The sequence below is a fragment of the Podarcis raffonei genome, chromosome 8 (assembly GCF_027172205.1).
Source record: "Podarcis raffonei isolate rPodRaf1 chromosome 8, rPodRaf1.pri, whole genome shotgun sequence".
NCBI classification, from domain to species: Eukaryota; Metazoa; Chordata; class Lepidosauria; order Squamata; family Lacertidae; genus Podarcis; species Podarcis raffonei.
The window spans coordinates 61,487,199-61,559,287 of NC_070609.1; positions in this window are offsets into that span (position 1 = coordinate 61,487,199).

A 72,089-nucleotide genomic window follows, 5' to 3' on the forward strand; every position below is an offset into this window, starting at 1 on the left:
CTCCACTGGTGTGGAGGTTCCCCTTCCACTTGTCAAATGTGTGGGAGGGAAGAAGTGCTTCCTACCCCCTCCCCACTACCACCAACCAAAAAGAAGACCCATAAAGGGTCATTCTATGAGTTGGAAGGGAGTGGCCTCATGGCTGTCACATGATGGCATCAGGGCCAATTGAGACCCAGACACTGTGCTAACTCTATACTGGTCTGCCTGTCCCCCTGCTTTTCCATCCTGATCAGCAAGCTAGGTAGGACTGTGGAGGCAATGTTAGATCTCCTGTTCTGTTAAGCTCTGCCAGGCAGTGGCCAGGGTTAGGGTTGAAGCCTAATCATTCATTCATTCAATCAATCAATCAATCAATCAATCAATCAATCAATATCAATCAATATTGATTTCATGAAATTTGCACAAGATTTGTGGTTTTTTTTAAAAAAAACACTAGACTAAAGTGGTTTACAAAAAGAGATATCAGATTGCCACTAAGGAAAAAATTACAACCATAATTTAAAACTTTCAAAAAGTTAAAAATAGACTGAAAACGTATTAAAACTCACAACAATTTTCTAAATATCTGGGTAGGCTTGTTCAAGCAAAAATATTTTTAGCAGGCGCCAAAAAGAGTAGAGTGAAGGCACCTGCCTGATATCAACAAGCCAAGAGTTCCAAAGTGTATGTAATGCCACAGTTAAAGGTTGAGTTCTAACAAATGCAGAACAGATATTCTGTGGCAAATGTAATAGTGCCATTTCCACTTATTGAAGTGGTTGTGTGGGTACATGTGGGGTCAGGTAATCTCATAGGTAAACTGGTTATAAGTTGTTAAAAACTACATCTAATATATCTATACCTTTCATAGAACCACCTGGTTGCTTCATCCTTGACCCTGGGTAAAAAGAAGAAGATCTAAACTGAAATTTCAGCATGAATTTGGACATTACACTTTGAAGGAAGCATCACAGAAATTTCAAGAGGAATAAAACCAGTTTGGCTGATATGAGGTATTTCTCTGGAATTTCTCTTATTCTCCACCCATAAAAAGGGAGAACTATTATTTTGAACATCCTGACTGAGGAAATAACATACGTCACTCAAAATTCACAGGCAAAATTCAAATTATCTATTTAGCAACCATTTTTCTTCCCCACCCCTCACCATGCTTGACCTCAGAATGGATTACCAATTTATTACAAAATAATGAATACCTTTCTTCATAATAATACACAAGACGAGCAAATAAAACCAATACTCAGATCAATTCAAATTTGTAAAACAAACGAAGGCTATGGGCAGTTCCATACAATCTCAACACTTCAGAGCTTAGGGAAATGAATAAGTTTTTGACTTGACACTGGAAGGTTTACAGTCAAAGGCACAAGCCAAGCTTCTGGCAGGAGGGAATTCCACATCCAGTAAATTTAAATCAAAGTATTATTTTGCTACCCCTGTAAAAGCAATGCTGAGCAGCGATGATGTTTCCCTCCGAGTTCCCACCTCCAATTGCACCAGAAGGCTCAGGTTAAAAAGAAGAAGAAAAAAGAACTGAGTCAGGAGACAAAGATTTAAGTTAAAATGCCAAGGAATTTTTATCATTAGAAATACAAATTACCCTGTGCTCTTCTGTTTGATGCATGCAAAGTGACTGAAGATTTCCTTCCCTCCATTAGCATTCCTGCAGCAGAGTTAGTTTAGAAGATCCCCTCAGTCTAACAGGTTAAATGCTGATTATACCACTGTCTTTATTTTGTGGCATAAGGCTCCCACTGAAAGGCGACTCGTCAGGCAAAATTGCCAATTTATAGAAATATTCGTTGTTTAGAAAACAAGGCTATCCAAACACTATAATTACAATATGCACTAGCAGGCATAACCCTGCATTAATGCACAAACTCCAGATTCATTCGTCAAACACAGTTTCCACCCCCTTCCTTCTCCCCCCCCCCTCGCCTTCTTCTCTGGGTACTTTTAAGTTCAGGGACAGAGAACATGTCTTCATTAGAAACATTAACATTCACAGGCTGTAGTAAATTTTGACAGTGAAAAGGTCTCTGTAACCTTTAGTTGTGCAGAAATTTACTTCCCAAGAAAATTACAGCTGGCACTGTCTTAATTAATGCTAGCTTTCTTTTCTGGAAATTGTGGGCTTGTCAGTAAAAAAAAAAAAAAAGGAGTGAAGGCAGAGGGGGGAAAACCCCACATTTTAAAAGACTGGACACTAAAGTCAGTTACAACTAAAAGCCCGGTGAAGATTTCAAAATATTGCTGTTGGGTTTTTGTGTGTGTGTGTGTTTGACAGCATGGACACGAAAAGATCTCATTGGATTATTATTTTTGTCAAATGGCGCAACAGCCCCATAATGTACAAATCTATTTGCATCCGCCCTCTTTTGTTCTAAGCTTTGCAAAGTGTGCTAATTCCCTCTCCCATCCTTCAGGTGTTCTGTTTTAAAACCAATAGGTCAAACAAAATCTATAGCTGTAGGAGGTGTGAGAGAGGGAATAAGGCATGGCTGACTTTTCTTTTGGCTAGCCTTAAAAAAAATTAAACCATCATGTGTTTTTATTATCTGGGACCAGCTATTTTTGACTTATCAATGATTTCTTAAAAATAACATATTTTAGTAAAATAAAACTGCACACCACATAAATAGGGATGTGTGTGTGTGTGTGTGTGTGTGTGTGTGTGTGTATACCATTAAAATATTTATTCCCCCTCCTTGTTCATGGCCTTGATTTTAATTCTCTTTGCATTGATTTTGGGTCATTTGCCTAATACTTTTTCATACTTCTGCCCATGTAGGCCTTACAGATGTTTTTGGACTAGAACTCCCAACAAGCACACCCACCCAAAATATGTGGAGGGCACCAGGTTAGCAAAGGGTGTCCTCAAGGATTTAAGAAATCACATGTGTGAAGAAGGGAGCCCATTCCCCACCTGTACCAAACGGTGAAAAAACCAGAGTCTCTATGATGAAACCAGAGGAGAATTAGACTGGATTAGGTAAAGATGCTGTATAAATTCAGTTGTGGTTAAATCCTCTGCAAAATAACCTGATCTGTATTTCTCAGGGGAATGTGTAAATCAGATCATAGTTATGTACCAGATTTTACACTTCCCCAAATGTTTGAACACAGGTTTTGGCCATTTGAATGTATCAAAATGTAGATTTAAATCCATATTTTGATCTAAAACATGCATTTAAACAGATATTAAAAGATCTATTTAAATATGTGCTTTGGGATTTTTTAAAATATAGTAATAGGTTAATGGAGAAATGGGGTGCAATGGAATTATGGGTAAAGCATGCAAAACTGAGAAGGAAACAGATCTGCCCACCCTCAGGCTGGATTGAGTCCTCCTTCTCCACCAAACAGCTAGTTGATAAGATTTCCACTTGTGTAGTCTTGGTTGCTCTGCACAGCATTGCATTGGATTGAAGACATATCTGCAGTGCCATATCATTCATGTTTACTCTGAAATATGTCTCACTGCATTCAAGCGTGCACTAACTTGCAGCTTTATTCTTATTCAGACTTTTTCTGAACATTGCAGATGACAGTGTTGATCTGTATTTACACGTAAGACAATTAGTGGTTTTGGATCAGCCCATGAATGAAGCACAAATGACCTGTTTGGTGACACAGAGCTCATCATTCACAAGACAGACTGCTAATTGTAGGATTACAGTGTTCGTTCTGAAAATCTTGAGCCACCTTACTTATTGTCTAATGTTTTGCACATAATAGGGAAGTTGTGGGAGCCCTAAAGAGTTCACCCAGGCAACATATCTGAAGTTTCTTTGCAAGTTCTGCTTTGTGTATCTTTTTCATTTTCCTTTTGGCAAAGACACAAGGCTCCCAAAACATCTGGTGCTCTGACAATATTCAGAATACTTGATTTCTAAAGCAATTCGTTCAAGGCACCACAGAATGATAGAGTTATTGGACATAAGATTTTAGTACAATAACCACGTGGGGTCCCTGCATTTCACATAACAACTCACAAGTTGTCTGGAATGGAAGTAGTGTATCACACTGATATCAAAAGATGTGTCCCTTTGGTTTAAAAGGTCCTAGATTATCATTCTGATAATTATTCTTAAAGAACCATTTTAGATAATTTTTGGGAAGAGCCAGGTTCAAATTCTTGAACCTTCTGCGAGTTTTCTGGGTGATCTTGCACCAGTCATGCTCTCCCAGACTAATCTAATTTGTGAGGTCTGTGTGTAAGGGGAACATACAGCACGTTTATTGATAATGACAATAATAATAATAATAATAATAATAATAATAATAATAATAATAATAATAATATCAACACCACCATCATTTATAACCCTCCTCTCCTTCAAGGAGCTCAAAATGGCATACATAGTTCTCCTCTGTGGGAAGATTTGAACCCTGGTCTCTCAAGCCCTAGTCTGACACTCTAACCCCTACATCACACTGACATTCAGTTTTACACTCTCAATATACATTTGTGAGCAGAGGTGGGCTATTAATAAATACCACAATAATAGCAATAACACATATCCAGATTTTTAATTATGTTTTTAGTATCTGCTTATTATTCTTACATTTCAGTTTCCTAAAATATTTTGTTGTACGTTGCTTTAAAAAAAAACAAATAGGAAAGAATCAGTATTTTTAAAATAAATGAAATGAAATAAACACATCCAGATGCAAATCGGCATTTATACATGGAACAGTCTTGCTGGGCTGAGCCATTAGCATTTATATAGTTTATATACCTCATAGCACTTTGCACGCATCATTTCAGAAATGCCCATTTGCACAACTTGTGATCCATCCCACCAGACATGCATCATGCCCTATACAATGCTCACTAGAAAACTACACTGTTTTGGGGAAATGGTGATCCTCATATTAAAAACTGAGAGGCCTATCTGAACTATACATTTAAAAGTGTCACAGCATTTTAAGCAGTTATGGTTTCCCCTCAAAGAATCCTGGGAGCTGTAGTTTGCTACAGGTGCTGAGAGTTTTTAAGAGAGCCCCCATTCTGTTAAAGAGCTATAATTACCAGATTTTCTTCGTAAAAGGTATTCACTGTTTTTAAAAGTTGTTTTTTTTAAGTGCATGTAAAAGTACACTCTGCCATCTCATAATTATTTTTTAGGTAAGAAAGAGCTATTCTATAGCGGATTATGGAGGGAAGTGAATCCCTTTTGTTTCTCATGTTTAAGGCCTGTGCACCGCTTTGTTTGAAATTAGGCATGCTTAATCCACTCTGGAGGAGCTCTCGTGCCTGCAAATTTGGTCCATTTTGGTCAAAAAGCAGGGGAATGCTATAGCCGTTCTTATATCCTCCATTATAGTGAATGGGGACATAGAGAACTTGAGCTGAGTGACTCAGAGCTTGAAACACAGAGAGATCACAGAGCAACTCAGAAACAGATCAGATTTTTTTATTTTAAAAAATGCACAAATATACAGGAAATATTGGTAGCCCACCACACCCCACAGATAGAGATATTTGCCCCAACTCTTATATGTCAACATCTGCACATGAATCTATTGAGTATGTGCCCATGATATTTTCACAATGTTTTTGTTTGTGTTCCAAGTCAATAATAGTTGATCAGAACATTTTAGGTTAAGGCTTCAAAGCAGCACTTTAAATTAAGGTGTGATGTGCAAATGCTTATTCATAGCCATTGATAGATTATAAGATGCTGTTCCTTGCTCTACTAACTCATTGCAGGCTGTGTTGTAAAACACACTGCCAATAAAACTTTAAAAGAGGTAGCAGAAACACAACAAGTCCTTGCAGCAAAGCAAGGCTTAAGAATTGTTCTGCTAATTTGGGCGCCATTTGGACACACACCTTTTATGGGTTGGGGTTTTTTGCAAGCATGTCAGGATAAGCAATATAATTTAATGAACACTGAAATATTCATAAAGGCTGCCTTAATATGCAAGTGATCCAATGCTGGCTGAAGCATGTCTCTTTTTAACATATGCACTGTGTGTCCCAAGTTAAGTCTAGAGAGTATGTAAAGGCAACAGAAGAGAAATGCCCTAAGTCTGAAAGGTAATAACCGGAAGACTAAGGTCACATCCACACCAGGCCTTTGAAGCCGGATCATGCCGCTTTAAACAACCATGGCTTTCTCCAAAGAATCCTGGAAATTAAGTTTGATACGAGTGCTGAGAATTGTTAGGAGACTCCTCTTCCCCTCATAGAGTTACAATTCCCAGTGTTCCCAGGGAAGAGATATTAGCTGTTAAGCCATTCTGGTAAAGACTCTCTTCCCTGGAAGAGAGGGGAGTGGTTGTGGGCAGGAGCCCGAGCTCCGCCCCTGGCCGTGGGCCTTAGCCCCCGCCCCTCCTCACCTGGCTGGCGCCCACGCCCACCGGAGGCAGCCAACCAGGTGTCTCCGGGGGGCGTGTTTAGCAGCTTAATGCTGCGGCTCCAGCTCCGCCTCCTCCTCAGTCGTCATCGTCCCGCAGCGAGTCACCCACCCTCCACTCCCATTTATCTCAGGGTCTAGGTTTTTTGGCCTTGCTATGGACCTTAGGTTGGTCGCCCCAGTTGTCTGGGGGGCCTGGTAGGAATTTTTCCATTTGGCATTAGGCTTTTTGGTTTTTTCGCCTACCTCGTAGCAATCGTCACAACTTTTGTGGTATTGGTGGGTAGGTTAGGCATTGGATTCATGTGTGTCAAGGGCTAGGTGTGGCCATCGCCTATGCTATCTACCGTGGGTTATTCCGTTAAAGGAATCTGGCGGTCGTGTATTCCGTCCGATGCCTGCTTGGCGGGAGGCCATGGCACGACCCTCGGTGACATCAGGGGTGAGCCTATAGTTGGATTAGCATCAACAGGCTCCACCTACTGTTGAATAAACCCACCTCCTATAGTCATCCAATGCCTAAGCCAATACCTTTTCACTGCTGTAATCAATAAAGTTGTGGCCTTTTCTTGCCCATTAACCTTATATCACGTGTCCTTGTGTGTTTATTTCACATAGCGGGGGTCGGGCCCTCGATCCACAATCGCAGCTCTTTGAGGAGTCTCCTAACAACTCAGCACCCTTAAAGAAACTACAGTTCTCACAGTTGGAGGGGGGGACCCATAACTATTAAAGTGGTATGATAATACTTTAAATGGATGGTTTGGATGTTGCCTAAATGCAGTTTTATTTCACTCGGCTACTGACCATGAGAAGCAATTCACCAATTTCCTGAATTATCACAACATTTTTTACTTTTAAAAGACCTGAAGTTCTAAAGCTTTGCCTTCAGGTAACAAAGCTTCACTGAAAGTTGGCGTGGAGATTTATGAAGTAAATAATTTGGTTAGCTATTTTGAATGTCAAACATAGCAACTGAAAGGCAGCATTAAATGATAGAAGCGGAAGGTGAAAATGAGTGTACAGTAATTTGCCTAATATTGTGCGATCATAATCTGTGGGACGCACCTGGGTGGCAGTCACTCATTCACTGTAGAATTGGGATTAAAGTGCTTAGTGGTGTATGGATGATATCCAACTAAGTCATACACAGAGTAGGTCCACTGAAATTCCTTCTATAGGCCCCCATTTCCAGAAAAAGATAGAATAGCATTTATGTTCTGTTGTTATTTTTATTATGGTTAGAGCCTTCTTGTGGGTTTCCCTCGGGGGGTGTCTCATTGGCCAGGATACTCAACTAGGAGGGCCATTGGCTTGATCTGAGGCAGGTTAGGCTGAGAGAGAATGACCAGTCAGTGGCCATCTGTCATGCGGGTGGCAATAAATGCTTCTCAACATCCGTTGCTGGAAACCACAGGAGGGGAGAGTGCTCCTGCGCATGGGGCTTGCTTACAGGTTTCCCAAAGGCATCTGGTTGGCCACTGTGAGAGCAAGATCCTGGACTAAATGGGCCATTGGCCTGATGCAGCAGGACTCTTCTTACGTTCTTATATGCTTGTGGTTATTTGTCGCTATTTCTGAATGCAGAGCTCTTCAAAGTACATCCCCACCTATTCTGCAATGAAAATTGGTGGGTACCTAATGCCCAGACATAAGACTCTATCGCGGTATTATTTGCTTAGCCATTTTTAACATGTGACACTTGTATTTGCCCCAAGATAATGTACAAATATATTTTACAGGTTTTTCTAATGATAACCATGATATTTCGTTCGCCTTGCCCTTCTAATAATGATAACGGTATAGCCTTTTTTAAAAACTGTTCTCGGCAAGTCTGACATTCAATTCAGAGGAACTAATGTCAGCAAGAAATCCATACGCACTCTTGAGAGTGGTCGGCGAGACCCTTTCAATCTATTTTTAGGTTCCAAAAGAACAAAGTCTTCCTTTCTCTCCCCCCCCCCAATCCTGCCATATTGTTTATTACACATTCCCTGTCTGTACTACATCCTAAGATATTAAGGCTAAAATTTCATCCATGCTTACTTTAGGAAGAAACCCTGTTCAACACAATGAGACTTGCTTCTGAGAAAATGTGCATAAGAATCAGGCTGCAGATGCTTGTAGATGGATTGCATGGAAATCAGAAAAACATTAGGCATGGGTTATAACTAGCAGATACTCTGACCTGAGCACAGCCATGTAAGAATTTATTGGAAAGTTCAGATAGTGCAGCAATAGTGTACACTGCACTTTAATTTCCTGTGTTTTGCAACACCAGAGTTGCAACTTAATTTGGCCATTGAACCCAAATGTTTTAATTCTATTCATTTGTAAGATCTCAATCTTTTAGTATGGAGGAACCTACAGTTTGGAACTCCTTGCCCATCAATATCTCTGTATTCTCTTTGGTGCCTGCTAAAAATATTTTAAAGACAAGCCTACCCAGCTATTTAGACAGTTGGTGTGAGTTTTAATACATTTTTAGTCTATTGTTATTTTAGCTCTTTGAATGTCTTAAATTATTGTTGTTAATTTTTCTTACTGATAATTTGTTTTATAACTTTTGTAAACCACGTTAAGGGTTTTTTTTTTTACAATCAAGTGGTTTATACAAATATACATTATATATACATATATATATATAACAATGGTATATATATAATTAATAAACAATGGTAGATCACACCTAAGCAAAACGCAAATTAGAGGGGGGTTGTAATATTCTTTTTTTTAAGTGTGTGTGATATGCACACACACTTTAAAAAAATAAAGAAGTGTCTGAGTTACAGACAAGAGTAACTCAGGTACATTTGTTTCAATGGGTCTACTTTGAGTAGGACTAGCATTCGATTCAATTCATAAGTGTCTTCTGTGAGATGGAATAGATAGGAAATTCCTATTATCTACTGTTGGTGGTTCAATGAATCTACCTACCATTTTAAAAGTAGACTGCGATTCTTTAGCATTGTAGGTGATTCCTTAGTTACTGTGATGAAACTTTTTAGCATACACCCCAAGCAGATATGTGTCTCATTTAAAATATTTCTCTGTCCTGAATTCCTTGATTTTCAAACTCAGCTTAATTGTTTCCACTCACTTGTGGATCAAAATAATCTCCCCTTGGGGTGTATTTGTAAAAACTCAGCTCGCTGGAACAAGAACCCCCCGAGACTGTCTGCAGCAGAGATTAATCCAAGCGGTCTAGATCTCATAGCTCCACAGGAGGATGGCATTCGATTGGATTATTTAAGGGAGGACAAAGTGTTTTTGTTGATGAGCAGAATGAAGTCCTCTGAGAGCGAAATCAATCTTACGTAGAGACCCCGGAGCATTGATCTCAGCATACATTGACAATTTCTGGTTGTTTAGCTATTTGGAATGACCACACAAAACAAGGAAGTTGTTAAGAGTTTAAGGTTTTGGTATATATTGGCAAGTCCAGCATACATACGATTAATCACACATTCAGAATGTGAGCTCAGTGAAAATTGACTGCAACGCAGCAAAAAACAAAAAACAAAACCCACAACACCCCCATGCAGCCCCCCAGCTTTTCAGTTATCATCATGTAAGTAAATTGAAGCACTTTCTCTAAGCAGAATCTGTCTTCCAGAGACCAATTTGCCTTGTTAAAAGTGTTGCTTATATAGTAGTTAGCGAAAAAATGTAAGTAATTACATACTGAATTCATCCTAAGCCATTTGTTATATCTTTCCCTCTCTCTATTGGTTTTCTATCTTCATTATCCAATATTTTGTTAGACCTAAGCAAAAAATCACAGACACAAGAACCAGTTAGGAGGCTACACTTGAGATGGGTAAAATACGTCCAGGATACAAAGAAGGAACAAAGACTGTTAATACTGATCACTTCCCCCTCTGTCCATCCCTCAAAGCTCTCCAATAAACTACTTTTTGTGATTTAGTAAAATGTCTTGTCCTAAACCTACAACAGACAGTCCATTTTATTCCTATAACAAATCTCTTCCAATACCTGGGGTGTAGGGTTTTCCCCAGGATTACAATTTGAGGCATTTCATTCTTACGCACAAAGAGATGATAGACAGATAGGCGATAAATAGCTCAATAGAGGATAGATAGATTTTTAAATATTGTATATTGATGATGATGATGATGATGATGATGATGATTTCCCCCCTGCCTTTGAAGACAGGCTCTGGAACATTGAGCAGACGAAACCAATAGTGGGTTCAATGGTCAATAAGGTGGTTTCTGCACGTGCTGTAGAGGTAAGTGAGGAGCAGGTGGGGCTCATCCACCTGGGAAGGTAGCTCATCTAGGAGAAGGAAAACTGATCCCAAACATTCGCTGCATTACAGGATATCTTTGGGAGAGGAAAAGGCTAAGGAGTAAAACCCTAAACAAACCTAGAGTGGAGTCCCTAAGGTGGCTGGATGGCACCTTGTTCACTGCCTTCCATCAACTGCAGCCAAGCTGTTGCCAAATGTATTGCTCTGCTTTCCTTTGGACCACATCAGTGAGACTGAGAGTGGGGTCTTGTCATCTGGGCAGCCCAGGACCTCCATACACACTGCCCAGGCTTGCATCCCAGAGTGGTCACTTCTGTGCTGCTAATACAAAGGTTTCATCCCTGGAGGCACACTCCATTGTCTTTCAAGACAGACAGCTGCCAACAACATTTTGGTATATTTTGGTTGATGCTGTTTCTCAATAGTATAATACTATAATAGTGATGATGATGATGATGATGATTAGCCTTTATGGTATCATTTTCTGTCACTTGAGGCTCATGTAGCCCAGCTGTGCCCCTGTCTGGACAGGGATATTCCAACTTCTGTCATTTATGCTCTGGTAACCTGTTGCTGTTGGACCATAAAGAAGGCTGATCGCCGAAGAATTGATGCTTTTGAATTATGGTGCTGGAGGAGACTCTTGAGAGTCCCATGGACTGCAAGAAGATCAAACGTATTCATTCTTAAGGAAATCAGCCCTGGGTGCTCACTGGAAGGACAGGTCGTGAAGCTGAGGCTCCAATATTTTGGCCACCTCATGAGAAGAGAAGACTGCCTGGAAAAGACCCTGATGTTGGGAAAGATGGAGGGCACAAGAAGAAGCGGACGACAGAGGACAAGATGGTTGGACAGTGTTCTCTACAAACATGAGTCTGACCAAACTGCGGGAGGCAGTGGAAGATAGGAGTGCCTGGCATGCTCTGGTCCATGGGGTCACGAAGAGTCAGACACGACTAAACGACTAAACAACAACAACAACCTGTTGCTGGCCACATACCCAACCCAGAAGCTGTACGCCGGCTCCCTCAGCCAGTAAAGTGAGATGAGCGCCGCAACCCCAGAGTCGTCCACGACTGGACCTAACCGTCAGGGGTCCCTTTACCTTTACCTAACCTGTTGTTTAGGTTACTACAATGTGTTATACGTGAGGCTGCCTCTGAAGACGGTTCAGCTGGTACGGAATTCAGCAGCCAGGTTGCTCACTGGGAGAAGATGGTTTGAGTATATTGCACTGATCCTGGCCTGATTACACTGGCTGCCAAGTAGCTCCAGAGCCCCATTCAAAGTGTTGGTTTTGACCTATAAAGCCTTAAATGGCTCAAGACCACAATACGCCAAAGATCGCCTCTTTCCATATGAACTGAACTGAACCCTGCAATCATCAACTGAGGCCCTTCTTTGTGTGCCTCATCCACGAGAGTCCAGATGGTGGCAACATGAGAACAGGCCTTTTCTGTGGTGGCTCTCCATTTGTAGAATCCTCTCCCCAGGAAGGCTCATCTGGTGCCTTCACCTTTAGTCACCAGGGGAAAATGTTTCTCTATAACCAGGCCTTTGGCTGATTAACATTCAATGACCTTTAAAATGTGTTTGTGGTAAGGGAGGTTATTGATTTTTGTGTTTTATGTTTTATTATGTATTTTGTGTTCTCATTTTGCATTTTTATATTGTGAAGCAACCTATGATGAATGTGGTATACAAATTTAATAAATAATAGTAATAATTTCTTTATGTGGTTGATATGACCATATTGCTTAAAACAACAATAAATAAAATATCCCTTATTTTTCTCAAGAGGGCTTCCTCTGCCAATCAGAAGCCCAAAAAGGGCCGTAGGAAGCAGACTTTCATATATTTAGGGCTTAAGTTGTTTATTAAGTATTACTAAGTCATCCTGTGGAGTAGAATAATACAATGAACGCATGCCTCTATTTTGTATTTTACTAATAGAAACATTTCTATACTGTCTTTTAGTCCTCCAGAAGATGGTTTGCACCAATAAAACACAACCTTGATGCAATGAATACTGAAATTAGTCAAGCTGCTGGAAAAAAATAAAGAGAAAGGAAAAAAAGACCAGACAGCAAAGTTATCATACAGTCAAAAACCATTAAAAAGTGGCAAAATAAAAAAGTGTTTACTGCGTGCCTAATATCCATCCATGAGGGGGCCAGTCCAGTCTCTCTTGGGACAGATTTCCACTACAAAGGTACTGCTCTTCAGGTGGTGGTACTTGTTCTTTATTTATTTGGCACTGTATTTAATATTTGCAAATGATTACCACTGCTGTTTCAAAGCACCTGAATTTCTATCCAGTTCTCTGCTGATAACACAGGGGTTGGCAGAAGTAAGTATACCTATTGTATATCTTGCTTGTTGGTTTCTTTATTGATTAAACAACTGTACTTTATTAATTATTTTCATTTCACTGCCTGTTTCAATTTAAAGGTCATGCAATGTTGTGTGAGGAAAGTCCACCCAAACTGTTAATTCATTTCCAGTGTTCTAGCTTCTACCTTTAAGAGTGTAAGTTGATTTAAATGGATCAGTGGAAGTGGGATTTTCAGAATGCAGCACAACAGCCTTAACTGTTCATCAAATACAGACGATGAATAACGATAATGAAGTGAATGCAGCGAGTAAGCAGATACTCTATCTATCCATCCATCCATCCACATTAAACTCCAGTTCTATATGACTGACTTGTAGTGTTGCATTATGGCACTATGGGACAAAGTATCTCAGGATCTGCAGAAGTGGCTCATTGGATGGGGCGATAGGTAGGGTACTGTTGCTAAGCAAAACAGAGAAGGGGAAGGGCAAGGTGGTAGGGAGGTCAGTGTGGTGCAAATCCACTTGTCCTTTGGCTGGTGTGTTTGCACCCTGTCCACTTCTTCACTGGGGTTGAACTGCTTCTGGAGATCTGTGAGTGAAGGATAGGGGAGAAACTCTACATGGACTGAAACACAGTTCTCCTTCCAGCTCTCCTTCCAGATTCACATTTCTATGAATTTTGCAATGCAGTTCTCCAACCAGATAATGCATACATAATGAATGCATGCAATGGTGAAAATATCATGCAAATATACATCACATCTGGGTCTATTGCTTGCAACTAAAATAAAAATGTATGTTAGATGATTGCAGAAATCATCAGGAGAAATTTCCCAGTGAACTTTTAAAGGAACGAATTGATGCCGAATTGAGGTGACCTGTACTAAAAGATTGGGGGAGAGAGAAGCTGGAATTGACACTCATCTGTCCTTATCTGTGAGTACTTTCTAGGATTTTTCTTTTGGTTTTTTAAAAATAGATATTGGAGAGTATGAATAGGTTGGAACGCAAATCCTTTCTGCAACGCTTCCTGCCCCCATTAATAATGTGAGAATCTTCCACTGGCCTGTAACACAACACACTGTTCTGATTTCACTGTCTGCCGTTATATTCAGTTAAGTACGATATGAACATCCTCTCAATTAACAGAGTACCTTTAGGGCTCTCCTCCGCCAACAATTTGAGCACGCTTGTCCATACTGTCATCAGCACCTAATCAACTAATGATGGCAGAAAATGAGGAAGGCCATTCCCAATAAATCCAAAGGATAGTAATTTTTCTCTTTTAATGCCTTTCTCTGCCCCCTCCTTTCCTTCTTCCTATGGCACACTGCAGTAAATTAATGTCATTGCGGTTATTACAGTAGCACTGCTGTAGCAAGTATTCAGGCAATGATCCTCGAATATTTTACCTCAGCATTTATTTGTCCATAAAAATAAAATGGGATTTATTGCAGTCCTCTTTGGTTTGAGGACTTACATGGACAGCAGTTGTGACAACTCCTTATCTTCACTACAGGTATTTGTGCAGTTAACATTGGTTGCTTGCAGGACACCCTGCGCCCAAGGCCTCTAAAGGCCTCCACCACAGATTCCTCACTCAGAACTGAGCAATTAATTAACACTCGCCGATATGTAGGGATGGGAGAGAAATTTGGTCTGGTTCAGATTTTATTGTAAACCCACCCGGTTCACACTTCTCGAAACAGGGTGTGAACCAAATCAGAGGAATCCTTTTAAATTTGCACTTTTGCAAATTTTGTGCTGCAGTTATCCAACCAAAAATGTACAGTGGTACCCTGGGTTACATACGCTTCAGGTTACAGACACTTCAGGTTACAGAGTCTGCTAACCCAGAAATAGTACCTCGGGTTAAGAACTTTACTTCAGGATGAGAACAGAAATCGTGCTCCGGCAGCGTGGCAGCAGTGGGAGGCCCCATTAGCTAAAGTGGTGCTTCAGGTTAAGAACGGACCTCCGGAACAAATTAAGTACTTAACCCGAGTTACCACCGTACATACAAAAATGCACACGCTAGGAGAAAGGGTGCATATAAATGTGTATACAAAAATGCATTATATCTGGGGGAAATGCTTGATAAACATACAAAAATGCATTATATTGAGGGAAATTGCTTGATAAACCTCTATGTTAGAGGGGGGAAATGCACAAAGTTTGTATAATAGGGGAAATATGCTGACAAATTTTCAGATGGACTTTTAAAAATAAAAATAAAAATTGCAAACTGATGTGGAAATGTGGAAGTCTTAAATTACAACCAGAAAAATGGGAAACCAAGAAACAGATTAACTAATCCCTACCCTAATAATAATACCCATAACAGAATAAAAATGTGTGTGTGTGGTTGGATCCAAACGAAGTTGTGTTTTCATTCCATGAAAATTGAAGTTAGTCATGGCAAATTCATGGAGGAGAGGGCTACTGAAGGCTAGTGGCCACAATGACCATGCTCTACCTCCACAGTTGGAGGCAGTAATGCTTCAGTAGTGCTCCTGAGAAACAGTTGCTGGAAGCCATGGCAGAGGCGAGTGCTCTTGTGCTCGAATCCTCTGCTTACATTTCCCATAGTGGCATCTGGTTGGGCATTGTAAAAAAAGGGGGCTAAACTAGATGGGCCATTCTTATGTTCTTAGAGACAGAAATGTTTCTGAATCCCAGTTGTTGGAAACCACAAGAAGGGAGAGGGTTATTGTGCTTGAATCCTGCTTGTGGGTTTCCCACAGGTATGTAATTAGCCACTGTGAGAACAGGATGCTGGACTAGATGGGTCACTGGCTGAAACAGCAGGCTCTTCTCCTGCTCTTATGTGTACACCAAATTTAATGAACATGTGACTCCACCTTAAAGGCAGGACTGTTCCAAAATGTCCATATACCTGTTAGGAAACCAGTTACATAGAAATTCACTAGTCAGTGCCCGTTGGAATATTCATATCCTTCATCTCCCTGTAAATTCCAGCAAGTCGTTAAATTTTTTGTGCTCTATAATTAGGCCTCTCTTGGTAGCTATGGAGGTAGTTTCTGTACATTAGCCGTGTGTGTAAGTCTCTCCGGGGAAGCGCAAGGCTAGGCTCCCTTGCATTTCCCTTTTGTGTTGTAGAGTTTTGTTCTCTGCTCTTGTAGGTTAGCCTAATGACTCTTTAGGCTTGGAGGCTACAAAGTGGTATAAAGGTGGTTATAAAAGACTGTTGCATATTCATCTGATCATTTGCCAGTTCACCTGCAGCTTTCTCTCCCCCGCTTCCAGTTATCAAAGTACACAGTAACTGCTATAATGGAGTATATCTGGCAAGGTAGCCTTCCCAATTTCACCATGCATGAACAGTGGGATTATTTTCCAGTGATTCCCAAAGTGTGTGGGACCACCCATTGGGGGGCAGTGAGATCACCTAGGGGGCACTGGAGGTATAAATGAATACCCTAATTTGAGAAGCTGGTATCACTGGATTCAGTTCATCATTTTTGTTGAATTAACTAAATAATTTTAATTGGATTTTTAATAAATGTGCAATTAATTGTTACTGTTTAGATCTTTATTATGTTATCATCTTCTACAGTGGGTTGTGGAAACTGCTATTCTGAATAATGCTTTTTGTAGGGTAGAATAGGGTAGGGTAGGGGGCACTGGGGATGAGTTTATGGAACTAAGTGGGTGGTGACCCCAAAATGGTTTGGGAACCACTGCTCAAGAGAGTTAATGTGAGGTGAATAGTGAGGAGGTGTCTGAGAGGGTTGTGGCCCCTAGTATCTTATAAATCTTAAGTTGTATCTGTCCATAAGACAATGTTACAATTCAAAGTATACAACAGAACTTCCTTCTATTTTTTTTTTTGAGTGTGTGATGAACTTTATTGTCTGGCAAAGTAATAAATGGATTCTTACTGCAGCTGGCTGTGGCATCACTGTTTTGTGGTCCTTCGGTCCTCTGTGATGTTGATGGTGGTTATGTAGACATTCCCCTGGCAGAATCTGAGGTGACAATCTTGGGCAAGGAAGCCAAAGGACAGACAAATAAATGAAAATTACGGTAAAGGTTGTTGTTTTTAAGAAATAATTCAAGATAAAGAATCAGATGCATGCACAAAAAACAAGAAATGTTCAGCATTGAAGACAATGAATGAATTTGGCCAAGAAGAATAAAGACATGGAGAGGGGAACTTTTCTCCTCCAGAAGTGGTTGGTGGACTACAGCTCCCATTATCCATGACATTTGGCTATGGTAGCTGGGGTTGGTGGGAGTTGAAGTCCAAACATATCTGGAGGTCCACAGCTTCCTTATCCCCGAATTAGGGATAATTCTCCAGCAGACCCTGATTTAAATTCAGTAGCATTGAATTCTGAACAGTCATGATGAATCATGTCTACAGCGTGATTTCTTTGTCACAGGGCAGAAGAAGGGACCTTGCTTTCAGGTAATTCCAAATACCCTTCAATCTGATTTTGCTTCCTGAGTGGCACCAACACATTAGTAATCTGCTACATTTCTGGTTTTGAGTTCTGGACTTTGTTATCCATACAGAGTTTTCTGTTTGCATTACATGGTTTATTATGGGTTTACTGGTGTGCTCTTGTGCCATATGTGCATGGATTAAATCACAAAGCAAATGCAAATCTTCATGTGATTCACAACCACATCAAGATAATGTACAGCTTTGAGATTTAATCATGTGTATATATGTCCTGGACGAGCGCATCAGTAACTTGTAAAGTGGGGAGAATGAGAACTGAAAACTTTGGCAAATACGCACTACCTCCAAAAATAATTTTAGAATCCCCCCTCCTAATTTTAATGAGAGGGCAGGGAACAATGAATGCAGAGAAGATCAAACTTGAGTAACTGTAAAAGTCTAGGTATGTTTGTTCAGTCCCGCATCTCAGCCTGACCTACCTCACAGGGCTCGTTGTGAGGAGGAAATGGGGATGTGGAGAACTATGTTTGCCACCTTGAGCTCCTTGGAGGAAAAGGTAGCATAGAAATGCAATCAATCAAATAAGAAAATTGACAGGTAAAGACATGTTGGAAGACAGGATGAAGTACTGTCTGAATGCAGGCTGTGTTTGTCTCTTGCTGATACAACACTTCATTCTTATCAGCTCCTAGATCTTGGTGACATCATGGGCTGGAAAGGTAATAATAATAATAATAATAATAATAATAATATATTTATACTGCCCATCTGGCTGGGTTTCCCCAGCCACTCTGGGTGGCTCCCAACAGAATTAAAAGCACAATAGAACATCAAACATTAAATACTTCCCTAAACAGGGTTGCCTTCAGATGTCTTCTAAAAGCCAGATAGTTCTTTATCTCCTGGACATCTGATGGGAGGGTGTTCCACAGGGCGGGCACCACTACCGAGAAGGCCCTCTGCCTGGTTCCCTGTAACTTCACTTTCACAGTGAGGGAACTGCCAGAAGGCCCTCGGAGCTGGACCTCAGTGTCCAGGTTGAATGATGGGGATGGAGTCACTCCTTCACTAGTCCCTACTCTCACTGGTGTAGCGTGGGTTGTCAGCACCGAGAAGGCAAGTAATTTGCGCCCCCTAACCCGTGGATTTGCACCCCCTAATCCGTGGATTTGCACCCCCTAACCCTAACCCCCAGATGTTGCGCCCGGTGTGGCCGGCCCCCCCTGCACCCCCCACGCTACGCCACTGCCTACTCTACCTCAATGAGTGACCCATGGGCCAGTCACTGCCTCTCAGTGCAATCTACCTTACATGGCTGTTGTGAGGAAAAAATGGGGAGAGGGAACATCATGTATGCCGCCTTGAGCTTCGTGGAGGAAAGGTGGGATATAAATAGAATAAAATAAATAGATCTAATACATAAATACTTCAGCAAACTGGCTACAGCCCTGCTGGCCTATCCTGCTGGCAAGATAGGCAGCTTGGCAGTAAAATGGGGCAGTAAAATGGGGAATCTAAGCCCCCCCCCCAAAACCCTTTATCATTAAAAAAAGCTGTTGTAATCATACTGTGGTTCTATTCTGTGGTTCTATTCCCACAGGCATTGTTTTTAAAAAACAAACAAACTAATAAAAGCCCCCAAAATTAAAAGTTTACAAATTCAAAGCATTTTACCCCCTGATAATGAATAACTGCTGATCACACTTTAAGAAGTCAAGAACAAAAAGTTTATAAAGAATGACAAAATAATTATAATCGTGAGGAAACACTCATTTCGCTATGCAAATAATGGGATTTTAAAGATGTCTCCAATAATTAACACAACTGTACACCCTCTGGTGTTTTCTGTTCCTTCAGAGAGACAAGCAAGGCAGACTCACCCCAGAGACCACCGATGAGAACCAGAGTCTTCTCCAAACAATATGCATTGTCTGTTTTCTTTTCTTTTTAACCCAGGCATGACTGCACTGAAAACTTGTCTCTTGAGGCCTGTTGGATTTGTTGCTATATCAGACAAGTGAAGAATTTTCTGTGGTGTAACCCAGCCTTCCACAAACTTCAACCTGTGAATCTTTGACTGCATGCCCCATCATCCCTGACCACTGACCATGCTGACAGGGGCAGATGGGAATTATAGCCCAACCATGTCTAGATGGCGACCAGTTCCCCACTCCAGGTGTACTCAGTTCCTTGGGGTCCATTTCATTCCTGGAAACAACTCGCTAGGTTCCTAGAGTGGTTTAACAACCACTCCCTCTCTCCAGGGAACTCTAGGAATTGTATCTCTAAGAGGGCAAAGAGCTGCCTGCTTCTCTGTAGGTCACTTTCCCACAAAATTGTGGCCAAAATCACTCACAACGTATCAAGTGGACAAGTAACACAATTCAAAGCAAACATATTAGAAACAATTGGAAATATTATCATCAATAAATAAATACAAAATAAATATCAATCCATACAAGTTTGTAAAAATAATGCAAATAAACTAATCCAGCATAACAGCCTAAATCTAAACAGTATTTAGTATTTTAACTTTTGTGTGCTTTAAACTATTGTGGGGGATTTTCCTTGAATTCAAAGTTTTATCCTTTTTTAAAACCACTTTGAGGTTGCTTTTTTAAAAAAATCAGGCAATGTTTAAAATTTATGAAACAAATAAGATTCCACATGCAGTTATTTCCCTCCATTGCTCCAAGATTTCCTTCTATTGCTCAGCACTCAGGAAGCTTGCATTTCAAGAAATATGAAATATCAAATCCACCTTTTTTGTTTTTAAACACTGATTTTCCTGCATTGCTTTAGATAGATCTGTTTTTGAGAGTGCAAGAGCAGGGCAGGGGGGAAGAATGCACAGATCCCAGCTTACATATTTATATATGCAAATAAGGTGCCCCTGGTTGTGATAGGCTCTCTCCAGTCCTTCTCCTCTCCACCCTGATTTCATTTGGGCTGGGGAACCCTCTTCTCAGAATGTTTGCCAGGAGGTGAGAGCAAGGCCTTGTGATATGGCATCCTCTAATGTACGGTAACTATACTGTGCTGGGGAATGGCAGAGTAAACAAGTACATAAAATATGCATAAATGTCAGTGTATAAGTTAGTGCGCCAATAGTAAGAACGGCGTGAGATCCTAAACTCTTTTCACATTCCTTAACTGGCTTGACACAGCAAAATGAACAGGCTCTCAGCTTAAAAGGAGGTAAGGATAGTCTGCAGGTTGGACTGATGTTTTTCTAACCTTATGGGGGTGGGGGGTTGACAGCTGGTAGCCCTCAAATTCCTTTCAGTAACCATTGTTGAGGAGTAAGTTCACACTTCTGACAAGACCTCTGGCAATGCTTTTCCTTCAGCAGTTCACTGTGGAGAGAAAGGGAGTAGAAGGTAGTATCAGAGGGATAAGGGGGTGACAAAGGGATAGAAAAGGGGGGGCGGGGAGAAAGAGAGAAAGGGAAATAATGGAGATAGAAAAGGGTTGCCATGCATATTTTTGGCTATGCCATACCCACAGCCATTAAAGTCTTTTGAATCCCAAAGTGCATAACTGGTGGTCCTCAGACTCATTTCATCCGCCACCATCAAGTGATCAGAACTTTCATAGAATCATAAAACCATAGAATTGTAGAGTTGGGAGGGATCCTGAGGTTCATCTAGTCCAAACCCCTGCAATGCAGGGATCTCAACTAAAGCATCCATGCCAGACAACCTTCCAACTTCTGCTTAAAAACCTCCGGTGAAGGAGGGTCCATCATCTCTCATGGGAGTCCACTCTAACTGTCAAACAGCTCTTAATGTCATAAGGTTCTTCCTGGTGTTTAGTCGGAATCTCCTTTGGTTTGGGTTCTAGCCTCCAGAGCAGGAGAAAACAAGCTTGCTCCATCCTCCATGTGAAAGCCCTTTAGATATTTGAAGATGGCTATCTCCTCTCAGTCTCCTCTAACCATACCCAATTCCCTCAACCATTCCTCAGAAGGCTTGGTTTCCACACACTTGATCAAAGGGTAAGAGCTTATGGTGACAGCTGTTCAACAGTGGAACGGGCTACCTTGAAAGGTGACAGACTCTCCTACCTTGGAGGTTTTTAAGTAGAGGTTGGAAGGTCTCGGCCAGAGATTCTTGAGCTGTGAGTCCTGTACTGCAGGGGGTTGGATGAGATACCTCTTGGGGCTCTTTCCAACTCCTACAGTTCTATGATTCTATGACCTTTTACAAGCAAGAACTGTTCTTCCCTGGACAGTCAACTTGTCTAGATAAAGGACAGAGAGGGGCATATGTAGAAATTACCCCACTGTGCAAAGCTGAACTGTGCATCTCTCACTCCACCCACTTTTGCCTTTGACATCCACACACCTCTGACACATGGCACCTGGAAGGTTGCACAGGAAAGAATGTAATCCTTGGGGTGGAAAAGCCCCCTCCCCAATCTATAGGGCATGTTACATTGATTAGCAACAGGCCCTTCAGTGACTTGAGCTCATGAGGAGGAGGTCTTGATAGGCCTCACCAGAGGGAGAAGTCCTTTTTTGGGGGAGGGGGGAGTTATTAATACCTGAGGTTAGTCTACAACATCCAGTTCTGACTGGAAAGCCATAGGCCACTGTAACATAAAATGATTATTACCCACAAGTAGCTCTGAGGGGAGCATGTGACCTACAAAAGGCCAGAGACAAATCCCTGGTGTTTTACTAATCCTGCTTATGTTACATCTGTACTTAGTTTCAGACAAGGGCAGCATCTGTATTACAGATGTTTGTTATTACGCTGTCCAAGGATCAGTTGTACGCAACTGCAATTTTTAATTTCCCCTGTCTCCCCGAATATTCTGACTAGGGCAATTATTAATGGATATTTCTGAGGTCATGCAGCGACTGGGATAGCTTTGCTTATGTCTCTCCCCTCCCCCTCCATTACATATATTAACATGTAAATAAATGAGAAAAGCGCAGTGCTTATAATTTGCCCGAGAGAGAGAGTGCCCCCTGCTTCTCAAATATGTAGCTGGACTAATATCTGTCAGTCACTTACATTTCATTTATTGAAAGACCTCAAATTCACTTCTGCAGCACACACTGTGCAGAGCACACATATTACTTCAAATGCAGTATTAATATAACAGATAATTAAAGGCAAAGGCAAATAAACATTTGAGAGCAAGGTTAACAATAAAAATTTAGAACCTGCATAAAAAAAAAATTCAGGGTCTAAGCATTAGAAAGAATATTTATGATGACAAAAGAGCTAAATAAAAACAGTTTTGGTAGGACCCCATTCTTACCTGTTCTCAAGGAGGGCATTTGAGTATAATGGATCTCTCTTGCTGGCTGTTAAAAGACCTGGAGGTTGGTTCCTGGATGTCTAATCTGTTTATGGCATTAAGAGGTCCAGTTTCTATATGATGTAAGCTATGGGGGGAATGCTTCTAATACCATAGGGAAGGGGACTAACTCTAGTAGACCATCATCTTTCCATGGATAAGGTTCCAGGCTCAATCCCCAACAGTATCTCCATGTAGGACTGGGAATCCCCCCTTTCTGAAACCCCAGAGAGCTGCTGAACTAGACCAATAGTCTGACTCAGTACAAGGCAGCTTCCTATGTTGCTATGCTCTTCCCCAAAGTCTCATGGCACCTTAATGACCAACAGATTTACTATAGCATAGGCATTCATAGACTACAGTTTCTGTCATCCAGATGCATGTGACCATTGTCACATTTAAAGTCACCAGCCTAGTGTGCTGGCATCTGGAATCGAACTGCTTGAGACCCAAATACCCGAAGGAGCTTCTATTTCCTGTACCAATCTATCTCCAATGGATATGAATGCAATAAATAAAAGCATACCTGCACCGCCCCCAATGAAAATAACACCAAAATTCTCTCTCCTCTTTTGAGAATTTCAAATGAAATTTCTCTTCTCAATTACTGGGAAATTGCTGGGGAAATGTGAGAGAAATTTTGGGCACAACACTTAATATTTTTATTTTTATTACAAAGGGGAAGATTCAAGTAGTGAGTTCCCAAGGGACAGATACCAGAAAATAGGTACTGTTGTTAGTATAGGTTTCCTCAACACCTGGAGTCCTCCCAGTGTTTTAGACTACAGCTTCTATCATCTCTAACCATTGGCTACACCAATGACAGTTGGCACTCCAAACATCTAGAAGGCACCAAGTTTGGGAGAATGTTATTCGTTCATAAAGGCAAAGCACGTATCTCAACATAATGTATTATCGTTATCAGAGCCTCCATGATCAAGCATGCAGCTTCCCAAATTCTCTGGCTACCATCTTCTCCACATCTTGCAGCCTAAACCCATGAAATTGCTCAGTTTAACTAAAAATCCAATCATGTGAATATTTGGACAGGTCTTTGTGCATCTACCATGGATTTAACACACTGGCAGGGCCCATCACCAATGACGACCTTCCCCCTCCTTCAAGCATTCCCCCCAGGGCATTGTGGGCAATTAAAATGGTGGCTGCCTGGTTCTAATCAAAGGAGCACCACCACAATCAGATATGGGTCTACTGGCATAAGAAGAGGTGTGATTTGAGTGGCCCCTTCAAGCTTTGTTTCTTGGTATTGTTCGGATTAGGGATGTTTTGCTGTTCTGTAAATTTCCAAAGGCATTGCTGGTGTATTTTGTCTTATTTTGTTTTTGTGCAGAATTGCGGAGAGCAGTGCTAAATGTTAAAAAGGTGATCTGCAGGGAGAGGTGGTTGGCCAACTCCTAAGAGACTTTGCACATCCTACTCAGAGTTTGCCTCGTGTCCTTATTAGAGTGCTGCAGAGTTCAAAGGCAAATCAATAAACTTTATGGGCCAAAATTACAGCTTATATAAGCGACGAAGACCTCAGTGAAGTCACCTCTGCTTACACCAGAGGGATGAATTGGGCATGGTAGGGAACATTTAAAAAGGGGGAGAAGGAGAGAGAGAGAGAGAGAGAGAGAGAAGGTTTTCCTCCATTGTGTTCCAGGTGTGCTTTGTCTTAAAATGTCTGCTTTGGGGGGTTTAATTGTTGAGATGTTCTGTAAAGAAGTATGACCTTATAGGGCATTTTCAGGAAAAGAACAATCTATATATTACAAGGTAGCAAATGATTCATAACTGCTAAGCAGCCAGGCCTGTGGGTCCATGCTTCCCATGTGAAATTTTTTTTTTTTAATGCATTGCAAACTCTTACATTAAATTGTGATAAATGGAGAGCGGAGGCTATTCATACAAATCAATGACTTTAGTGTATGTGTCATTAGCCTGAGAGATGCAAGCAGCGGTCACTACAATAAATCAAGCGATGATCTGCTGTCTGCGATTCGATGCAAGCAAGCAGACACATTAGGAAGGTTAAAGAATAAAATTAATCTGCACATTTTAGCCCCCTCCCTTAACCACCCCCCACACAGCCACCCAGTCACCTGGTCAGATGGAAAGAATTAAAATCACCTGATCCGAAGGAAACCAGCGATGGGAGAGTAAATTGGGCCGGGTTAGGCTTTCCTTTCCCTCCTCGACTGAAAACTTAATTATGCATTAATGGGATTAATTTATTCATCACTGCGAGGAAGTAAAAATATGGGGGATAGGTGGAGCACGCCAACAACTGTGATCTTTTTAATTGCCTCGAACGCAGGCAGTGACACAGCCCCCCCTCTCCAGTCATGCATGAGATCAAGCAGGAAGTGGGATTTTAAAAGAGCAACCTACTCTCTTACCCTTTTAAAAAGTGTGGCACACCTCTAGCTCTCCCGTTTTAGAAATAGCACCTTTAGTAACCCGTGGCTGTCCTCTTTAGCCTTCCACGCTGGAGCAGGTTAAGAATAGGAGTCTTATTATGAGTGTATTATGGATATGAGCATATAATAGTAATAATGCACTCTTCCCTGCTCCAACCCAGAAAACAGACCCAAGGTGTTCACGGTCATGCTCAACTCAGTTAGAATAGTACGGATAACAAAAGTTAAATAGATAGATGATAGATAGATAAATGATAGATAGATAGATGATAGATAGATAAATGATAGATAGATAGATGATAGATAGATAGATAGATAGATGATAGATAGATGATAGATAGATAGATAGATAGATAGATAGATAGATAGATGATAGATAGATAGATAGATGATCGATAGATAGATAGATGATAGATAGATGATAGATATAGATAGATAGATAGATAGATAGATAGATAGATAGATGATAGATAGATAGATGATAGATAGATAGATAGATGTGGGGGGTGGGGCAGAGAAGGAGCGAAGTGGGCAGTATCATTTTCCGAAGAGAAAGTAAGTAGTTTGCTGCAGGTTGGATTTCACACACGGGAGATGGAGCCAGCTTGTCTTTTGCTGATTCAGAGAGTAGGACCTGAACTTACGGATTCAAGTTACAAGAGTGGAGAGTCCGACTGAAGATTAGGGAGAACTTCCTGACGTTAAGAGCTGTTCAACAGTGGAACGGACTCCCTCAAAAGGTGAAGGTGGGCTCTCATTCCTCGACAGTTTTAAAGGGGAGGTTGGATGGTTATCCCTTAGGGATTTTTTAGTTGTGATTTCTGCATTTCAGGGGTTGGACTAGATAATCCCTGCACCCCTTTCCACTTTTGAAGCACCAAGTTATTCAAGCCTGAAATTTCTCAGGTAGTTCAGGGAGTAATTCTATGAATTATAACAATTTAGAGACAAGGGCCTTAGCCTCTGCTCAGGCCTGTCTCCCTTAGTTGCTGCTGCTGCTGCTGCTGCTTCTTCTTCTTCTTCTTCTTCTTCTTCTTCTTCTTCTTCTTCTTCTTCTTCTTCTTCTTCTTCTTCTTCTTCTTCTTCTACAATTTAAGAGTCTATAAGAATGCAGCATTGGTGATTTGCTCTGGGTAAACAGAAATATATACCGTATTGTTCACCCTATAGGACGCACCAGCCCATAGGACGCACCTAGATTTTGGGGGGGGGGAATAAAGGGGGGAAATTTATTTTTCCCCCCCAGGTGCAGGGCTGGGGCAGGGGAAGCCCGAGCTTCCCCCGACCCCAGCCCCAGAACAGGCAGCTCTCCGCAAGCAGTGGGAGCCCAGCGCGAAGTCGTGCCGGGCTCCCACAGCTTGCGGAGAGCTGCGCGAAGCCCACTCTGGGAGCTTGTGGGGCTGGCGGTGGGGCTCTCCTGAAGCTCGGTGAAAGCCTGCATTCGCCCCATAGGATGCACAGACATTTCCCCTTCCTTTCTGGAGGGGAGAAAGTGTGTCCTATAGGGTGAAAAATACGGTAAGTTAAAGATAGTAGTTGATCGTTTTAGGTGGTTTGCTGCTGTTTTCTTATTGCTGTCTCCTTTTTATTGTACTTAATTATGCATTCAATAAGAGCTTATTGTATTTTATATATTAAAAAAAGTTTGGTGCCTGGGGGACTTTAGTGGTCAATGGCACCACCAGGATATGGCTTTAGAGCAGAAGTTGAGGACAGAAGGAGCAGAAGGCCCTCCCCCCAAAAAAAATTCAGCGTAGCTGGTTTACTTCATTTGGAAGTAATACCTAAAAGGTAAAAATAAAGGTACCCCTGAGCATTAGGACGACTCTGGGGTTGCGGCGCTCATCTTGCTCCAGCGTTTGTTCACAGATAGCTTACGGATCACGTGGCCAGCATGACTAAGCCGCTTCTGGCGAACCAGAGCAGTGCACGGAAATGCCATTTACCTTTCTGTCAGACCTATTTATCTACTTGCACTTGACGTGCTTTCGAACTGCTAGGTGGGCAGGAGCTGGGACCGAATAACGGGAGCTCATCTCGTCGCGGGGATTCGAACCGCTGACCTTCTGATTGGCAAGCTCTGTGGTTTAGACCACAGCCCCACCCGCATCCCAGGAAGTATACCTACCATCATCTAAAGATGGGAATGCATCTGGTGTGTGTGTGTGTGTGTGTGTGTGTGTGTGTGTGTGGCCATTTGAAGAAAGAGAAGTAATGTCAGGGCAATTATTGGGAGCAGGTCAGCAATAACTCACAAGGTGTCAGTGAAGTAAACTCTTTACTCAAAGAAACAAAGCAGCTCAGACCTAGTGAGCACAGCAGATCTTCCCACTGGTTCTTGCCCCAATGAGGCAGTTGTGAGGACTGAAGGTGCCTGCCTTCCCACAGCTAAGTCTCCTCCTGCCCCAGTTCCTTCCCAAGCAATCTGAGGCTCCTTCATCTTGCCAATCTTCGTTCTGCCCTCTTCATACCTCTAATGGTTCTGGGAGACCAGGAGGAAGGGAGCTGGTCGCAGGAGAAGGGAGAGACCCCCTGGCTTCTTCAGTAACCTGCCTCATCTCTGCCTCTTGGTCACCCTCCTCTCTAGCCTCTGATTCTGGACTGCTCTTTGCCACAGATTCTTCCTGCTCACTAAACCCTGTTATCTCTTCAGCTTCGGACACCTCCTCCTCCCAGTCTGCGCCCTCTTCTCCCCCTGACCACTCAACATTGTCCTATCCCCAGTCCCTTGGCTCTGCGTGTTTTTGCCTTGGGGGTTCCTTTGGGGGTTCCCCAGCTGATGCCTCCCAGCACTTCTCTGCATCCAGTCAGTCCATGACAAGTAGTACACATGACCATCTGAAGAGCCTCCACCCTACTTTCAGACCTCTGAGTCTGGAGTCTATATCTATACCATTATTTATATATGAGAAGTTAGATCAGAGGCCCAATTGCAGGGGAAAAGGTATGATACCCAGCTCTACCTCTCTTTTAAATCAGAACCAGTGAAGGCGGTGAAGGTCCTGTGTGAGTGACTGGAGGCGGTTGGAGGATGGATAGCAGCTAAAAGATTGAGGTTGAATCCTGACAAGATAGAAGTACTGTTTTGGGGGGGACAGGGGGCAGGCGGGTGGGGGGAACTCCCTAGTCCTGAATGGGCAACTGTGCCCCTGAAGGACCAGGTCACAGCCTGGGACTCATTCTGGACTCACAGCTGTCCATGGAGGCGCAGGTCAATTCTGTGTCCAGGGCACAGCTGTCTACCAGCTCCATTTGCTATGCAGGCTGAGACCCTACCTGCCCGCAGACTTTCTCGCCAGAGTGGTGCATGCTCTAGTTATCTCCCGCTTGGACTACTGCAATGCGCTCTACGTAGGGCTACCTTTGAAGGTGACCTGGAAACTACAACTAATCCAGAATGCGGCAGCTAGACTGGTGACTGGGAGCAGCCACCAAGACCACATAACACCAGTCCTGAAAGACCTACATTGGCTCCCAGTACGTTTCCGGGCACAATTCGAAGTGTTGGTGCTCACCTTTAAAGACCTAAATGGCCTTGGCCCAGTATACCTGAAGGAGTGTCTCCACCCCCATTGTTCAGCCCGGACACTGAGGTCCAGCACTGAGGGCCTTCTGGTGGTTCCCTCACTGCGAGAAGTGAGGTTACAGGGAACCAGGCAGAGGGCCTTCTCGGTAGTGGCGCCTGCCCTGTGGAACGCCCTCCCATCAGATGTCAAGGAAATAAGCAACTATCCTACTTTTAAAAGACATCTGAAGGCAACCCTGTTTAGGGAAGTTTTTAATGTTTAATGCTGTATTGTGTTTTTAATATTCGATAGGGAGCCACCCAGAGTGGCTGGGGAAACCCAGCCAGATGGGCAGGGTATGAATATATTATTTTTATTGTTATGGAAAAAAACCACTCTTCCTCCTTGGATGAAATCCAGGCTTCCTTTGGCCATGGACTCCTTCATTTTATTTTTATGTTTACATTTGCACATCATTTCTTACTAGGATTGGGGAAATATGTTGATTTAAGTTTCTCATTTTTTTTCTTATCTTAACTTCAGTGTTCTGCATTCCTAAATCATATTTTTTAAAAAATACCTTCACGAATATTCATCAGCATTTTAGGGCAAAATTCTCCAAAATGCACCTTTTTTTTTTTTTGCAAAGCCATTTCCCCCAATATAATGTAAAATCATATTATAAACAATGTAATAATTATATTATAAAATAATGTAAGTGATTTTCACAAGCATATGTTTTTTATTCACACTTTAGCATATGAATTTTTAAAATCCTCATGAAAATTCACCAGCATTTTAGTGCAAACGACTCCTAATATGCATATTTTTGTATGCAGTTTTGCCCGATATACATATTTTTGCAAAACAATTTTCTCTAATATAATGTGATTGTGTATGTTGCTTTCACCAATATACGAAAGTTTTGCCAGTAAATATGTTTTTCCACAGAAGCTGCAAAATTCGGAGAGGGGGAGATTTCGAAGGATGGCTTGGGTTTCAGTTCACATAGTGTTCTGGAAAGGGAAAATTTGGTAGGTTTGCCTTTAAATGCAAACTAAGTCCAATTTTTCGCCCATAACTGCTTTCAACTGACTAAATGCCAATGGAAACAATATTGCCATTTGCTGAATGTTAATCATTTTATGCTCTTGAGTTTAAAGGGTGATCCAGAAATAAAGCACTTACTTTTACCTTTCCAGTGTGGTACTGTCAATTAAAGAAACCAGGTGGGCCTTTTAAAATAATGCTTATGCTCTTAGCTCCTAAAATATGCACAGGTTAGGGTGGGCTTGAGCCAGTGATCTTGGAGCAGTAAATACATCTCAGCCTAATCTGCCTCACAGGGTTCTTGTGATGATAAAACAGTGAAGTGGAGAGATGAACCGCACACATTGCGATGAGTTCCTTGCTGGAATGATTGAGAAAAATGTAATAGTAATAATAATAAAAGCCTTCAAAAATAGAGGTTGCCGACAACTGCATCCCCCCCCCCAATATGTCTTGGAAACAATAACGAGGAGATACAATTCCTCAATGATCAGAGATATATTCTATCCAAGGGAAGAGGGTCCCTTCCTCCAGTTTGGGCATCTCTAGCTTGCTGTTCCAATTAGCAACATTGGGAAAGGTTCTATGAACCACTGTCACAGCAGGCTGCTTTGGGATTGGTGGACTTAGAGTCTGACGCAGGTTAAGGCATTTTCACACGGCCTAAGCTTAAGGTTTCATCACAAAAAGCAAAGGTTTTTAGTTTGCCAAGCTAGAATTTCCTGGGGGGCATTTCACTCCTTGCAGGTCCTCCACTTGGGACCTGAAATAGAAAGCTGCCATGTTCTTCTGCTTGGAGTTGCAGTCCATCAGCCATGCACTTTTCTACTACACTCAATTATATTCCCCCTCTGATTTTCCATTTCCACCCATAACAGCCAAGCAGCATTCCCTGCCCTCACTTTGTGTACTGTGTCTTATTGGGCTGTCCTATCCAACAAGGGATCGGCCAATATATCAATTCCAGTTTCTCATTTTTCAACCTTCAGTTCTCTACATTTCCGTATCAGTGTGTGATTGGGGGGCGGGGGTGGAATGTCCTCATGAAATTTCAGCAGCATTTCTCTGCAAATTTCTCCTACTTTAGACATATTTTTATGCAATTTCCCCAAAATACAAACTTTTTGAAAAGTGATTTGCCCAACTAAAATGCTTTTTTGCACATCGTTTTAGTAGTGTATGCATTTACAAGCACACATTGCTCTTGCACATGCATCGTTTGCACACATGACTTGGCTGGTCCAAAATTCAGAGAAGTGCGAATTTTAAAGAGAAATAGACATGTTTCAGTTTGTGAATTGTTTCAGAAACTGCAAATGTGGACTGGATCTAATTTCTTCCCCATCCTCATCTCATACTTGGTTGTTGGTTTTTTTTGCTACCCTGAAGATCTGGTTTCGTACTTCTTCAAACTCTAGTGTTGCCCCAAGCCTGCAAGCACACTCCAGTCTGTATGTGGATTATGCCATTTTGACAGCATGCAGATCCACCCTTGGAGGACGACTTCGCTCCTTGTGCAAATGTGAAGATTTAACCTCCAAACTGGGAGAGCAAGTGGAAGGGGTGGCTCTTCCTTAAATTAATTTCACCTCTTCTGTCAAAGTCTTGAGTGAGATGAGCTACCTTCAACGACATTTTCCCCTTTACTTCAACAGGTCCCCCCTTGGAATTTTGGGTGGTTGCATCAACCAAGGTTGCCAGATCAAGCCCTGGGAGCTAACAGTGGAGCCTGTGAAATCATAAAGGCTTGTCGCTTTTCGGAGACCTGCAAATTGTCTGGGTGCCTACTTTGCTTTTGTCAGGAAGTGCCATGATGAATGGCATTGACATGACTAAACAAAGGTATCACATCCAGATTGCATCCAGACCAATCACAAAGGTAATGGAAACTCTTGGCCCGACTGTACCTCCCAATTATGGCACAAAGGACTAAAAGAGAGGATTGTGGATAGAAGTAGATAAATGTTTTAGATCCTCCTCTTAAATGCACTTAAACTATTTAACCAGAGGCATGCACTGAATGACGTGTGTGTGTGTGTGTGCTTGAAGATTCTCCAGCTACCTGCCTCATTCTCTCCCTTCATTCGTCTGTTTCCTACTCACCACCACCACCCGCCGCTGCCACCGCCCCACTCCCTTTGCTTTCATCCTTTTAGTCTTGAGGAATCCTAATTAGAAGCTTGAACGGGGTTCTTTCTCTCTCTCTGCCCTTAAATCAGTAATTGGCTTCAATGCAGAGAATGTCAGGAAATTAACACATCACAACATGACAGCTGTTAATTTTTCCTCCGTATTTGTCATATGAATCACCGCTGATTTGCCGGAGTGCATAACAAATTAGTGGGCTGTAATCAGTGGGCACACGCTCCCACGTGTAGCACCTACTTCGAAGCATGCAGTGAAGAGGGGGGTGGCGAGTTCTACCTCCCACTCCCAACTCCCCCCCTTTCTTCCCTCCCCTCCTGAAGTCCATTACTTCACTGTTTCATCAGGGTTGACTGTTGCGGGGTGTGTCAGTGTCAATAAATCAGAATAAGCAACCGCTAAAAGCTCCAGAGCTCTTAAAACTTTGATGAAGGCTTTTAGTTACATTTTTAAACTTACACTTGGAACTGATTTTTTTAAAAAAATATTTTTTAAAACGTCACTCCCTGGCAAGATCTACTGTCGGAGTTTCCAGCTGAGTTTCCAAGTGCGGCATGTCTGAGAACTAGGAAGTACTTAGAGGGAACAGAGCAATGTGAAGGTGAGAGAGGGTCTCTTTCCCCAGAAGAGCTTTAGATTAACTAAACACTCATTAGATATATAACAGAATGGTTTTATTTTATATATGAAGGCTTCCTTTCCCCCTTTTCCTTTATTTTTAAAGCAGAAGTTGGATGGCCACCTGCCAGGGATTCTATTGTACCACTTTTAACAGCTGTGCCTTCCCCTAAAGAATCCAAGGAACTGCAGGTTTTTTTAAGGGTGCTGAGAGTTGTTAAGAGACCCATCATAGAGCTACAATTCGCAGAGTGGTTTAGCAAACAATCCCTCTTCCAAAGAGACACTGGGAGCACTAGCACTGCAGGAGGGAAAGGGGTCTTCCTTAACAGAGAGGGTCAGGACCTGACTTCTTTTACTAAGTAAAAGAACTCTACAATTCCATGCATTCAGGTGTCATGCACAATGACGGAATACTGCGGATGTTGATGCCATTGTGAATGCTAATGACAACAGCAATGAAAACCATGAGATAATGCAGGTAAAAGAAGCAGTTGCATCTGCTGAGTAGAGAAGAACTAGGAAGTGCTGGATAAATTGAGACCATTGTTTCATATGAGGAATGGCTGTGGGAAGTGGGCATGTTCAGCCTGAAGAAGACACAACTGAGAGGTAAGACGCTGGCCACTTTCAAATATCTGAAGGGCTGTCATATGGAAGATGGAGCAAGCTTGTTTCCTGCCGCTCCAGAGGGGAGGACCCAAACCAATGGATTCAGATGACAAGAAAGGGGATTCTGACTAAACATCCAGAAGAACTTTCAGAGGCTAAGAGCTGCTCGACAGTGGAAGAGACTCCCTCAGAATGTGGTGGACTCTCCTTCATTGGAGGGTTCTAAGCAGAGGTCAGATGGCCATCCATCAGTGATTATTTAGCTGCAATTCCTGCATTGTGGAATAGATAACCCTTGGGGACCCTCTATAATTCTATGACTGTATGGTAATCAATAGTAGGGAAATCTGTTTGGTGCAGAGTCAGCCCATTTGGTCCATCTCAGTATTGTCCACACCAGTGTTCTTCAACCTTGGGTCTCCCTAAATGTTGACAGACTATGACTCCCATCATCTCTGACAATTGACTAAACTGGTTGGGGATAATGGGTTTGTAGTAAAACAACATTTGGGGAGATCCAACATTGGTCTCTGACAGTAGCTCTCCCATCCCTACCTGAATATGCCAGTGGGGATTGGAGCTGAGACTTTTTGCATGAAAAGCAGATGCTGTCCCATAAGTTAATAATCAATAATCCCACGGAGCTAACCCTCCGCCTATCATGAATGACACTGGCCGGAAATGGAGCAAACACATCATTCCTTGCAAAACTGCCCACCTTTCTCAGTCTGTGAATAGGCTGGCAAAGGCGTAAAGCGTATGTTATCTCATAAAACTTCTCACACCAGTCCTTATTCTCAGTTAGCAATAAGTGTGGCCAGACTATACATTTTTCTCTCCCTTGCATTTAGATTGCAGTATTTTATTTTATGGGATACATTCATAGTTGAGTTATTTGTGGCTTTGGAAAAGCCCTCATAATGGGAGCTGGAAAGAAAGAGTTGCATGTTGATGATGTTGATGATGAGAGCATGCTGGTAGCAGAGCTTTTGGGAGCTGGAGGAAAAGCAGAATATTCCTTTGAAACAGCCAGCCAAATATTGGGTTGCAGTTCCCAAGTGTTAATCATACCATCTCATTCTGCTAAGTGGCATATTAGCAACTGCAAAGCAACAACCGCCAAGAAACAAAAGTGTTTGTGATACCTGTCAGAATAAAAATAGGTTGATTCACCCTTCAATTAAAATAATGTCAACCAGCTTCCGTCAGTCTGTCTTGGGAATGGGGAAAAAAAAGGTACCATAAAAGAGTTGCGCAGGAAGGCAGAGGCGTTCAATGAAATCTCAATTGCCTCTTCTTCAGGAGTGTCTTTTGAATTGCAAATTGAGAAGGGATTCAAAAGTCCACCTTGGATAACCTTACATCCTTGCAAGGGGTTCACTCAGGGTTGGCCTCTCAAGAGATAACAAGATCAGAGTCCTTAAGGCCAGAAAGGAGCAAGGGATAAACTGTGTGTACATGCCATGATCTAAGGCAGTGGTTTCCAAAGTGGGTGGTACCATCCCCTCAGAGGAGGAGGGATTGCCTGGGAGGCAAGACAGCAGTAAGTGGGTGGGGAAGAGGAAGAGGAAGAGGAAGAGGAAGAGGAGGAAGAGGAAGAGGAAGAGGAAGAGGAAGAGGAAGAGGAAGAAGAAGAAGAAGAAGAAGAAGAAGAAGAAGAAGAAGAAGAAGAAGAAGGATGTTACTGGCTGGCTGTGAGTTCTGTTATTCAGTACTGAACCTGTAACCACCACATGTGGACAGCTGAGTCCCTGTAGAAGATAGGAAATGAGCAAAAATACTATCAACAAATATACTCTCTGGAGATTATATATGCAGGGGCCAAATGCCTCTCAGTGTGGCCCTCAGGATTCTTCCCAGAACATACAGCCTCCCGAGGCAGACCTCTCACCAGTCCAGCTTCCTTCTTGAGTGCTTCTGCCTGATTGGAATGAGTCCTTGTGCTCTAATAATGCTGCTTGCCTATTAGGATGGAGGATAGGGAAGCGGGGTGCAAGTGTATGTACAAAGGGAACATTAGCATGTGTTGCTTTCTCCACTTTTGCGCCTGGAAAACCACCAAGAAAAGAATGCAGTTTCTGGGCTGAGACAGGTTTCCCAGGGGCTGGGGATCTCTGTATATATAGAGAACATCAGAAGAGCCTGCTGGATCAGGCCAATGGTCCATCCAGTCCAGCACCCTGTTCTCACAGAGGGCGACCAGATGCCTGTGGGAAACCCACAAGCAGGGCCTCAGCACAAGAGCCCTCTCCCCTCCTGTGGCTTCCAGCAACTGGTATTCAGAAGCATTGCTGCCTGCAACTGTGGAGGGCACAGCATAGCCATCATGGGTGGTAGCCATCAACAACCCTTTCCTCCATGAATTTGTCCACTCCTCTTTCAAAGCTCCCTAGGGTGGTGGCCATCACTGCCTCCTGTGGGAGCGAGTTCCATAGTTTAACTATGTGCTGCATGAAGAAGCAATTAATCCGTCCTTCTACCATTCAGCTTTATTGGACGTTCACGAGTTCTATCTTCTATCATGTCACCTCATCCTTGCCATTTCCCTAAACTAAAAAGTCCCAAACTCTACAACTTTTCCTCATGGGGGAGGTGCTCCACCCCCTTGTTAGTATTGGTTGCCCATTTCCAAACCTCTGCAATATCCTTCTTGAGGTGAGGTGACCAGATCTGTACAGTGGTACCTCGGGTTAAGTACTTAATTCGTTCCGGAGGTCCGTTCTTAACCTGAAACTGTTCTTAACCTGAATTACCACTTTAGCTAATGGGGCCTCCTGCTGCTGCTGCGCCGCCGGAGCACAATTTCTGTTCTCATCCTGAAGCAAAGTTCTTAACCCGAGGTAATATTTCTCGGTTAGCGGAGTATGTAACCTGAAGCGTATGTAACCTGAAGCGTATGTAACCCGAGGTACCACTGTACATAGTATTCCACATGTGGTTGTACCATCAATTTGTATAATGGTATTGTACAAATAATGAGCCAGAGAGAGCAGGGGAAAGTAGCCTAAACTACAGTATTACCAGTGAATTTTCTTAATGCACTAGGTTTCCTAGCTGTTAGCCAAGCTGTAAGCCATTTTAGTTTTGTTTTCAGGAACAGAAGTTTAATCTAGCATAATACTGTATAGAATAAAAATGTTAATAGTAGCATTTTCCAGCAATTGTGTGCTTTCCCCCACTGGACCTCTAAATAAAGTCAGTATAAAAGCTGTAAAGGTAGTAACCCTGCAGCTACAACTATAATTATCAGGATTTAATAGTGTTTATGAATGACTTGCTATGATTCAAGGGTAATAATAGGTCTTATTAAACATTTATCCCAGTATTTTTATATATAAAAGAAGTTTGGCCTTTGAAATGTCGTAAGAGAGTGCTCCTCCAAGGAAACTAAAAGGAAAACAGGAAGCATTTTGCCTCAGAAAACAGTCTTCTCAAAGGGCCAGTGACCAAATAATACAATCTAATATGTGGACTCAGATATTTGAGGGAAAATCACCATAAATAGATGTGACAAACAGACACCCCTCCAAATGAAGGTTTTTCTTAACTAGTAGTCTACTGGATCTTGACAAGCTGGAATATGTGCAGAGGAGGGTGACCAAGTTTAATCAAGTGTCTTCTGAGGAATAGTTGAAATAGTTTGGTATGTTCAGTCTGGAGAAGAGAAGAATTAGAGGCAAATGATAGCCGTCTTAAAATATCTGAAGGTCTGGCACATGAAAGATGTGGAAGGTTTGTTTTCTGCTGCTCTGGAAAGTAGGACCCAAACCAATAGATTGAAATGACAAGAAGGGAGATTCCAATTAAACGTTAGGAAGAACATTCGGATGGCAAGAGCTGTTCAATTGTGGAATGGAGGTTTTTCAACAGAGGTTGGGTGGCCATCTGTCAGGGATTCTTTAGCTGTGTTTCCTGCATTTCAGGGGCTTGGACTAGATGAGCGCTTGGTTCCCCTCCAGTGTCACAATTCTATTCTCCTATTATTATATGTTTCAGAATCAGAGGCCCATTCCAAGGACCTTGAAGGGGTAGCAATATTTAACTGTTCCACACATTCACCACCATAAAAAAGATGGCTTTAACCACTCATGACACTCAGGCCTAGGCTCTGAGGAGTTGCCAGCTAAGCAGTATCCTGGACCAAATTCAAAGCCACGGAACTACCAAAAACGTTTGTTTCAGATTCCAGGCTGGCAGGAGGAGGAGAACACAAATCCCAGTGGCTTGCAGTATCCATCAGTCAGCATTCGAGATGCTGTTAATTGAACTTCCTATTGCACAATGTTAAAAATGGCAGTGGGGAAGAAAGCCAACTTTTGTGCCATCCACAATCCATTGCCAAGCTGTCCCAAAATCTGAAGGCGTGGTGTTATTTTGCATAACCAAAGAGCATTGGGGAAAGTACATAGCTCATTGGGAGAGCACCTGCTTTGCATTCAGAAAGTCCCAGGTCCAATCCCCAGCAACATCTCTAGGTGGTGCTGTTCGAAGCCCTGGAGAGCCACTGCCCCCTTGGTTCCAAAAATTCATCCCCAGTGCCCCCTACCCTACCCTACCCTACCCTACCCTAAAAAAAGCAGTATTCAGAATAGTGGTTTGCATGTACCACAAAGGAAGATAACACAATAAAATTCAGAGTAGTAAAAAGTCATTGCACATTTATTCAAAATCCAGTCAACACTATTCAGTTTAATCAATTCAAAAAAGTTGATGAACTTGATCCAGTGACACCAGCTTTTCAAGCTCTAATAGTAATTTAGACCTCCAGTCCCCCCCTCCTGCTGCTCCCTTGCCTTTTAGCGCCCCCAGGTAATCCCAGCACCCCTGCAAGACTTTGCCCACTTTGGGAACCACCACTGCAAACAATACTGACTTAGGTGGACCTGTGGTCTGATGAAGTGTCGTGCAACTTCCTGTCTTTCTGTGTTCTGAACATTGCAACTTTCTCGAGAAACTTCCTCCTTTGCAAACCCTCTGTGTCTCATGTTTCCAGTTAAATAGGAAAGGAGGAACAGTCACACCTCTTCAGCATTGGGAATGGAAGCTTGTGCATTTTCCTACCTTTATCATAGAGAAATATTGAAGACGCCGTGAGAATATTGCTGTTGAGAATTCACCTTTGAATTAATCGGATCTGGTTGGCTTTCATCATATAGCTGTGCCTGGAAGGGAGCTATAATTTTTTGTTCTTGATCTGAAGACCAAAATTCTTCATGCTGATACCGCCTGAGGCGTGAGACTGGCCTCCGTGAAATCCTGGGAGAAGATTGAGATTCCTTTTAAGACAGGCAGAAAGGGATCATTTCCACCACAGCCAAGGAGAAGACAGTGACCTGTTCTCTAGTTCTGTGAATGGACTGCTGAGCTTCTAATATTTGCCTTTTATTTTACATTTTTCTTCTGAGGGTGGTTGGCTATAGGTCAGGCCTGCACAAGACCAAACTAGGTGCTTGGCATTCCTATTTCTGTAGTCCAGGCTTCCTCAGACTCGGCCCTCCAGATGTTTTGAAACTACAATTCCCATCATCCCTGGCCACTGGTCCTGCTAGCTAGGGATCATGAGAGTTGTAGGTCAAAAACATCTGGAGGGCTGAGGTTGAGGAAGCCTGCTGTAGTCCAAGGCAGCCTCTGCTCTCCCTTCTTATCTAACTACTTCCTGTTCACAGTAGACCAAATAATGGGCTGAAGTTAGCCAAGCCTAGATGTTACTGGAAGACCCTTCTCTTTGTCCCACCACAGGCATGATTCATGGGGACATGGGAGAGGGCCTTCTCAGAACTCCCTGCCTGGAGAAGTCAAGTCGGGCTCCCTCCTTATTGTCCTCCCACCGACAAGCGAAGACTTTCTTATTCCAACAGGCTTTTTGGGAACTGACTGCTTTAAAGGAAAGGTCTGGTGCTGTGATTTCATTATTGCAATTATTTGTAAGTTTTAATAGATCTTATAATGTTGTAATTCTATTAATGCTTAATCATTTTTAATGCTTGTTCTCCCCTGCCTCCCAATGTTTTTAACTGTTTCTATTTTATCCATAGGTAAAAGGTAAAGGTATCCATAAGCCATCTTGAGACCATGTTAGGAAAAAAGGCGGGACATAAATACATAAAATCATCACCATCATTTTGATAGGTGTGCTCTGAGTATGATGAGTGTCAGATACAACCCTTGAACTTTAAATTACTCTTAGACCAAGCAGCCCCACAAATTGAGGACACTTTCAATTCAAAGACTGACCTTGATGAAATAGAACATGTGGCCATCTTAAGGGGAATCTTGAGGTGGCAGAGGTGGCTATATTTCAGTGTGAGAATGTGGGTTCCTTGTTTTGTTTCATTTTTAATTGCTGCATATCTAAAATTCTCCTGATGATGCTGAAGGTTGTTGCTGATGTTGATAATGAAGATTGTTGATGATGATGGTGATAAAATGTAGCCTTAAAAAAAAAAAAAAGCTTGTAGCTCTGCTTCAATCTGCTGTTGTGCTAATTTTCTGTTTGAAGGATCCAAACAGGGGGACATTTGCAAGGGTGATTTCCACTTGAACACTGACATGGTTGAGTCCCGTCTGCCTCCTTAAGATTCTAATGTTTAGCGTATTCTGGGGAAGATATTCAAGAGCTACTCATTGAAGTTAATAGACATGACTAACATAGGCCTATCAATTTTAATGGGTCTGCTCAGTCGAATGCCACCCCACACCTCTGTTATTGCATTATGCCAACTTTTTTCTGTTGTTGTTTTTTTTTTAAAAAAGAGGCAAACTTTAAACAGGTAAGTGCAGCCAGACTCCTCTGTTTGAAATTGTGATTCCTTTTGCAGTGTCTTCTAAGTATTTGACTATGCATATGCTATTTCCAGGAGTAAAGCCTTAAGAGAGAGGGGAGGAAAAGGAACTGAAGGGTTGGGGGAAAGCCCACAAAACTCTTCATTAAATAGCACACAACCTATTTCGCTCTCTGCTTACATGTTTCACATAAACAGTGCAAGGCTTTGGCAGAAATCCCCCCTGCTCCGACTCTTTGTGCCATTGACAATACCCAACTTAGAGCACCCTCAGTTAGCCAATAATATCAGCACTGTTATTATCTGTGTGTGATAGTTTTTTTATTATTATTTCCAGATCATAGTGGAAAAGTTCACATTTCTTTCTTAGGTCCTTTTTTAAAAAAAAGATCAGGAGAGACAGATCTTTGGCAAAGGCAAGCTGTATAATCACAAGGCTGTTAGCAAAACCCAGAAGTCAGAAACAGCAGCCGAGAAAGGATTACCTTGCATTTTTGTCGAAACATAACCCTGCTTTGCCTCCTTCGATGAAGACTTTCTGCCGCGCTCACCTCCATATAAATCGGAGTGATTAATTTAGCATTCGGTGGGGAGGTGACATTAAGAAGACAGGGAAGAAAATCAGGCCAATTTCTGACCCCGGCGTTCGCTGGGATAATAAACCTCATCTCCCCACCCACCCCTGCTTATCCAAATGCATTTCATGCTAACCTTCCAAAATGCAAGAGGCGTTGGCTAGGAACTGCCTTTTTCCTTCCCATTCGCCACATCTACTTTCTTAACTAGACAGAATATTTAGGTGGACTTGACCTTTCTGTGAATGCACGAGCAATTCAATAGGTTACTCAGTGCAAAAAGAAAAGAAAAGAGATTTATTGTATGCCTAGTGCTATCGTCCCCTCTAATCTGCAGATTAACATAAATAATTATTGTAATATTGTACCGTGTTGCAATAATCTTCATGCTAATTGAATAGAACCCCAGCAAACACTTTCTACCATTTCTGCATGAATTAAGGTTATGCCATCTGTTTTGTGACAGAAATAGAGAATTAAAGGAAGAAGAAAAAGAAGGGAGAGGGAGACAATAATAATGGTGTAACGAAGCATTCCTGAACTTACATTCAGAAGCAGTGGCAAATTATTGTCAGAATATTTGCATACAAGCTGAAGAATTAAGTTGTCAGCTGATACTCTTTTTTTTTGCAGGGGGAGGGCTGTGTGTGTTGGGGCTGGGAAAGGAGACAGGATATGGCTCGTGCTGTTTTTAAAAAATGCATTTACCTACCTGAGCCTTTGAGCTAAGCAGAACTTTTCACATGACCTCAGTTGAAAGAAAGAATCCAAGAGCAGCTGCAATTACATACAGAAGTACTGAACTCCATTGATATTTCTAATGTAAGAACTAGGTTGGCATATCTGAATACACAGTCAGAGGCTGCAGCCTGACTCATAGGGCTTGCTTTGGGAATAAGATAAGAGGCATTTTGGTCTCAATATTGGTATGAAAAGTCACTTAAACACACACACACACACACACACACACATTAATAGTTAAAAAAAAATCTTTTCTCATGTTTGCCTCTTGTACAATTAGTGTTTCTGTTAAAAAAAGTGAGACACCTAAAAATCAGTGCAGTTTCCTGGGTGAAATTATTCGCACAACTATACTGCTCTTTTCTGCTCTTTCTTTTCCGATACTACAAGCAATGAAGCCTGTAAGTAAACAGCTAAATCCATGATTCCAGTTGTCCAAATGGAAAATGCTTTTATGTTTTATTTAAATCTAAAATTCAGGTTGTTGTAGGAAGAACTATCTTTTGGAGAGAGAGAGAGAGAGAGAGAGAGAGAGAGAGAGAGTATGTGTGTGTGTGGTGTGTGTTTTTTTTAATTGACCCATTATTTTGCTTGCCTTCATTCCCAGCACCCCCTACTGAAAACAAGCCGAGACAGGCTACCTGGACCCCTTTTGATGAATAGTTTTAATTAAAATATTCTGTACCATAAGTATTTTAATGTTACAGACAACCTAAAAGGTATGCAGTAATAAATTAAATTACATATTAAAATTAATCTATAAATATCCTTGAAAATTGACAGGAGCTGTTTAAGACTGGGAAGATGAGGTGGATTGCTAATTATGACAATTAAATATAAGAAGTCAAAAGAGAGAAAGAGAGAGATTAATGGCAATCAATATTCCAGCACCGTTTTGGGAGGAGAAAGAAGGAAATATAATATCATTTAGATGTCCATAAAAGTGAGGCATTTGCAGTAAGTTGGAGTCCTGATTTCTTTATTGTCATAAAATAGGAGAACATTGCAGTTTTAATCACTTGACCAGTAAATAGCACACATAAATTATGCCAGACAATTTATTCTCGGGATCGCTTTTGTGGGGTTCTGAAATGTTGAAAATAGTCCCCTCCCTCCCTTTTATTTATTTCTGTTTTAAATCGCCATATTTTCTTCACTTTAGGCCTCAACCAAAATCCTCCAAATTCATTGGCAACTTTTTTTATTTTACATCTGGCATAAAGAATCAGATGCATGCAGGGGAGGGATATAAGATATTCAGAACAGGAGCCTGGCTCCCACTACGATCGGAGCTACATCTAGGTCGCAATCCTGAACAGCCTTATTTATGGAATAACACCACATGATGTATGATTAACTGGGCATCGGATTACGCTTCTGGGCAAATGGTCCCAGATCACAATCTCAAGCCTGCAGTTCCTGGGATTCAAGTTTCTCCCTCCAATTTCATTCCCATCGTTATGCTTTACAGATCTCCCCCGGTGACCTAAAGGCTGCCGTAGGACACCATTTCCTCGAAAGGAGTTAACGTGGAGTAAATTCAAGGGCTCCTGCCCCAAAGATGGCTTTGATGGCTTAGTTTTCACTCAACGTCCTGTTGCAACTTTGGGGTTTCCAAGGCCTCTGCAATGCCATCGCCGTGTATTTATTACACACCAGAGGGAAACGTTGCTTGAGGAAGATTGCTCTACAGATGCTGTCTTGGTTCTTCGAAAGGCACGGAGACTCTGCAGCTCTGCTCATTACGGCATCCCCCCCTTAAAACAAGCAACTTGGTGTCTTTCAATCAGATATTTCCTTCTAATTAAGGCATACTCGCTCCCCCCCTTTCTTTTTTTTTTTTGCTAATTAGGTATCCTTTGTTGCACAATGTTTGCTCTAATCTTCCAGAATCTTCCTCACTACCTAGACATTCCCTTCACTACTGGCTCTCCAGGAATGCAGCTAAAGCGTGTTAATTTCACCACCACTCCTCCTGCTAATTATATCCTCATTTACAGAGTGTTGCCTTTTCTGATTGGCTCTTTGCGCCGGCTGCTATAACTTCATTAACCGTGCCTTCTGACCCTGTTATTTTGCCTGACAGGAGTTGCTACTCCGTGCATCCTGTGGCTCCTCACTATCGCGTGGTCACTCCTCTCCAGAGATCCCAGGTCCAGGAGAAGTGGGATGAGGAGGAAGGAAGGAAAGCACACATCTGCACTCGTGCCATGCACCATGCAACAATATTGGAATTCTAGAGTTTGGGGTTTGTTTGTTTTGATAATGAAAAAAAATCAAAATATTAAATGTGAAGCCATAGGCTGGCATGTGTTTCCTTTTTTAATTTTTATTTCACTTCCTATCTAAGGAGTTCAGTTGCAGAGTTCATTGCTCCCAATTGCTGTATACTCACAACATTCCTGCGAGGTAGGCCCCCTGTTTCGTTGGAATCAGGGATGCCGGAATATTCTGTCAGAAACAGAAACTGGAGAGGAAATTGTCACCATTTACATGTTCACCTCCTTTCTGGAAGCAGCATCAATTGTCACCTGGTATAGGAAAGTATGGCAGAAAGAAAAGAAAAAGACTAATAAATTAAAGCTTGCCAGGGGTTTGAAAGGAAAGGACACATTTGCAACAGACAGATATGCTTGTATTATGTGTACAGCAAGAGAGGACAGGCTAGAAACCCACTCACATTACAGGAAAGAAGTGGCTAGTGTAATTTCAAACTCTAATTTGTTTCTTCATTTGGATAAGTGACTGAATTTATGTTGATTTAGGGGTTGCCAGTCTCATGGTATCATCTTGCCATCTCCTGGGGAGCGCAGTGGAAGGTGGTTTCATTTTTGTTGTCACTGCTCTTTGAAAATCTGGAACATGAGGAAATAACAACAACAACTTTAAAAAGAAATGGAAATCACAAGTGAATGGAAGTCGTATATGCCATCTTTGGTTTGTTTGTTTTTTGTCCGTAAACATTCCATAAATTATTGTGTTATTTTCTGTGATTTTTTTTTTACATCCCCCTTGTAATGCAATGATTTCATAATCAATTACCAGTATGTTAGCTTCGGCCATAGCAGAGAGTGAGGCGTATAACAATTCTGCTTATACGAAAGCCTACATTGTTCCTCTTGCCACTTGATAGAGCCTGCTGAAAGTCCTGAGATTCAAATCCATCTGCACTATAAACTGAAATCTGCATCCTATGACTTTAAACAGTCACTGTTTTCCCCAAAGAATCTTGGGAACTGTAGTTTGTTAAGTGGTATTTGCCACCGTCAGTTTCTTTAGTCTGTGAACATTGCATGAATTATGATGTTGTTTTCTGTATTTTTTGACATTTCCCTTGCAATGCATTGAAGTTAATTACATCACGAGTTACATCATGGATTGTGTTAGTTTTTGCCATTGCATATAGCAAGACAAACAATGTGGGTTTTAGCAGAAATTGAGCTGCAGTGGAACAGAAGCATCATTAATTGCAATGAATGCAGAATGGGGTGCAAATAACTGGATTTCTCTTGGGATGTTTGGAACACTCATATTCCCCCCCCCCATCAGTTCCTTGTGACCATGATGGGCACGATCGTTGCTGTTGCACTTGAGTCTGTCTTCATAGTTCCTTGTGCTGCATGACTTTAGATGTGAGATTAGACTTTTGGAAATCCTTAACCCTAACCCAGTCAGATGGAGGCAGGGTAGTAGTAGTAGTAGAAATAATAATAATAATAATAATAATAATAATAATAATGGTGTTGTTGTTGTTGTTGTTGAATAGGACACCCCTATTTTCATCAGAGAAATGTTGGCGGGTATGGTATAGCATGTGTTTTATTATGGTGTTTTAATTATCTTTGCTTGGATGCTAAAATCTGCTTTTTTGTTTTGTTTTTGGCTATAATCTGTATTTGGTTGATTTGATGATAATATGAGATAGGTCAGCTGGTTCGTTGGAACCCAGGATGCCGGAATATTCTGTCAGAAACAGAAACTGATACAATGGTACCTCGGGTTACATACGCTTCAGGTTACATACGCTTCAGGTTACAGACTCTGCTAACCCAGAAATAGTACCTTAGGTTAAGAACTTTGCTTCAGGATGAGAACAGAATTGTGCTCCGGCAGCGCAGCAGCAGGAGGAGGCCCCATTAGCTAAAGTGGTGCTTCAGGTTAAGAACAGTTTCAGGTTAAGAACGGACCTCCGGAACGAATTAAGTGCTTAACCTGAGGTACCACTGTATATGACATCTTAGAAACTTTGGAAGCTGCCTTGTATGGTGTCAAATCACTGGTCCACCTCTAGCTCAGCACAGTTGACACTGACGGAAAGTATCCCCAGGGTTTCAGACAGGGACCTTGTGTAGCCCTACCTGAAGATACCAGGGATTGAATCTGGTGCCGTCTGCATGCAAAGCAGATGTTCTGTCACTGAGCCTTTCCTTTCCACTGAGCTATGGGTCTTTTCATGACCCCTCAAGCTATGCTCCCAGGGACCCTAGGATTAGCAGCCTAAGTGTTTTAACTGTGACAAAACCAGAATAGAATATTAAGGGCCCAAAACTAGCATTTGAATGATTATGATAGGCTTGAGAGAGTGTTGGACGTTTTAGTTGTGCAAAAAGCACATTTGCAGCGCAGTCCTAACCATGTCTACTCAGAAGCAGGCCTTTCCAATTCAGTGGGGTTAGGATTACAGCCTTGGCTTGTGGCTCAGCCCTGCCTCGCTAACATTTTCACCAGAGATGCAGCAAACGCCTTTGGTTTTCTTTTTGCACAGCAGAAAGTTTAGATTAGTGTCCCAAAAACAGATGGGACGGATTTCTGAACAGTTACTTCTGATGCTGGAAAAATGGTCCTGCACAACCGAGATGGTGCACAATTGAGCAAACTCCACAAAAATAGGGGTTTGGGAAGGATGTAAATTAGCTCAGCCTGGTGACCCATAAGAAACTGTCCAGCTACCAAACTGAAACAAAATGATAAGCAAAACCACAGGCCAGTGGTTCAGTATCTTCTTGGCTTGCACAAGGACATGGATTCAATCCCCAAGAGTATTTCCAGTTACGGCTGGGAGAGACTTTCTTCCTGAAACCTTCGAGAGCTGCTGCCAGTCAGTGTAGGCAATCCTAAGTATGATGGATCCAAAGATCTGACTCAGGATAAGGCAGTTTTCTTTGTTCCTAACCCCATCTACAATATCAGGAATGTTGAGCCTGCAGAAGGATGCAGACTAACATATAAATAGCTATTGTGTGAGAGCCAATGTGGTGTAGTGGTTAGGAGTGTTGGACCAGGAACTGGGAGACCAGGGTTCAAATCCCTGGCCCCCCACTTGGCCATAAAGCTAATTGGGTGACCTTGGGCCCTCCCAGTCTAACCTTCTTCATGGGGTTTTCGTGAGGATTAAATGAGGGGAAGAACCATGTACACCACCTTGCACTCCTTGGAGAAAAAGCTTGTTATAAATGAAAACAAACAAAACAAAACAGATATTCAGAATTTTTTTTTCCTTTTGCAAAAATAGCACACCTAATTTTAAAGATAAGCATCTTCAGACATGCAGTTTCACTTTTTATGGCATGGTGAAAATACAGGAAGAAATGAATTGGGGGATTCCACAACTCCCTAGTTTGCACTCTCCCAGGTCTGAACCATCATCCATTACCAGCTTTCAGAGATTCATGGATGCAGCACATGCAAAGCTTTTTTTCCTCCTTTTAAACACAAGTTAGTTAATATGAAAAACGCTGTATCTAGTTGTTTGCAAAATTACTTTTGTTGATTAAAAGGCTCTTCAGAACTTCCGGCTTGTGAAAGGGTTTTAAATTGTCTAATTTTGATTGTGATTGCTATGCAGAAAAAAAAGGCAAGCAAAGGGAAACCATTATATCACTGAATCTTTGTTAAGCAGGCCTTGAAAGTGCTTGACAGCATAATTAATCTTGTGATATGAACAAAGAAACCAACTCAATAGTATTGAAGATGCTTATTAAAAATACTAAATACCTTTTTCCACTTAAAAACCTTTTGAAATAGCGCAGTTAAGTGTCATTACCTTTTTTTCTTTTTTTGCCGGATTTTAGTCTAAAATTGATACAAGGGATGCAGAGCAGCCGGAGGAGGAAAGAATAAACTTGGTGACAATAAGAATTAGTTTGCAAAAACAATGCGCCTTGATTTGGAAAGGCAGCAGAGCTATTTTTGAACGTTTAAAAAGACATGCACTTTCCTTGCTCTGGCAGAGCAACCACCCCTTGGAAAGGGCGGAGGGGGCAGGAATCTGCGGTCATCCAGATGTTGTTGGACTACAACTCCCATCATCCCCGAACCTCAGGTCATGCTGGCTGAGGCTAATGGGTGTCGAAGTCCAATGATACTCGAAGAGTTGCCAACTAGCCACTGCTTGCATTCAATGAAATGAGCATCTCTGCCATATTGCACCTTGAAAACACAGAGGTGATACTATTTTCTTTTCCCACCTGTTTCAAGCTGTATATGAACACAGCTTATATAATTAGTTTGCAAATTACTACAGAGAAGGTGTCAAGCAACATCAGAGGGCCAGTCCCAGCTCCACTGTTGGAATCACTAGGCCTCTGAATCACAAGTGGAGAAGACAGTGCTGTTGTGTCAGGTCCTGCTTGTAGGCTACCCATCAGCCCCTTATACTACCATTATCCATGGATGAGTAAATCCAGCAGTCCTCCAAATAATAATAGTAGCAACAACAACAACAACAACAACAACAACAACAACAACAATATTTATTATTTATACCTCGCCCATCTGGTTGGGTTTCCCCAGCCACTCTGGGTGGCTTCCAGCAAAATATTAAAATACAATAATTCATCAAATATTAAAAGCTTCTCTAAACACAGCTGTCTTCAGATGTCTTCTAAACGTCAGATAGTTGTTTATTTCTTTGAAATCTGGTGGGAGGGCATTCCACAGGGCAGGCACTACTACTGAGAAGGCCCTCTGCCTGGTTCCCTGTAACTTCGCTTCTTGCTGTGAGGGAACTGCCATAAGGCCCTCGGCGCTGGACCTCAGTGTCCGGGCAGAACAATGGGGGTGGTGACGCTCCTTCATGTATACTGGGCCAAGGCCATTTAGGGCTTTAAAGGTCAGCACTAACACTTTGAATGTGCCTGGAAACGTACTGGGAGCCAATGTAGGTCTTTCAGGACCGGTTTCGGCAGCTGCTCTCAGTCACCAGTCTAGCTGCCACATTCTGGATCAGTTGTAGTTTCCAGGTCACCTTCAAAGGTAGCCCCACGTAGAGTGCATTGCAGTAGTCCAAGCGGGAGATAACTAGAGCATGCACCACTTTGGCGAGACAGTCCACAGGCAGGTAGGGGCTCAGCCTCCAAACAGTTTCACATTCCCTCCAGGATTAAGCTACAGGTCTAGAGGATTCCATTTAACTCCCTAGTCTAAATGATGCCTGAGTTAATGCCCCGTCAACCTTCCTCTCTCATGTTCTTCTATTATCCACACTGGCCAAGAAATCACAGGATGAGGACCAAAAAGTGGCTACAAAAAGTGGCCCACATTTTGACTATACCTACTTGGCAAAATAAAGATTTTTAAAAGCCCAATATATTAGGATGAAGTCTTTAAAATAAAATAAAATGAAGGGGATTTCTATTTTGGTTTGCATCGGAAATTTAAAAAGCAAACGTAACCATTTTTTGTGCCTCAATTAATTCCAAGCTGTGAGGTTGTCAACACTGTTGTGTTTGGCACAGTACAAGTATTATTATGTTATTCTTTTCATCTTAACGCTACGTATTCAGGCCAATTGATCTCTTGATGTAATCCAGGGTGAAATGTAAAGAATACTTGGCACCTTCTGATTTGCCATGCACAGATTCCTGAGCTTCTACGCAAGAGTAAAACTTTTAAAAAACACAATAGTTTTTTTTAACTAGAAGGTCTGTTAAGCAAGGCTTTCAGGTCAATTAATGTCTTTGTAAACAAGCAGGAAAACAATCCAAGATTGAACATATTATTCTTTGTTCTTAACTATTTATTCTTAGCACAATAAAACAAAAGCTTCAGTTCTCACAGTGATTCAGAAAACAATCTTCTGTACAATCTGCTTACGGAAGCATTCATGGAAAAATAAGCACAGGTTGTGGGGTGTTTCTGCCCCGCACCCCATTCAAAAAAATAAATAAAATGTCATCATTAATGGTACATGCATTTGCAAACACCATGGCCACAATTTTGTTCCTGAAAAGCTACTCAGCCTCTCCTGGTGACACAGAGTGTCTGTTTAAATGTATGTGTTGGAAAAGAATGGTTCCACACTTTTCACAAGATGCTGATTTACTTTGGAGTTGTTGTTTTTTTAATCAGATACTTAAAACTATTTTGTTATCACTGACAATTACTGACAATGAATATTGTTGAGGGAACAGATTGCTAAGGATGACAGCGAGAAGTTCTTTTCAGACATTAGAGGGCTACTAGGAATCCATGTACAGTGGTACCTCAGGTTAAGTACTTAATTCGTTCCGGAGGTCCGTTCTTAACCTGAAACTGTTCTTAACCTGAAGCACCACTTTAGCTAATGGGGCCTCCTGCTGCCGCCGCGCCGCCGGAGCACAATTTCTGTTCTCATCCTGAAGCAAAGTTCTGAAACCCGAGGTACTATTTCTGGGTTAGCAGAGTCTGTAACCTGAAGCGTATTTAACCTGAAGTGTATGTAACCCGAGGTACCACTGTAATGGATTAGAGTGGAGTCATGGCAAGTGGGGTGGTGGGAAGTCCTTCCCCTAACATAGATACCTCCATTAGCAGTGGAGATGGGTGGGTCTATCAATTTCATTTTCTTTCAGTTTATCATTCTCCCAGTCTTAAGTTCAGTTTGCTTCATTGCAAACCTGTACTTATTTTTTTCAACATCTGGTTGAAAACCCAGACATATTTTAATTCACACTTCTCCAAATATATAACCTTTTGTACACACATTTGCCTAATACATGCAGATTGCAGGAAAATTCCTCAATGTCCCCAAATATATCCTCTATCTTTTCTGAATGCATTTCTGGGTTGGAGTATGCACAGCAAAACTTGGAGAAGTGCAAACCTCAAAAGGATCTGTGTTTGTGAAGTGCAATTTAGGGAGGTATGCATCAAAACTTGAGGCAAATGATGTTGTCCCCTTGTCCTTCATGTGAAAAGAGCTCCCAACTGCACACATTCTGTTCGCAATCATATTAGAGAACCCTCCCCTTTGGTTTTCATTGAGGGAGGGAGCAACTTTGAAATGTTGCATCCAAGGTCTCCTAGAAAGCTGTGTTTTTCTTTCTCAGCAACAAATTATCTCTAGGTAGCACTTCAAAGTTGGGAGCAACCTGGTGTATTTTCTCTGGCTCAGATTTTAATCCAAGCTGGAGAAGAATTTGGAGAGATTCTAATGTGGCTTATCCTCTGATTCCTGGGACTTAGCCTGATGAAATTGGTTGGCCAATCTCTTGGCCAAAGCATTGGTTTGAGAACTATTGCTCTGTGGCATTTCCTTCCATGTCCATCATCACTCCATACCACAAGTGACAGCTGGTCACCATCACCTGAAGGCCAATGTGCTACTAGATGCTACACCACTCCTTACTTCCCTATTTAGCTGCCTCTCATAGGGTATGAACCTCAGGAGATGCAGTAACCTTATCAGTAGAAAAGCATAGGAACCATGGGTAATCTTTGTAAGGTCTTGTGTCCCTTAAAGACTGCCTTATTTCATATGCTCTTCCCAGTGCTATCTGAAAAAGAGGAGCTGGAACTCACCCAGAACACCTCCCTTTTTCTCATAGAATGGCAACGGCACCTACCCGAGAGGTGCCGGAACTGAGTTCCCTCTGAAAAAAATGCCCTGGCTCTTCCACATGTGCTCCGTTCATCATCCCAGGGATTACTCCAGATCTCTCAACCCTAAGGAGCACAGTGGATAGCTACTTGGAGAAAGCTGGCCCCCTCCCCCACCCCATATTAGAACCCAACTTACAGAATACCTCGCCAAACAAGATCTGCCCACACTATTAATACCCTTCCCATAACAGTCAGTTCCCAAAGGCCTGTTGGAACAAAACAGTCTTCACCTGGCTGTGGAAGGACAGCAAGGAGGGAGCCAGTCAAGAAGAAGAAGAAGAAGAAGAAGAAGAAGAAGAAGAAGAAGAAGAAGAAGAAGAAGAAGAAGTAGTTACTATTTCTATGCTCCCCATCTTATTGGGTTGCCCAAGCCACTCTGGGCAGCTTCCAACAATTTATAAACCACAGTAAAACTTCAAACATTAAAAACATTCCTATACAGAGCTGCCTTCAAATGTTTCATTGACATCTGATGGGAAGGTGTTTCACAGGGTGGGTGTTACTACTGAGAAGGCCCTTTCCCACATCCCCACCAAGATGTCTGTGTCGGTGCTGGGACTGAGAGAAAGGCATCCCCCAAGGACAGGCTTCCTCAAACTCTGCCCTCCAAATGTTTTGAGACTACAACTCCCATCATCCCTGACCACTGGTCCTGCTAGTTAGGGATCATGGGAGTTGTAGGCCAAAAACATCTGGAGGGCCAAGTTTGAGGAAGCCTGCCCAAGGATCTCAGAACAGTTGCATCGGTGACTTTCAGAGGGAAGAGGCTGGGCTAGTACTCTCTTGCCTCTGAAGAACTGTGATCCCAGAGGTGATTTTTTTGATCTTTTCCTTCTGTTTTTTTTTATTTACAATGCAAGGCATGAGTCTAATATAAGGAAACTCCAGACCTCTGAGGAAGGGGCTCCCGATCTCTTAGCTTCCTGCAAGCAGGGAGGTGACGAGGGGAAATCCTGAATCCCGTGGTTCAACCAACTGACCAACAGCCATGCCGACTGCATTTATGAGGCCGAATCTGCAGGATCCCATATGCTACTTTTGGGTGTAGAATTCAGCTGCCACTCAAAATAAGACTGCAAAAGAGCACAGCCTACAAGATTGGCAGCTCTGACAATGACGGATTTCAGTAAATTCATGTAACCAAGAGCACCATGAAGTCAGTGTGTTTCTCTTGCGCTTACAGCATGTTGCCCCCATTTGCAAGCTAGGCACTCCATCAATGGAACTAAAGCTTTCTGTTTTCTCAAACCATCGTACGGGTGCAAAGATGATCCACAGCATAGCAACAGTGCCAGAGAGTCACCAGAAGCAATCGCAAAAACTGTCTTGTACAGCATATGCACAGTTCAAGCCTTGTCTTCACACCTTCGGATGCAGCAAGAATACCCATCAAAAATTCAAGCTGTTTCTCGATCCAAGGAAGGAAATTTCAATGAGTTTTCATCACACACAGAGTTACCTGGGAGAATCGTTTTCAGTTACTGATAACTGAAGCAGCTTTCAGACGAGCAAACTCTCAGTGGCTTTTATTGGAATGGAATGATGAGTGAAGACAGCCCCCCCCCCCGCCAAATTTCCATTGGAGTCAGAGAATCTTTCAATTTCAGATTCTCCCTCTTTCTCAGTTTTGTAGTCTTGAGTTCAGCTCTCCATATTTCCATATCTGTTTGCATTTAAAAATAAATAAATAAACGTCACCATGGAAGTTTGTCAGTGTCAGCAAATTTCTCTTAATAAAACAAATGTTTGCATGCAGTTTTGACTAAGGTGCTCAGTCTTTTGAAAACAATGTCCTGAGTCAAATGTATTTTTTTATATGCTCTTTTCACTAATATATGCATCTCGGCTGGAGAAAAATGTGGAGAAGGGCGGATTCCAAAGGTATTTTGGTTTGCATAATTTTTCGGTAAGCAAGAAGTAGGTCAGTTCACCCTTAATTGTGGACCAAATCTAGGTTCTCCCTCATCCCTAGGTTAATGTTAAATACTTTGTAGATCAGACCAAATTTTCAGCTACACCAACATTATATTATTTCAACAATAGCCTATCAGTTGGGCTACAAGAAGTATATGAGAAGGATATAAATGTGCTCTTCCCAGCACACATACACCCCCCTTCCTCCTTTCCCCTTTCTAGTTGCTGCAGCAAACCATGGCGGAAAAACAAACTTGCTCCATCTTCCATGTGACAGATATTTCAGGATGACTCTTATACCATCTTTCAGAGCCTTGCTTTGAGTTCAGTCTTGGAACGGCAGTGGTACTGGTGAAAGGTAAACTGAAATAAATGGACAGGTGAGCCGGGAAAATTGTATCTGGGAAGAACTGATATATCAGGGGAAAGCCGATCAGTGAAGAACAGTGGCTGATCTGTGAACCAGGAAACCGCTGTTTCAAATCTCAGCTGTGACATGGATTTGCTGTGTTTATTTTCAGCATCAGTTGCCTTCTGAAATATGGTGGCAATAACCTTGAGTGTTGCAAGCGTGACTGCAAGGGTGGCCTTCCAGATTATGTTGGTCTCCAACTCCCATCAGCTCCATTGAGCACGGCGATGATCGGGGTGATGGGACTTGTAGTCCAGCAATGTCTGGAGGGTCACAGGTTTGGCATCCCTGAACTAATTGATATAAAGTTTGCACTTTGGGGATCAGCACCTCCAGATATTCTTTTGCTTTAAGGTCTCCAACAGGAGAGGTTTACATTACAATCTCAACTGCTGATGTTGACTTCCAAAAACTAATCAATCTGAATTCCGGATGAATTGGGAAACTCACTCAATCGAATCAGCAGATGATGAACTGTATCATTTTGGAGACTCCCCACCCTCGATGTTGTTTTATGATCCCAGAAACACACCCCATGTACAATCTTTGTTGAAATGAATGGGGTTGTTCAGGAGAACCTTTAGAACATTTCACCCCTGAAACCCTCAGAAACAATAGAAAGATGGTGTGGCAATTTAGACTTCTCAAGTCAAATAGTTGTTTCCAAGTCTCCAAGTCCAATGATTGCTTTCCAAACTGAAGAACCTTAAAAAACAACAACCCATTTTCTGGGTATAACTAATCTTTGCAGCAACATGTTTAACTATTCAAATTTAGCCAACGTCCCCCCTTTCCCTGCTTTTACAAAAACCTTAAGCTAAACAAGATCTCACCCCCAACCACAAAATCTTTTTTAATGTATTCCTTGTGCTACTTCTGAATATTAATAAAAATTAATAATTAATTTTGCCTTTGGCATTGCAAGATATACTAGTTTTAATTAGTGTACTGTACTCCTATACAATTAAAAAATAATTGATGTCCACACTTGTTGGCGGTCCCTGTGATCTCTTCCGCTGTTGTTGTCAACAAACGCCTTACAAAACAAGTCGAAGTGTGTTGCCCTGTCCATTTGATTTACACAGCAAAAGTAACAGACAAATCTTTTTATGATGAAACAGAACAGTGTTCTCTTTAAATTATACACAAGTATATTAACTAGGAAGAGGGAGGGGGAGAAAGAATTAAAAGCAGAGAGCTGCAAGAAATTATAGAAAGGCTATTAAAATGTTGCATCTATCAATGAATTTGCCTGGAGAACATCATCGCATTGACAGCGCATCCTGGCTCCAATGCAGAGTGGCCATCTTGTATTTGTTATGTCAGTTCCATCAAGCATTTAATTTTGATGTCCTCCTTAATCAGCTTCAGTTGTTCCAATTCAGCATATCATGTTACTGTTTTACTACATCATTTTAATTGTACCATGAACCACTTCATTATAGGTCATCTCTTCCCTCTCAAAGGATGGATGTCGAAGGCTCCAAGTGCAAATCCTCACGGGGATAAAAACTAACTTCCCTTCTAAGTATTTGCATCTGGAATATTGAATAAACAGAACTTTTAGTTGTTAAGAATATTCAAACAAAAGCTGCCAACTCCCAGGGCACAAACTTCTCAACAACCTTTTTAAAGTGGAAGAAAAGTGCTGATACGAATAAGGAAAACAGTCTCTTTTCCTACAGGAGAAGCATGAGCTGTAATACTTTAATACTGCTTAATGAGTGTGGAAAATTGTTTGGAATAGCCTTAAAAGAGAATTTAATGAAAATGATCTATAGGTGGTACATAACACCAGTCAAGCTTGCAAAAATTTACCATTTGCCTGATAATAAATGCTGGAAATGTAAGGAGACAGAAGGTACTTTCTTTCACCTTTGGTGGACATGCCCAAAGATTAAGGCATTCTGGGAGAAGATCTATAATGAAATGAAGAAGGTATTTAAATATACCTTTCTGAAGAAACCAGAGGCCTTGCTTCTGGGCATGGTTGGCCAATTGGTGCCAAAGAAAGATAGAATGTTTTTTATGTAGGCCACAACAGCACCAAGAATACTTATTGCAAAGTACTGGAAGACGCAAGATCTACCCACCAGGGAAGAATGGCAGATGAAACTGATGGACTACATGGAAATGGCGGAAATGACTGGCAGAATCTGAGACCAGGGAGAAGAGTCGATAGAAGAAGATTGGAAAAAATTTAAAGTATATTTAAAAAAAACCTTGTAAAATCAATGAATGTTAGAAAGATGCTGGAATGGATTTACATGGTCTTAGCAGAATGGTTATAAAGAATTAGGTAAAACTGGATTGTTAATGGGTTAAAGTGTAAAATTTAAGGTTAAATTGCTTTAAGATAAATTAAGGAACAAAATTTGAGAAAGAGGGAAAGGACTTGCTGAAACAATTATGAAATAGAATACAAAAAGGGAGGCGTGAGGAAGTCAATGAAATAAGTAAATGAATGATAAAGATATGAAAATACTGGATGTTAGTGTTTTTAAATGTTATTGTTTAGTTGTATTGTTTTTGGGTTTCTTTTTTCTTTTTCTTTTTTCTTTTTAGTATTGTATTTTTCTTTATTTTTGAAGTATTGTAATCTTTTTTATTATTATTGTCTGTTTTTCTTTTTTCTGTAATTGTTAAACTTTAATAAATATCTTTTTTTTAAAAAAAAAGAAAATTGTTTGGAATAAAGATCACTTGGGAGACGAGAACAAAATTAAGCTCAATGGACAGATGTCTTCAGTGTTTGAATTGGAGAGCTGGTGAGTTTTCAGTTAACCATTCTTAAGGGATGGTCTACCTTTTGAGGTTGTTGTGTGGTGGGAAGCTAGAGAGCCAATCTGAACAGCAGCAGTGGGATGATTCCCAGGCAAATGACCATGAGGTTTTGCCCACAAGCCTTCAAGAAATATGACTGCCTCATCTATTAGGGAAAATGAGGCCACTGTTTCAGGCAGACAGGGCCAGGAAATTAGCACTCCCACTTTGTTGTTGTCGTTTAGTCATGTCCAACTCTTTGTGACCCCATGGACCAGAGCACGCCAGGCACTCCTGTCTTCCACTGCCTCCCGCAGTTTGGCCAAACTCATGTTAGTGGCTTCGAGAACACTGTTCAACCATCTTGTCCTCTGCCGTCCCCTTCTCCTTCTCCTTGTGCCCTCCATCTTTCCCAACATCAGGGTCCTTTCCAGGGAGTCTTCTCTTCTCATGAGGTGGCCAAAGTATTGGAGCATCAGCTTCAGGATATGTCCTTCCAGTGAGCACTCAGGGCTGATTTCCTTAAGAATGGATATGTTAGATCTTCTTGCAGTCCATGGGACTCTCACGAGTCTCCTCCAGCACCATATCTATATTATCCCACTTTATCTATATGCATTTTTAGGATCAGGGTATCACATAGGGATTTCAATCTCCCTCCCTCCCTCTCATGCATTTCATCCAATTTGAGCAATAGTACTTAAAATATATACTTGATCAACGGAAGCACAACTAGGCATTTAAAAAGTTTTGCATTCTCCTCTCTAACCCACATGCTCCTAGATAGTGCACATGAAAAATCAGCAGATCAGATATTTATGCAATTAATGCTTTCATCGTGATTTATGGTCTCAATGCTTGTTTTAACTCAAAGGGGTAGTAATTCAAGTAACGTATTTAAGTATCTGTACTAAATAGGCATTACATTGAGAATTTAGAGTATTTTCTCTTTCTTTTTAAAAAAAACACTCATTCCTTTTTGTTGGCTACTCAAGATAGAAAAATCAACATATAATAAAACTTTTACAAAAGTCGGCAATGGGTTACTCCTGGAATTAATAAGAAAGAATCAGTCAAATCAGTGAGAATGTTGTAAAACAGAGAACAACACAAGGCATCTCTCCCACTTTGAAGGTTTTTGTTTGTTTGAAATATGCATGCGCTTAAAAAAAAATCACTAGCTTTCATTTGAACAAAACAATGAAGTTTCACGATCTCATGGTTTCAGATAATTTTGTCTGATTTTTTTTAATTGCTAAAGGCATAGTACAGAGAAAAGTAAGACAATAAACAATGTTCTAAGATGCCAAGCCAATGCCCTAAAGGCTAGGGATGGGGATCACTGGATTAGAATTTGCAGTGAACTTGACCAGCCCTGACATTTTTGCAACCACCTTCACCTTGTTGACCCCAAGGCTTCTTGTACTGGACTCTCACATATTGTCCTCCTCCAAAGGGAATACAACTGTGCAGTTGTCCTGCTTAAAACAAAGACTTTGAGACACTCCTGCCCCCCCAAGAGCTGCTGGCTTTGTTGTCGTGACTTATTTAGGTGTTAATGACCTGAAATGCCTCTTGTGGGAGGTTAAATGAGAGATCTTTTCATAAATAAAATAGAGAAAAACATCCCATTGGACCAGGCCAAAATTTTGCCAAGAAGAAAGAGGTCCTGTTCTGTGGCTCTTTGGAAACATTAGCCAAGAGTGCTCACGATTCCTTAAATACCAGATTTATTACAAAGTGCTCCCATGTTTACTTTGTGCCGTAAAAATGACTGAGTACTCTGCGGTGTGAGTTAAGCCCAGCACCTTCACATCCTAAGTGTAAGCAAGCAAATACATTTGCTACTGCATTACGTTTATGTCAGAGACCCCCAAATGACAAGATGTTTATGGCCCGACATCAACCTGACAATTAACACTGGAAAGCTGACTCTGTCACTGACACTTCACCTTTCTGGTGGTGATGGGGTAGGAGCAATATCATACATATAGATATATAGATATACACACACACATGCAGACACACACGCGCAGCCTCAATAGCCTTGGCCATCTGTGTGATAAAAGTTTGAGAGGAGGGAGATATTTTCTCTCTCCAGGTGATGGATGAACCAGTGAGCTGAAAAAACCAAAGTCAAAGAGCTACACAGCCAGTAGAGATTGTGAGACCTGGAGACTTCACGAACAAGAGAAAAAACAGTCGTGTGGAATCTCCAGGCCAAATGCAGCCCACCAGGTCTCTGCATTTGCTCCTCAGGACTCTCCAAAGGTCACAGCCCCTCAACAGACACACCCCTCACTCCATGGTCATTGAGTGTTTTTGCCTGGCTGGAATGTGGTCCTTGAGTGTTGATGATGTTTCTCGCTTGTCCCAATGGGAGGACAGAATCATAGACTCATAAGTTAACTGAATTGCAGATTTTGGAAGGTTCCCCAAAGGGTCATCTGGTACAACTGCCTGCAGTGCAAGAATCACAGCTAAGTGAGTGTGTGTAACATATTAATAATAATATTTTTTTATTTATACCCCGCCCTTCCCGGTTCAAAAACCAGGCTCAGGGTGGCTAACAACAAATTTAAAACTCTTAATTATAAAAGCAGCATAAAATACAGTATAAAAACATGAATAACAATAGAAATAAACAATAAAAAATCAATTTAGGGGAAATAAGCATTAGATAATCCCCAGGGGTAGCTGGCTGAATTGGTTCTTCTGAATTGGTTCTACCTAGTCTCAAGGGACAGAGCATTCCACCAGGTCGGAGCCATCATTGAAAATGCCCTGGCCCTGGTGGAAGATAGTCTGACTTCCTTGGGGCCCAGGACCTCTAAACTGTGGTTATTCATGGACCTTAAGGTCCATTTTAATCCCTTACTTTGCCCACTTTTTGCCTCTGGCCACACCCACCACTGTATACCTCCCCCACCTCCCAGAAGATTGCCTATATGGGAATGTAATCCTCAGGCTGAGAAAATGTTCTCCATCCCTTGATATAATACAGTGAACCAGAAAGCCAGTGGTTCAAACCTCGGCTCTGCCACGAATTCAGTGGGTTTGTTGTTAGCATCCGCTGACCTCTGCGATATGGCAACAATAATCTGGGTCTATCTCTGAGGCAGTTTCAAGAACTACAGCAAGGGTGGGGATCCTGTGACCTTCCAGATGTTGTTGGGCTGCAACTCCCATAGGCCCCAGCCAGTATGGGCAATGGTCAGGGGTGATGGGAGCTGTAGTCCATCAACACCAGGAGGGCAAGAAGTTCCTCGTGGACTGAATAGAAGATTCCCAATGCCACCTTTCTTCCACAAGAGTGGTACCTTTGTGAAACATCTATGGATGATCGAGAGAGTAGACTTTCCATTTCTCTCAATCAGCGACTTAAAAAGAAACAATGTCTCTTCCATCTCTAAATTTCAACATACTTCTTCCATTAAATTATTCAAGATGAGAAATAAATTTCCTCCTACTGAGAGCCACAGCAATATTTTAATCTGAACGTTAGGACAAAATGTCTTTATTTCTGTATACTTATTTGGACATCTGTAACTTTTGGGGGCATTTAATCTTAAACAGAATGTTTTCATCCTATAATTTATGACAGGGGGAGAGAGAAAAAATCTCAATAATATATTGCTGGAGTCATTAACATTGTTTAACAGTTTGGGTTCTATCCCCCTGTTTCTCCCGCTCGTAAATCCCGGAAACATTCATCTTTTAAAGCTAAATTGAAGGAGGGCTGAGTGAAGTTCCTTGCGCACTTTCTGAGTAATGACTGCAGAAATGTATCTATACGGGTAACAAGGCTGTTTATAGAAGAATTAGCACTACAGCCTTAAATACATTTAAGGGGCAATTATTAAAACACTTTACTTCAAGATGGCAGCGAACTCTTGTTCTCCATTCCCCCAGACAGCAGGATCTAATGGGCTTGCATTGCAAGACTGTAGGTATCTGGTGGATAGTGGATGAAAATTCTTAAGGGTGAGAGGCAACTGAAAGCACACCAAATTGCCTAACTGGAGAGGGGCAGGGCTCTTAGATCATATAGTCATAGAACTGTAGAGCTGGAAGGGATCTCAAGGGTCATCTAGTCCAACTCCCTGCAATGCAGGAATCACAACTAAAAAATTCCACCCTCTGTTTAAAAATCCAGCCACCTTCCAAGGTTGTCTAAGAGCTGGTGTGGTGTAGTGGTTAAGAGCAGTGGACTCGTAATCTGGTGAACCGGGTTCGCGTCCCCGGTCCTCCACATGCAGCTGCAGGGTGACCTTGGACTAGTCACACTTCTCTGAAGTCTCTCAGCCCCACTCACCTCACAGAGTGTTTGTTATGGGGGAGGAAGGAAAAGGAGAATGTTAGCTGCTTTGAGACTCCTTTGGGTAGTGATAAAGCGGGATATCAAATCCAAACTCTTCTTCTCTTCTTTTTCTTTTTCCACTCTTGTATTGTAGGTGTGAGCGGTTGTGACGATAAGCTCCTGCCCAAAACAACAACAAACCTCTGGTTACATGAAACGTATTCAATAAACACACAAGACGTAACCGGCTGTATGTTTCAAAAAATTATATATGCTATTCATTGTATTGAATTGGAGATTTCAACAGGCGTAACTCATAAAGTTCAACAAAAAAAGTAGAAGACCCAGTGGATCAGTTCATTCTCTAATCAGTTTATGCATAAAGTCCAACAATACACACAAAAGGTTGTTGCAGCTCCACAGAATCCTTTCACAGAGTCTAAGACAAGGATTTCCGGAATATTAGTCTTGTTTCACCGTCTTGGGCTTCATCAGTAGTACCAAATCATATATGATATCACAGGACAGTGGATCTTATAGCATAGTAGTAGCTATGTATTGTTGGACTTTATGAACAGACAGGTGGAATAGATACTTTCACATATATGGACCTTATGCATAAACTGATTAGAGAATGAACTGATCCACTGGGTCTTCTACTTTTTTTGTTGAACTTTATGAGTTACTTCTGTTGAAATCTACAATTCAGTACAACGAATAGTATATATTATTTTTTCAAATGTACATCCGGTTACGTCTTGTGTGTTTATTGGATAAGCTCCTGCCTGCACTACAACACCACCGATTGTGCCTATAAAATTTGAGCAATAGAAAATGGATGAAATGGATGACTTCTCTTTGAAATGTGAGGTCTCTGACTTGTGCAAATATATGTTAGTTTCATTCATTCATTCCACGAATAAGCTTCCTTAAAGGCTTCACCTTTAAATTTTAAAGTTTGAAATGTATTTATAGCATTCTTAAAAAAACAAAAAACAAAACAAAAAAATAGATACCTTTATGATGAAAACAGCTCAACATACAACATATTGCAACATCCTTAAAAACTCATCCAGATTCTCCATAATCGTTAATATAACATTTTCTCCACGAGTTCTTTGTTGTTGTTTTTTGTGTTTTTTGCAGCACTAACAACAGAAGAGAAGGTGGAATTTTGTGCTATCAGCATTGCCAGGGAGAAAATTGCAACCTTGTATGATTTCTACAGATAATAATTTGAAAGACAACTCAACTTCTGCCTCTCTCACAGCAAAGGATGCAGGATGTCAAATCTGTACACTGGGAAGAAGAGGAAGGAGGAGGAGTCATATTTTGAAACAGATCTCAGCCTTTTTTTTTTTTTTTAGGACAATGCACCTACGAGAAAAATATGCACTGTGTTTCAGGTGTCTGATCTGCTGCATTTATATGCACATTCGCTGGCATGCAGTGTTAACAATCATTCAGGCATGCTTTGGATGCAGAACGTCCCAGGTTCAATTTCTGGCACCTCCCGTAGGGCTGGGAGACACCCTGCCAACCAGTGTAGACAAAACTGAGCTAGATGGATCACTGGCCTGTATCACACAGTGTCCTGTGTTCATATTTCTTGCAATATTTTCATTTCTTGCAATATTTATCTTATTCATTTATTTAGAAAATTTACAAGCCACACCATTTAAAAACCTTTCCAAATGATGTACAAAATAAAAGTAATAAAACATTTCAAACAAATATAGGTAACTGAATCATATGTCTCAATCACAGTGAGCTCAGGTGACAAAGTACCAATTTAGAAGTCAACATTATCACCCAAAAATCAGGGAGCAGTTTCTACGTACCTTGGTGCAGTTCCTAGATTCACATAAGTACAGTGGTACCTCAGGTTAAGTACTTAATTCGTTCCGGAGGTCCGTACTTAACCTGAAACTGTTCTTAACCTGAAGCACCACTTTAGCTATAGGGGCCTCCTGCTGCTGCCGCACTGCCAGAACACAATTTCTGTTCTCACCCTGAAGCAAAGTTCTTAACCTGAAGCACTATTTCTGGGTTAGCGGAGTGTGTAACCTGAAGCATATATAACATGAAGCGTATGTAACCTGAGGTACCACTGTATAGAAGCATGGTTGAGGTGGTTTTTTTAAAAAAAAAAACAACAAAACAAAACAACTACAACAAATTTAAATTATTTTAATTATTTCTGCCTGTCTTACCCATGACATGAGATTTCTGTTGTTTGAATCCCCTCTAAATTTATATCTTGTCTTCTTCCCATAACCCTCCCCACTCGTTTCTTCCTGAGCAGAGAGCACAGAGAATTTCAAGTTGTGAGCTAACGGAGCTGGCATAGGATAGAGTTTAATATTGCATGTGCTTAACTTTTTCCTCTCTTCTCTCTTTTTTTTCTCTCTCGTGTGTGAAACTGACCGATACAACTTGCCTAACTGTATAAATGGAAGTTTTATGGTGATAAGATCAGTAGTTACTGAGATATTTATGTGACAACCTGACAGATATAAAACTACAAAGCTTGCTTTTTATGCTTTACATCCTTCCAAAGAATGGATGGATATATATATATATATATATATATGAATGATGGGTCACTTTGAAGAGGATTTATTTGCTAAATTACCTAATACCTGGCTAAGATCTAATATGCAAGATGAGGTCTGTAAAATGCTATTAAAACGATGAACTTAATTTTAGAAGATCTTATTATTTATTGTGCCAAATGAGACCTGAGGATGCCGAGAATTGCTCTGTCCAGATCATTGTGCCATCAACCAATGGGAAAAAAGTCTTGAGCTGACCCCAAAGAACCTAAAATAAAATTGTATGAGATTGTCTAGTTTCAGACTCCACAATCTGAATCTATACTGATCTGTTTCATGTTATTTCCCCCTCTGAGAATGATATTAGGTATGTCGTTCTAAAACATCGCAGGGCATACTTGTTAATTAAAACTTTTTTTACCTTGGTTTTTTTTTCTTCTTCTTCCATCAATTGTAAGTAATACCCAGCTACACCATTTTACAAAACATTGTTTCTTTCCTTGCTGCTGGTGGTCACTGGTTGCGCTGTTCCGCCCTCTGGTGTCACATAATAATTCTTCCTTCCTCCCACCCTGAACACTGCCCCTTGAATACTATTAGGGGAGGGGGGCAGAGTTTGAATGCTGTAAAAAAACAGGTAAAAGGCTACATAGGGACATATGAGCAGTGTTTCACCAATAGAGCAGTACCAAACGATTGCAAATTAAGCAATAAAAAAGACAATGTAATAACGTGTCTTATGAACGCGTCCATCTACATTATCAAAACTGTTTCTTAACATTAAAAACCATGTGTGTAGCTCTGCCCACACCTTCATTGCCCCCCCCCCCACATTTGCCATTCATACAGCAATAGTTGCTGCTTGGTCCAAACCAGGGGTCGGCAAACTAAGGCTCCTGGGTTGGATCAGGCCCACCTGGCTCCTAAATCTGGCCCACGCCATGAAGCCAGAACCTGCCGTGAAGCCGAGACTCCTGGTGATGGTGACAGGAGGAAGAGGCCAAGATCTGAGGGACAGTGGACCGGCCCCTTGTGGAAAAAGTTTGCTGACCCCTGGTCCAAACATTTTAAGAAAGAATTTGCAGCTGATTGTCTGCATCTTTGCTCACATGCCTCTCTAATTAGAAAGTGAATGTGGGGTTTTCCTTCCCATACTAATGGTGGCTTATGCCTGAATTGAGGAAAGCTCCATGGATGTAGTCACATCTCTCATGAGCCTCATATTCCTCCAGCCAATCAATGTCAAAATAGGGTGAACCATGTGTAGCAGGGGTCACAATGGTTCCCTTGAGATCTTCCCCTGGTGCACACCAAGCCTCTGAAGCCCACAAAGCTCTCTGCCCTCTTGGTCAGGAGGTGGTGAGGGCAGCGATCTGTTTCATCCTATCCTTCTTACATCCCTGTGATGGGGTGGCTGGTCCTGCTTCACCACCTGAGGTGAAATTGGAATGTGCCACCTCCTGCTCTGCCTACCCCACCCCACCACTCCCACCACCGTTGCACCATCCCACCACTCACTGAAACTTGGTGAAGGAGGATATTGCATGCACATCTTCTCTGCCTCAAGGGGAGGGCAGGCAAGCAGCAATGTCACGTGCCAGAATGCCTCTCTCTTACTGAAACTCAGCAAGGTAGAGGCGTTCGGCCAATGGCAGTGGGGCAGGCAGAGTTTATTGGCAAAACCTATTGGTGTTTTGCAACTATCTGATTAGTTGCAGGACCTTAGCCAGACCTAGCAGAGTAAACGCAGAATCCACGGAAGCAGACAGGATCCACTTGGCTGCAGACAGGATAGACGAAGCAGGAACCAGGAACTTGTAGTTAGGTGTTTATTATATACAGTGGACTATTTACAGGAACAGAACACGGATATTTTGCTAGCTCTCTCTGACACGACTCACAACTCCTACACTGACACACACAACTCTGAACTCACAAACTCTGAACACACACATTCCAGTTAGTAGGCCATTAATTATCACTCCTTTGAGAGAGCTTGACCAATCAGGGAGCTGTCTCCATGTCTCTGTTATCACCAGGCAGACTTACTCCTTCAGATTGCCTTCTGGCTGTCTGCCAAACCTTAATTGACTCTGTTTGAGTAGCTGCACACACACAGTTTCCCAACAGAGTTCTCCCAGATCCTGTCCTAAGCCTAACCACTAGACCACAATGACTCAAAGACATGAGAAAGAGATGTGATCTGTTTCCTTCTACTTCTCCAGCAGCTTTGCAGAGTTGATGAAAAGAGAGCGATCCTTTTGGAGATCTTTGCAACCTGCCTGGGTTCCTAGAGTCATTGCCAGAAAAAAAGAGAGAAAATCCTTGAAAGAGTGATTTCCAATGCTGCCAAATGTTTTTGGCTCGGTGTTTGTTTCCAGCCCCCACTCTGTCAAAACCTCATGAGAATTCTCTGATGCCATGGAATGGTATCCCTCCCTGCCACACAAAAACACCTGTGCCAGGAGATCCTCTGAATCTTACCACACTCTTCTTGTCATTCAGGAAGCACCAGACCAAATATTATGAAAAAGTTACATGTGAGCCTCAAGCAACTTTCCAGTAGGATCTCATCCACTTTGCGGTGGCAGAGGTGTGTGTACTATGCAAAACAAATCGAGAACATGTTGGAAGGTATCTGAAGTGTAGGTGGGTTCCCACGAGGCAAGACACAGTGATAACAGCAAGAACCTATATTGAGCTACAGAAATGGACTACAGGGGCAAAGCAACTGCTGTACAGTGCTACCTCGGGTTACATATGCTTCAGGTTGCATATGCTTCAGGTTACAGACTCCGCTAACCCAGAAATAGTACCTCGGGTTAAGAACTTTGCTTCAGAATGAGAACAGAAATCGCGCAGCGGTGGTGGCGCGGCAGCAGTAGGAGGTCCCATTAGCTAAAGTGGTGCTTCAGGTTAAGAACAGTTTCAGGTTAAGAACGGACCTCCGGAACGAATTAAGTACGTATACCACTGTATACATTTCTGAAGGCCTGGGCCACTCCCACTCCCAACGTGATTGGCTGTCTAAACTTCCAAGCTGCAAATCATGACTCAGAGTTTAAGGTCCAACAGCAACAGCAGAGGCCCAAATCCTAAAATGTTCTGTGACTGGATATCATGTATCGAATCAGAACACAAGGCTCAGAATCCTTAGTCCAGACTCAAGCTCAGGCAAACACAGACCACTGAATACATAACATCTGTCCTGAATTTTCTAACATTCAGCTTCCCTGGATGTTCATGAGTTCTAGTGTTATGAGAGAGGGAGGAAGACAGCACAAGTGACATCAGCTTATGGTCAGGTGCCTGTGATTTGGGGAAAGAATCGAGGAATGCAGGCTAGAGGTTCTCAACCCCTGAGCTAAAGCTACCCACCAGAAACCATCAAGTTCTCCAGTCCTGTTTCAGCCTTATATTGATTATAACATGAAATCCTCAATGCTTGAGAACAGCAAGCAGGTGAAAATGCAAGAACAGAAAACAAAACAAAACCAACCATGCCTTCTGCCTATCCCAGACTTCCCTTTATTCTAATTATAAAATATAATATTAGCAAGTCTTTTCTTAATTTTAAAAAGTCTGCCAAGGAGAGTTAATGTGCCTATGCATGCCAATGTGTATGCACATACAACACACTGTGTGCCCAGCCCAAAAAATTAGGGGATGTAAAAGATAACAAAAAGAAAAGGAAAGGATCAGGCATGGATTAAAACCAGATGCTGTATTTTAGCTTATTGATCTGCCATAAGCTTCTTAGCATTGTCTAATTTAAATAAAACTTCAATTTGTAACAATACTATAAATAGAAGGCAATATTGATCTGAGTGCCAGCAAGCTTGCTGAACTTTGGTTATCACTGAAGCCTGACCAGTTAATGTTGAAAGTTACAATTTATTATGTGGCAAAGCAGAATAGAAATGTGAGGCGGCAGAAGTTTTATAAAGAGAGATGTGCCAAGTGACTGAAAGGGATTTAGGCAAGTATTGAGGAAGAGAGTTGGCCTGGTGGTTTAATGGGCTTCCAGTTTCATGGTTTCCAACCCACAGTGGTGATTTGGAGGGGGGGAGGCCATTGGGAAGTTGTTGGCAACCTCTGAACCATGCCATATGCAGTCTAAAATGGGTCATATGCAATGAAGTTATACTCAGGGTAAAACTGCTGAAATCAATGCACCTAAGTTAATGTGCTAAGTTAATTTTCAATGGGTAGGAACTCTGAATAGGACTGAAACTGGTGCAATCCAATGTAATCTTGGTTTTTTTCCTGTAGGTTGGCAGTTGGAAAACTGTTAGTTCATTCAGAGAGAGAGGGAGAGAGAGAATCACAGATCTCCTTATACTACTTTATAATTATGATAGAACGTTATGCAAATTGTTAACACTAAACAACAAGAAAAACAACAAATATATATATATAAGCTCTATTAGAATTAAAAACAAGCATGAAAAGCAAAGTAAATATTTGGTCCCCAGAAGCACTCCTCAGTGTGTGTTAGCTTTCAGTCCATATAATGCTCGCTAGACAACAGACATGTCTCTCTTCTCTTTCTCCAGTAATCCCAAATGATTCAGCTAGTGAAAGCGTGGGGGAAGAATCATGGGGGAAATTCTTTCCAGTGACAGAGATATTTTTCTTTACATTCTAGCTGAAATATCTGTAGTGGAAGTCCCTCTAAGAAAACTTGGAATTTGGGACAAAGGGATAGTTCCACTTTGCCACAAGAGTGGATGCTTAATTGCTCATCTGCATTTATTGCATGCCCTTCTTCCTGGAAGAGATGAGGGAGAAGTTTTGTTTGGGTCATGTTGGAATTCTAAAATGCCAAATTCGTATTTGGGAATGAAAACACATGCCGTAATTCCAACATCTCAGGATTCTCTTATGCAGCTCTCCAACCCAAAACAAGCAAAACAACAACAACAACCAATATATATTACTTCAAAAGTAACATACAAAAATCAGATGTATTGGGGATATTGCTTGCAAAAGTGGGGACATGAAGCAAAACTGTAAATACAGAAATGCATATCAAAGGAGAAATGCATATCATAGGAATAAAATTGCAAATTGATCTCGAAATGGGGCAAGCTGAACATCATCATCATCACCCCCACTTTTTCTCACCCCCACTCAAGGCAACCTACAGATAAAACAAGAACAGAGGAATAACAATCATTAACACACACACACACAGAGAGAGAGAGAGAGAGAGAGAGAGAGAGAGAGAGAGTAACATATAGGCAATCACAACAAAATCAGCCCAGCACTAGTTCCCTCATTAAAAGCAGTCAGTTCCCCAATGCCTGTTGGAATAAGGAAATCTTCACCTGCTGGTGGAAGGACAACAAGGAGGGAGCCAGTCTAACTTCTCTAGGTAGGGAGTTCCAAAGTCTGAGAGCGGCCACTGAGAAGGCCCTCACCATGAGTGCCTGTGAGGGTGGTGGGACCGAGAGAAGGACACTCAGAGCCTGGGAAGGTTCATATGAGGAAATATGACCTTTCAGATAGTGTGGACCTAAGCTGTATAGGTACTTTGAATTGTTCCTGGAAACAGACCAGTGGGTTTTTGCCTGGCACCCAATGATATATAATGATGGTGTCATGCAAGCCTCCCTGGGAAGAGCATTCTACAAATGAGCAGCCATGGCAGAAAAGGCCTGTTCTTGTGATGCCACCTTCTAGACATCTTGTAGCGGGGGCACACGAAGAATGAGACCTTGTCATATAGCACCTGTGCTCAGAGATCTGCACTGGTTGCCAGTTTGCTATCAGGCCAAGTTCAAGGTGGGGTTAGTTTACCTATGAGATCCTGTGCCCACATGGAATTAGCACTACTACATGTGCCACATAATACCCATTCCATATCTGTTAGAACTCAATAGTTTAGTGTGGCAGCACCTACTGTATACTTTGGCAATCCCTGCCTATTGATATCAAGTGGGAATTTTCACTGTAGTCTTTTCGACAACTGCTAAAAACATTATTGTCTTGGGCCTAGAAAGTTGGTGTGAATTTTAACCTGTTTTACTATTTTAACTTTTTGAAAGTTTTAAACTATTTTTGTAATTTTTTCTTGATTGTCTTGTTTTTCCTTTGTAAACCGCTTTGCTGCTGCTGCTGTTGTTTTAAAATCAAGTGGCGTATAGATCTTATGAAATAAATAAATAGTTCGTGCAGTCAATCAATCAATCAGTCGGTCCGTAAGACAAAACATTGACTTGTGTGTCAAATGCCAACCTGGGCACAATCACATGCTTTCATTTGTTCCATGGGAACAGAGGTGGGCTGACAACATTAACCTTGCCATGAACAGAAAGCTGAATGTATTAAAAAGCACTAAGCCATAAATCCCATTTCTTTTATTGACATAGTGATAAAAACACCTGGAGGCTTCTTGGAGAGAAAAGGGTAGGCTGCAGACACTTGCTTTGAAATGTGCAAGAGAGAGAGAACCACTACATCACATCGTGAAAAAGCAGAGATGAAGAGTCACTTAGATGTAGTAGATCATATACTTTGATTATATCACTCCTTACATTAGATTACGCTATATCAGTGCTTACGGAGTGTCGTACGCTGCTCCAGGTGAACCAGAGAGCTGTATAGTTCAACTCCTCACAGGATTATAGTCTCTGACTTACTAAGAACATAAGAAGAGCCTGCTGGATTGGCTCAATGGCTCATCTAGTCCAGCATCCTGTTCTCACAGCGGCCAACCAGATGACAACAAGAGCCCTCTCCCCTCCTGTGGTTTCCAGCAACTGGTACCCAGAAGCATTGCTGCCTCCAACTGTGGAGGCAGAGCAGAGCCACCATGGCTAGCACTCCTGCTGCCCAGTGCCAATATGTGTGTGAAGGAGTTGCTGGGATATGGCTAGTTCAGAACAGCTAACTGGGCTTAGAAGAGTTGCAAATGGGGTTATAAATCCGCTCCACTTCCCAGTGGGGAGGAGTTGCGGTGGACCACGTGGCCACCCACTCCCCTCCAGGGGTGGGGGAAGAAGTCCCGTGTCCCCTGGAAGTTTCCAGCCATGTCATTCGCCTGCCAGCCAATCCACTGGCTGGGGGCGTGGCCGGGCCCCATTTAAACTAAGGCACAAGCCAGAGAGCTTCCTCTTGGCTCACTTCCTTGATCTCCCACCCTCCCTTCCTATTTTCAGGTTTCGAATTTGGCCTTGCTATGGACCTTGGTTGGTCGCCGTTGAGGGGCCTGGTAGGAATTTTTCCACTTGGCAAATTGGCATGGGCCATTTGGTTTTCGCCTACCTTGTAGGCACAACTTTGTAAGGTTTGGCGGTTAGGCATTGGTTGATCTTATGATGGGGGAGGGGAGGTGTGGCCATCAGCTGCCCCTCCAAGCTTAAGGGTATTCCGTTAAAGGAATCCGGGGGTGTGGATCTTATCCGAAGTCTGGGGCTGGGCTAGGGCCACGACACAACCCCGACGGGAACACCAGGGGGAGCTTGAGTTGGTTTACATCAACAGGGCTCCCCCTACCGGTGGCTGACTTATAAATAAGTAAACAAACCCATGACTGTTTAAAGTGGTAGGAAGCTGCTTAAATGTATAGGTCAGATGGGCACAAAGTTTCACTGAATTGTTAGGTGGCTGTCTTCCCCCCACCCTCTTTTTCTTTCTTTGCCCTGTAGATCTGTTCTTCTCAGAGAGCATTTCATAAAAATACCAGAAGCCTGTGTTTTACCATGCCACAGTAAATTTGACAGTTAACTAACGAGAGCAGTTTCCATTGCAAATTCAGTTTAATTTCAATGTTTTAGTGCTGCATAATTAAATTGAAAATCTTCTTTAAAAATGTGTGTGCACACACACATCCTCTCACCAAATCTAAAAAAAGGAGAGAAATGGAACATTCCCCCATCCAACACCCACCCACCCCCTCTTCTCTCAGTTTAGACTTTCCCTAAACTACGGCTCCCTCCCTCCCCAAGTCTCTTGCAGAGACTGTCTAAAAGCAGCACATTAAAGTGAATCAGTGCAAACAAGAAAGGGAAGGCTATCTTCTCTTTTTTAAAAAAAATAAAATGAAAAGAGAAAATGAAGGCAGCAGTTAGCTCTTGTTCGCTTCAGCTTATCCTGCCGCAGCATGTTGGATATGCACAAATTCTCTTCTTTTAATGCTCCAATGGTTATCAGTGAGCAGGGCCACTGCAACGCCATGTGAAAGCCATCTCCCAATGCTTTCACCAAGCACACACAGAAAACAGCTCACTGGGAGGGTTGTCCAATCAATCCAGGCAGCCTTCCAACAATGCCTCGCTGATTATTATTATTTATTAAATTTGTACACCACACATCTGTAGATCTCAGGGCGGTTCACAAAATAAAATTACAATATTAAAAAAACACAAAATGCATAATAACAAATAGGATGAAAACAGACCAATAACCTGCCTCCCACAACGCATTTAAAAGACTGTCAATCAGTCTGGCACCTAAAGGTGTATACTGAAGGCACCAGCGGAGCCTCCCTGAAGAGAGCATTCCACAAGCAGGGAGCCAGTGCAGAAAAGGCCCGTTCTTATGTTGCCATCCTCCAGAACTCTCATAGAGGACGCACACAAAGACGGGCTCAGAGGATGATCTCAGTGTCTGAGTTGGCTCATATGTTGAGACATGGTCCTTGAGGCATTGTGGTCCTGAGCTGTTTTATAGGTCAACACCAGCACTTTGAATTGGGCCTGAAAACTAATCTGCAGGCTGTGCAGTCAGGCCAGGATTGGTGTAATATACTCAAACTTTCTTGCCCCACTAAACAACCTGGTTGCTGAGTTCTGCACTAGGTGAAGATTCAAAACTGTTTTCAGAGGCAGCCTTATGTATAAGAGTTGCAGTAATGAAACCTAGAGGCTATCAGAGCAAAGACAACAGTAGTTATGGCTTTCCCTGTGAAAATAGGGGCACAGCTGGGCCACCAGCCAAAGCTGATGGAAGGCACTCCATGCCTCTGAGGCCACATGAGCCTCAAGCAACAGCAAAGGATCCAGAAATACCAAGGACTATTTTTATTCATATTGTTGTATGTAGGATTGCCACCTTTGGTCACGCAAAATAAAGGACAGACAGGTCAGGCAAAATACGGGATAGTCTAGTGACT